Consider the following 72,089-nt stretch of genomic DNA (forward strand, 5'->3'; position numbering starts at 1 on the left):
CTAGTGTTCAAACCCACTCTAGATACCTAGGATAGAACGAAACCAAAACCCTATTTTAGGCATGAGCCTAGGATGACCCAATACCCGAGCGGGGTATTGGGCCCATTAGAAAACCTGCCCTGCGTCTTTGAACTCGAGTCAATTATAGACGAACCATATTTATGTGTTGAAGAAAATATGCCTGCCTAATTCAATCCATTATCCTTTGGGGGTCGCGAAAAATCTTGATTTGCTTACTTTCGTGAGAAGAATTGAAACAAATTAAGCAAGAAATTGATCGATTTAGGAGGTTGTATCTAAGGAACAGTTTGAACGTCAACGGATATCACCAATATAAGAAATGAACGAAGTTAAAAGGGCGAAGGCTGATAAAAGAAGAAACACTCAGGAATTAGTATTTTCTATCCCCTGTGTGGGAACGTGTTCTTTCATGTTATTTCCCTTTCCCTAAAGATTATATCCCTCTTTTGTTATCTTTTGTAGGCATTTATGCCTTTTTAGTGTCTGTAAAAGTTGGGGGATAATGGATTGACCTTAAGTAAGTATATATTTTTCTTCAAAAATCGTTAGGCCCAAACCCTTGGCTCAAAAGGGTCACCCCAGTTAAGATACACATTATTATAATTTTTTTATGAGATATAACTGTCTTATGTGTTTATGTGCATTTGTTTGGATCAAAAGCAAGTTTATCCGCTATGCTCCTATGGATGAATTTGGCTATGACACAAACAACTCTACGTGGATATTTCTTGTCAAGTATTTTGCGTTGCTTATCACATGTGGAGACTAACATATTTGCCTTTGAGTTGTTTTACTTTACAGATAATAGAAAACTACTCTGTGTTGAAAAGAGCTGGCAGAACATCTCTACTTCACCAGGTCAAAAGCGCATAAAATCCTATCCTCTGACCATCATTCAATAATAACTAAAAATGATAAAGAAAACACATTGGCCATCAGGGACAATGTAATAGCGGAAAAAAGTGAGATAATTGCGGAACTCGCAAGAAAGCTAGAAATGCTTCAGGAGGAAATAAATGGTACTCGAGATTTGGCTGACCTGGCCATCACTGTCAGTGCTCCCGCTCCAGGAGGACACGTGACTCTGCTCCAAATCCCTCCCCTCAGTATGCCTATTCTCGGGGATCATCCAAATAATATATCGTCCATCTCTTCTTCTTCACTTGTCCAAAATACCAATCGTGAAAATAACCCAGATGCTTACCATCCACAAAATCCATCCCTCGCCCCACAAAACCGTTCTCCGAATCCACAAAATTCAATCCCAAATCCCCAAAACCCATTGTTAAATCCACAAAATTTATCCCCAAATCTATCAGATCTACCTCTAAATCCACCAAATTCGTTTCTAAATCGGCAAAATCCTTCTCAAATTCCACTAAACTACTCTCAAATTCCACAGAGCTTTTCTAATTTTCAAAACGCCCTCCCCACCTACCAACCAACTTCCTTTCATCCACGAAATCAAGCCGCTCTTCTATATCCTCCTTAAGTCATCTTATCCCCTGACATCTATAATGCCCTTCCTAATCTTGAGATAGACCATTACGAGGAGAAAGAGAAGGAGTGGAGGATCGAGCATGAAAAGAAGTTGCTAGCCATGAATGAAGAGATCATGAGAATCAAGGAATCTCATGGGGCAGGTGATAATGATGCTTCGGGGTACGATGATTTGTATGTGCACCCCGGAGTAGATCTACCAGAAGGTTATAAGATCCCTAAATTTGAAGTGTTTGATGGTACCAGAAATCCAATGGCCCATCTAAGAAGGTATTGTGATCAGATGGTTGGGATAGGAAGAAATGAGGCATTATTGGTGCGTTTATTCAGTCGAAGCTTAAGCGGCGAAGCGTTAGATTGGTTCATGTCTCAAGAACTGAAAAGATGGTTTAATTGGAAGGCGTTGGCTAAAAGTTTTCTCGATAGATTTGCATTTAACATTGAGATAGTCCCTGATCGATACTCACTAGATCGTATTAAGAAGAAGAATGACGAGAGCTTTTGAGACTATGCCTTCCGTTGGAGGAAAGAGGCTGCTAAAGTGCAACCTTCTATGTCTGAGGAGGAGATGGTATCCGTATTCTCTCATGCTTAGGAGGGAGAATTTTATACTAGGATGGTATCCGCGGTCAGGGCGACATTTGCAGATTTAGTGAAAATTGGGGAATCTTAAGAAGAAGGCATTTGACTAAAAAAGATTGTCAAAACGCCAACATCATCTAGGACTTTCATGTTCCCAAAGAAGAAAAGGGAAGACGTAGGTCAGGTCTCTACTGATTCTTTTGATAAATTGAAGAGGAAATTCAAGCCTAGGAATATTCTTTCCTCACCACCATCACCAATTCTTCAGCCTGTATTCTATGCCCAACCCCAATACCAAGCTCCATTTCCCCAGTGTCAAGTTCTGCAGCGAAATTATCAATCTCGTGTTCAAGATACTCTTCTAAACAATCAAACAAACTTCCAAGCGCCTCCAAACTATCATCAAGTACCTCCTCCTGCTAATCAAAATCAGTATAACCCCCTATGTATAAACCTTGAAAAGAATCCCCCTAGAAAATTCACTTCATTGGTTGAAAGTCGTACCCATCTCTTCGGAAGATTGATGAAGGCTGGTTATTTACAGCCTATTCCACCAAAGCCTACCAATCTTAATTCTTGATTCTTTCATTCCGATCAAAATTGTGCCTATCATTCAGGAGCAGCGGGGTAGAGTACCGAGGATTGTATTAACTTGAAACATAAGATCCAAGATTTGATCAATCAGAAGGTCATCACGCTTCAGTCGCTGACACCAAATGTTAACAATAATCCATTGCCTAATCACGGGGGACCTACAGTTAACATGATTGAAATAGAGGGTGAATGGGCGTCTAGCAAGGCCATCACTAGGGTAAATTCAGAAGGACTCAAAAAAATAGAAGAAGTGGAGAAGATAGAGAAAGTTGTGGCCGCCTTAAGTAAGTATTTGGAAGGAATTATTGAGCCTATTATGGTTCCGGAAAGAGCATTTAAGCGTGGAGTAGGATACCAACCAAGAAAGGAAGATGAGATCGAAGATAATTCAAAGGAGAGTCTGTTTAGGCCCTTACCGCTCTTGTACCAGTCATTTCCTGTACATGAGATGTCAAACGATGATGGTTTTGGGGATGGGATAGGAGATCTGTTCAAAGGATGCCATGCTCTACCAGATGATTTCCCAAAGTCCTGTGAGGTGAAGAAGATTGCATCAGAGGAGGCCTTGTAAAACTGCACCTCCACTCCACTTATAACCCATCACCCATCATGGTAGATAAAAAGGGCAATTACTAATAGTTTTTAAAATCGGTGATGATCCGGAGGAGGCCCCGTGATCCACCCTTTTATGTCTTAAATTTTTGTTTCGTGTTCTACAATTTTCAAAAAGGCATGGGCCCACATTTGTGTGGGTCATAAGCCATAGTTTTATTTATTTTTCAAAAGGCCTCCCTTTATTTAAGAAGTTATTTTTTTAAAATATGATTATCTAGCATGGTTTATTTTGATAGCAATAATTTTAAAAACTGCCAATATCATATCATATTAACGGTTAGACGAACAAAGAGAAGAAAATACTGATGAACAGAAAAGGTGATGAGAAGCAGTTAGTAGTAGATACAGAAGAATGTGAAAATCAAAAGAAGCTCAACCTGGAGGAGCCCTAATCCTACCTGAGATAGATGGTCAAGAGTGGACCAAACCAATCAATTTTGATACGGTAAAGAGATATTGTGCTTGAAAGATGTTATAGTTTTTATTTCTTGGTTTATTTGTAATCGGCTTTATAATAGTATCAATTTCATGATGTGTAATTGCATAGAACCCCTTCCCTTTATGTACGAACTACGTTTGACCTAAATTCTCAAGAATGAGATACGTAGGTGGCCTATGTCGGCTTCGGTTAACCCCTTAGGATAATTTATCCTTTCCCTTTATGTATGAACTACGTTTGACCTGAATTCCCAAGAAAGAGATATGTAGGCGGCCTATGTCGGGTTTGGTCAACCCCTTAGGATAATTTATCCTTTCCCTTTATGTATGAACTACGTGATGACCTAAATTCCCAATAAAAGGGATATGTAGACGGCCTATGTCAGCTTCGGTCAACCCATTAATTTCTTTTATATATCCCTAGCGTAGTCCTGAACTACGTTTGACCTGATTCCTACTTCAACGGGATACGTAGACGCCCCAACGGCTCAGTCATATACCCCAGAAAATAAAAACTGGGGCAGAATTTTTGAGAAGGAATCTCGAAAATTCACAAGAGAAGATCGACATCCAACAAAGAGAACGAAGATCAGCAAAGACTTCAGATCCACTCAAATTGGTGTCATCTCAAACTACTTTAAACTGGGGAAGATATTTTGAGAGAGACCTCAAAATTTCCACCAAATGCTGGAATATATTTCAAATTCCCCAGCACCAGAGGTTAAGGCCAAGGTTTTAAAGTAACCAGCTGCGACAAAGTCTAGGAAGACTCAATTTCTGGCTATAATAGAACTTTTTGAAGAAACCCTTCCAACAATGATCATGAGTTTTGGAAATCATCCGTCGGATATAGTCAAAACCATGAGGAAGACGTTCGTTGAGCTAGTACATAACATGACTGGCAGAGATTTTTTAAAGTTTTACAAAAGCTTTCGAAACTATTTTCTAAAATTTAAAGTTACTTTCAAAAATCTTACAAATCATCGATTTAGTACTTGCCCACACATCAACTGGGATGGAGTGTCAGGGTGGAAGTCCCAACGTTGCGGAACACTCAAGAGATGACAAGGAGCAAATAAAGGATCGAAGAAGGTCAACACGGAGTAATTTCATTCAAACTAATCATTTTTGTGTGGATGCAGGGATCAATACATAAAGATGAGATTCTCTTTTAAAATTTTCGACCAAATTGGGAGCCACACCAGAGCATTAATGCTCAAGAACGGTACTTTTAGGTAGCCCTAAAATGGGTTTAACACCCATTTATTGAGGACCTTTTCAATTGCCCATCTCATTTCTTGAGATCCTGGAGGACAAACAAAATCGTCTTATCTTCTTTACAAATATTGTATTTAGAATCTTTTCAAAAAAAATAGTCTCTAGCAAAAGCGAATTTGTGTCTACTAATCGTTTACCTTGAGTACAGGTACATGTAGAGAGCAAGACATAGACAAATGAATTCAGGTGAAACTATTTTCAAATTGCCAATTTCATATCATTGCCGAGAGGGTCATTTCATGTCATTGTCAGGAGGGCCATTGTATGCCATTGCCAAGAGGGCCATTGCATATCATTGCCGAGAGGGCCATTGCATGCCATTTCCAAGAAGGTTATTTCATATCATTGCTGAGAGGGTCATTTCATGTCATTGCCAAGAGGGTCATTGCATATCATTGCCGAGAAGGCCATTGCATGCCATTGCCAAGAGGGTCATTTCATATCATTGTCAAGAGGGCCATTGCATATCATTGCCGAGAGGGCCATTTCATGCCATTGCCAAGAGGTTCATTGCATATCATTGCCGAGAGGGCCATTGTATATCATTGCAGAGAGGGTCATTTCATTCCATTATAAATCATTGCCGAGAGGGCCATTTCATAACATTGCAAAAAGGGCCATTGCATATCATTGCCGAGAGGGCCATTGCATATCATTGTCGAGAGGGCCATTTCATGCCATTGCCAAGAGGGCCATTGCAAATCATTATTGAGAGGGTCATTTCATGCCATTGCCAAGAGGGTCATTGCATATCATTGTTAAGAGAGCCATTCCATGCCATTGCCAAGAGAGCCATTGCAAATTATTACCGAGAGGGTCATTTCATACCATTGCCAAGAGGGTCATTGCATATCATTGCTGAGAGGGCCATTGCATATCATTGCCGAGAGGGTCATTTCATGCCATTGCCAAGAGGGTCATTGCAAATCATTGCCGAGAGGGCCATTTCATGCCATTGCCAAGAGGCCCATTTTATATCATTGCCGAGAGGGCTATTTCATGTCATTGCCAAGAGGGCCATTACAAATCATTGCTGAGAGGGCTATCTCATACCATCGCCAAGAAGGCTATTTAATATCAGTTGACACGCGAGACATAAACACTGGCGTCAAGAATATCATCAGCATTCAATATCTGTTGACACACTAGACATAAACGCTGGTGTCGAGGATATCAGCAATATTCAATATCTGTTGACACGTAAGACATAAATGATGGCGTCGAGGATATCTTATTATTTTGTGAATCAGCATCTGAATGTATCACGAGCACATAACTTGAAGGGACGCCTTTAATTCGGTATCTAAAGATGGATGACGTATAAGATTTTCTAGAAATTGATAATTTGAGGGTCATCTATAAGTCATATTATTTGAAATAGGATAGTGTGCAAGATTACTTATGAATTGATAGCCCATAAGTCATCCGTAAGACGGAACAACATCCTAACCGGATAGTATGCAAGGTCACCCACAAATTAATAGTTCAAAGATTATCTGTAAGTCCCAGCTAAATTCTTACCGGAGAATATGCAAGATCATCAAATTGATAATGTCCAAGGGTTCTCTATAAGCTGCGTCATATCCAAGATCGATTATGTATAGGATTACCCAAAGACTATCAATTTGAGACATATCTGTAAGTCATATTATATCCAAGGTCGGATGATGTGCAGGAATATCGGAGAGCTAACGATTGGAGGGATATCTGTAAGTCATCTCTTATCCAAGGTCGGATAATGTACATTATTACCTAAAGGTTACCGACTCAAAGGATATATGTAATTCGCCTCACATCCGACATCAAATAATGTACAAGATTATCCAAGGATTGATAATTCGAGGGAAATCTATAAGTCGTATCGATACATGCGCAGAAGGTTACTCGAAATCATATGCCAAGAATTATTGTCAATAATCGAAAAGGTTATCCTTCCACATACAACAAGCATTATAGGCGACCAAAAGGGTTGCCTCATCAATACAAGGTTACCTGGTTGCAGGGATCATTCCACATAAAGTGTCATCGGTGTCCAAAAGGGCCACCCCACTTTAAAAACATATTCTCTCGATAAATGAGTTAATTATGCAACAACCAAGGAGGTTGTTGTGTTTGTTATTGTGAGTTATTTCCTACCAAACAGGTACAAGAAAGGATGACTTTGTTTTTTTTTGGACGACAACTCACGCGGAGATATAGTAAAATACTATATACCTCTTCCGTGAATTGTGCTTATCACTAATAATTTTGTGTGAGAAATTGTTGAGATCATCCGAGAGGATGAAAATCTCAAATCAAAACCACGGGTGCGGACGACTCCAAAAAGGACGCAGCACAGCGTGTAGCTCTTTCTTTGCAACAAAATGGGACATAGTGTAGAGAGGGAAGTCAAACTTTCTGGACGCGAGCTAAAGGATGATCATCACCACCATCTAACCACACCCCTATTAAAAGGCATGTGGGCATTCTGGGATATTCTGGTTTCAGCTTCACCTCTGAGATATTTTCTTAACTCATACCGAGGGTAACCTTCTCTTTTCTTCAAAATTCGGGTGACAACATACTTAGAGTTTTAGAAATTATGTCCGGGTAAGTTCTTGTCTATGGGTGTGAAGGATCCCGTATTCATGATTAAGATGGTTACAAGCCTCTTTTCCACAACTCGATCAACTTGTCACTCATCTTGAGCCAAAGATCGTCTGAAATAAAAGGCTATCTTTTCTAACGATTAAGTTGAACTACAAGCAGTATGATTTCCTGAGTCTCAAGGATATGTAGGCTGGGCTCTGTGTAGAAAACTCGACTGCTTTCCAACCTCCCCCCAAATCCCTCTATTCCTCAGTTTTTCGGTTTTATCAAAAACTTCAAAAATTGAGATAGCTTATGAATTTTTTGAAAATCGTGTTTTAAATCAAGCTCTATAAACTATAAGTAGCCTGAATTCTCATGTAACCTGAGATATGTAGGAAACCTGATGCCGAGGTCCCGCCACAACTCCGTGAAACTCATGCGAAAGCCAACCTCTTTCAGATTTAAATTTGTGGTCGAAAAAAATTTAGGAACGTTAACCTCCCTTTGCCCAGGGTTACTTGCATCCACCCTGCCCAAAGGGAGGGGGCAGTTGTTGACACCTAATTTTTGCCCTCCACGACTAAGTTTAATCCCGAGTTTCTTCGATTTTCAATAAAATTGAAACATTTATTTCATCGGAATAAAAGAATTTTCAAAATATTTATTTAGATAAGTTTGTCATTTTAAGTAGCGATTATATATAATCGTGCTCAATTATACGAGATTATATAATTTGATTACTTAAATATTTATTCTATGGAATATCAGATTTTAATCAAAGCTTATTTTGAAAATAAACTTAAAGGATTAAAATCTAGATTCAAGTATAATTTGCCCTCAAAAATAATTTATTTGGATAAATATTTGTTTAATTTTACCGAATCAAGAAACTCAAGATTAAACAAAGTATTGATTAGTATCGAATCTCGATTAATTTTAGTTAATTTATTAAATTCAACCATAACTGGAATCGACTCGATCACGATTGCAATGTAATTGATCGAATTAATATCTAATTTGGTTAACATTTAAGTAAATTAGCTACAAATTAATTTAATTGGGCTATTTTTAAATTACCAAATTTCTAACCCCCTTCATTTTAAGTCGGACAACATTAAGCTGCAATCCACTCCATTTAACTACACCCAGCAGCCCACTTAATTAATTTTCAGCTTTCTTTTAAAGCCTAAACAAGCCCAACACTAAAACCACCAGCCAGCCCAATTTACCTCTTCAGCCTAATTTGAGACCCAACAAACAACAGGCCCAACTCCCCTCGACATCCCTAAGCCCAACATCATAACACAATTCAACCCAGGCCCACTCCTTTTCTCCTTCAAACAATAAATACTCCAACCTAGTCCAATAAAGCCTAAACCGGCCCAACTCTTTCTAAAGCCCCCTTTTCTTCTTCAACATCAGTAACCCTCAACCCAGCTCTGGCCCGCCGTTCAAATTGTTCCGATAATCCGATTCCAAACTGTGATAAATAGCTAACCCGACCTAGGACCGTTCCATTTGCAATTTCTTCACGCGATCCAGTACGAGAAAACCCTCGAAGCTTCTAGAAATGAGGATAGGTGTCATCCTCAACGTTCAAACTCGTCATCCTCAACGTTCAAACTCTGCGAATCTCAAGATGACTAGTATAATTTCATACGTTTTTGGCAATTTTTCATTGGTTGAGACAAAGTCCCTTCCTTATTAGTGGCCTATTCCGGATTTGGGAGGTGAAAGATCCAAAAAGTGGATACGATTGAGGATAAGAAACGAAGCTTTGGGTGGGACTTTCGAATTCGAAATCCCAGGGTATCCTTCTTTGAAATCCCAAAAGAGGACGCCAAATGATGGGGCTAACAAATGACCTTTGGGATCACTGTTGGGAGGATCTTTTTTTTTTCTCTCCTCTTTTCCATCAGAGTTCAAGATTTTAGAGGCAAAAGGGTTTTTTTTTTTTTTTTGGTTTTCTCCTTCTCTTTGAGGATTCAAAAAATTATAGGGTCCAAAATTAGGGTTTGAAAACTGGGTTGGGAATTCTGAAAGTAAAAGAGCTTTTTTTTTGAAAATTTTCTCGTCCATTCTTTCTAGGAAGCTGGTCAATCAATTGGAAGTTCCCGAGTTGACAACATCAACTGCCGGTGGTGACAGTTTTGCTGATAGCTCGTTGTCCTGTTTGCTGCCCTTAAAGAGGCAAGCAGACTCTGTTTTTCCCCTTAATTTGACCGTTCCTCATCTTTTCTTCTTCGTAGCTGATATAGCCATAATCGTAATCTTGTTCTACTGAGAGTAGCTGATGTAGTTGAAGTCGCAACTTTATTTTCTGGGATTAGCTGTTGACGGCCTTGAAGGCCATAGGTTTATTTGTTGAAGATGATATCTTTTAACGTGTGTTTGGTGGGATAGTTTTAGATTGCTAATTAAATCACACTGTGGTAAAATTACTGTTTTTCCTGATTTTCCATCTATGTTTGATAGTTTTCTATGTCATTGAGGTCTGAATGTTGTTCCAAGTGATTATATCCAAATGATTGTTTTGAACAATAATCTTTCGTTCATGATCATTGATGCCTCCACCCATTTGAATATTAATTGGATGCGGTATTTCGATTCGTTTCTCATAATATTCTCTAGCCTATTGTTTAAGAGTAAGTACGCCTGCCATTTCTCTGCTAGAGTTGTTTAGTTGTTGTCTTTGCTTGGTATTAAAGTCTTAAATTTGGACTTCCATTTTTTCTTTGAGTCCATTTTTGACTGGAGATCAGGTTGGAAGGGGTGAATGTACTGGTTTCTGTAGAAAGACTAGACGTTAAGTGTGTTTGTTTAGGATAAGTCTTCTTTAAAACATGGATTATTCAAAGAGGTATGATGTTCGCGAATATTAAAAGACAATGTTCAGAAGAGATGGGGAAGTCAATGGAGTGGAGAGTTAATTTCCTTGTGTTGGATTGATTCAGTTGAGTTTTCAAACATTTGCATGCCTTCAAGTGAATCATGATTTGGGATAATAATAATTGTATGTTAACGTATATATACATTCAAGAACATATCTTTTAATATTCTTGTTATATTATGTTTTTTTTATTTCATCCATAGAAACGTGCATTGCTCAATCTTTTAATACCATGTTGGTTTCCTTATTCACGTAAAATTTCGCTTGTTTTTTTCTTTACACTATTGATCATTGTTATTCATAGAAACTGCCACCAGTCCTTTAGTATTGTTATTATAATACTTCGTGTTTGTTAAGGTAAACATATCTATTTTCCTATGCATCTCCCATAGGATCCATTTAGTAGAAACAGAGGTGAAAATAAATGTGTTGTTATCATAATGTTTGTGTTATATCTGCTATTCTGTGTCACAGATATTTTGGTTGCTTTTGTAGGTTGTTTGTTAGTTATTGGTTATCACTATGCCATAGTTTTACGTCTGCATTTGCGTTTTTACTTCGTATTTGTTTAATGTTGCTTGTACAAATGGTTGCTATGAATTCTGGTACTTGTGTCATTTTTTTAGTGTTATAATCATGTGTTTTAATTTTATTCATCCTATTTTGTCTCTTATGCATATCGACTCATTTTTAAACTTAGTCAATTATGCGATTCGCTATGATTCTAATTCTTGTCTTTCTTTCTTTACATGTGAATCTGTTTTAGAGTCCACGATGGACTCCTTCCCATTGCATTGTCAAGTGGTCCAATGAGGCTCATGTCAAAGTGATCCCATGGCGTATAAACATGTGAAGTCGAACGAAGAAGAAAAGAATGGGTTAAAATCCCATCGTTGAAGCGTTCAAGAGACTTAAAAGTCTTGGTTTCCATTTTATTTATTCTCTTAGTGTTGTTTTCTTTATTTATTTAGTTATTTATTTTATTTATTCATTTAGGCCTCAAAGCCAAAGTTGTACTTAATATAGGTGGAGCGATACTCGAGCCGAAAGCTCGAAAACTAGATTAGGACAGGGTCAACGGTTTGGGCTTAAAAGCCTAAATCATTACTCCTCTTTTATCCCTTTTCCCTTTTGCTTATTTTTTTTACGTGTTTCTTGAGAATCTAGTTGATTCCCCTAACTAAGTCGCTAAAATTTTGATTTTGCAAAACCTTTTCGTAATTAACTACTTTTCAACAAATTAATCTATTTTGAAGTCAATCAAAAGACGTTTTTAAACAGTCCGGATAATCGGAAGTTAGCTGACATTTTAGGTGCCTAACACCTTCCTAAAACGTTAATAAGAACCACTTATTCAGAATCTTCAAAACTTGAGCGATTTATCTATTTTGGATCGTTTAAAGTGTTTAAGGTTTCTTAATTCATTTTCAAAATTAAGTGGCGACTCTCAAAAGCCAAAATTTTGGTCTAAACACTCGCTAAGAAGTAAAGTTTTATAAGATAGTTTTATTCCACATGATAAGAAAGTGTGATGTATCGTGTAGTCGAGTTATTTTAATTGTTTGATGATAAGATTGAGACCTGTTATAAAATATTTAAAAGATGTAGAACTAATATTCATAGGATTATTTCATACAAAAATTGAAACAAAAGATACTTCAATTAACAATAAAATCTTGGATCATCTTCTCAAAGATGATTATGGTTGATAGCTGCAACAAATATGTCATAAACACATATTTTTCTTATTTTAATTAAATACTATTAATTTTCTAATACTATTAATTTTCTAATACATAAATGACTTATAGTAATTAATTAGGGGTGATATAGTGAAATACGGTGCAGCTCTTGAAGCAGCCATGTCAAAATCAATATTTTAATTAAATATTATGAATTTTTTAATACATAAATAACTAATAAAAAAATATTATTAATTATAATATATAAATGACTTATAATAATTAATTAGGGGTAATATAGTAAATAATGGAGCAATTAGAGGTAATATGGCAAAATGGCTTATAATAATTAATTAGGGGTAATATAATAAAAAAATATTATTAATTCTAATATATAAATGACTTATAATAATTAATTAGGGGTAATATAGTAATTCACGGAGCAATTAGGGGTAATATAGTAATTGATGAAGCGCTGGTCGAAACCATAGACAAACATGTCATCTATTTTTTCAATTAAATATTATTAATTTTTAATACATAAATGTCTTATAATAATTAATTAAGGATGATATAATAAAATCACGGTTAAAGCAGCTGAAACAAATGTCATAAATATCTATTTTTTTTAATTATATTTTTTTAATTCTAATATATAAATGACTTATAATAATTAATTAGGGGTAATATAATAAAAAATAGTATTAATTCTAATATATCAATGACTTATAATAATTAATTAGGGGTAACATAGTAAATCACGAAGCAGTCAGAGATAATATAGTAAATGACGAAGCAGCTGGTTTTTTAATTAAATATTATTAATTTTTAATACATAAATGACTTATAATAATTATTTAGGAATGATATAGTAAAATCACGGTTAAAACAGCTGAAACAAACATCATAAATATCTATTTTTTAATTAAATATTATTAATTCTAATATATAAATGACTTATAATAATTAATTAGGGGTAATATAGTAAATCACGGAGCAATCAGAAATAATATAGTAAATGACGAAGAATCTGATTTTTTAATTAAATATTATTTTTTAATACATAAATGACTTATAATAATTAATTAAGAATGATATAGTAAAATCACGATTAAAGCAGCTGAAACAAACATCATAAATATCTATTTTTTAATTAAATATTAATAATTCTAATATATAAATGACTTATAATAATTAATTAGGAGTAATATAATAAATTATAAAGTAATTAAGAATAAAATGATAAATAATAAAGTGCTGATCGAAACCAGCTCCCCTATAATATATAGAAAAGAAAAGAGATGTGGCCGTCAGATCAAAAATTTCACCGACAACGTTCATTTAGCAATGACATTTGCCAACTCAAAAGCATCAAATTTGAATTTACGAATAAATTATCTAGCGAATGTAATTGTTTTGGCCGGCTGACCATATATGTATAATGCCCTTCTTATTTTGTCATGCCTATCTTAAGGTTTATTGATTTCTTGTATAATTTTTAACGTTTTCCATGGCTGAAATTATACAAGGGTGCAGTTTCTTTAATGTCTATGATTATTAATTACTTTTCATGTGTGTTAAATGGAAGTAACTTAAATTACTTGATATCTGTTAAAGTACGAGTTTGGATTTTTTTATTTTTTTTCTCTTGCATATACTGATTTAAGGGCTGAAAATTATTCATCAGAAAAAAAGAGTAGAGGATGCAACTAGACATCATTTCGAAAACAAAAGAATATGGAGTATATATATTAAGATGAACTGACGTGACAATGATTGGTTACCATATGATGATCTCCAACAGTAAAATTGGACAAAATATTCTGGAGTTTTTGGCCATAAAATCCAGGATCCAATGAATCAATGTCATCCCAATTAGTACTAGAATTAGAACTACAAGAAGAAGAATTGTGTCCTCCAGAATTGCACCACTTCCCATGCACCAGCCCCTGGGGCGAGCGATCTAGGATACCCCTGTCTATCTCATCTAAAGTAGGATCGCCTTCTTTAAATGGCCGAGCAAATACTGCCCATCTGTTCACAAGATCATCGTAGTGGTTTGAAACATTTATTGGCGCGGAACACCTGAGATCCTGGTTTACTATTGTTTTTATAAATTCTGGTGAATTGCATAGAACAGTGTGGAAGTAGGATTCAAGAGGAGACACTACATTGGCGTAGTACATAAGTAACTTCCTAGGGAAATTGTCCCAACCTTTGATGCAGTGCTCCATAAATCCTCTGCTCAACACCATCCAAGGCGAACCTAGAAATTGAAATTTAACAAGAAATGAGATCATTTTTGAAAATTACACAATACATTATACATATATAAAGCAAATGAATTAATTAGCCAACCTTCGAATATATCGAAAGTTGTTGGTACTTCTCTAGTCTCTACAGCATAGTAAAGTGGAGCAGCCTGTTTTGAATATAGGCTTGGATCAACAACAATCCGATTGAAGTTGTTCTGCCTGCAGTAACATTGCATTTTCAGAAAAACAATCACACCCTTAGTTGCAGCGTTGGTTACGTGCAAAGCTCTAAGGTATATATATAAAAGGCGTAGTACATAGACACTTGATCTTAACTGACAACTAAGCATCCCAACTTTGAAAATGCACATTTAGACTCCTTAACATGGTTTGAGTTAGTCCCGAAAAAGGACTATTGGCAATCAGTGACAGCTTACCCTTTCTGATCAAAAGTCCTATTGGTGAAGCCTACGAAATTGAGATCCCTTGGCAAGGAAGTGAGAGCAAACAAGACATCTGCAATCAAAAGAGCGGATGGTCAATTAGTTGCAGTGTTACAAAGTAATAGGACTAGCTAAGCTACTGGTGATCACGAAAAATTTACCATCTTGAGTAAGAAGAGGGTAGTCAGAAGAGCTTAAGGTGAAAAACCAGTCCCATGTCGGACTAATTCGAAGGAGCAAGGCAGCAGCATGAAGCATAGCAGCAAGAGCAGAGGCACCTGATTCCTCCACAGCATAACTTTTTCCAACAACGTTCACATTCCCAAATACTTTAAACACATGTTCGGATTCAACTGAAACAGCTAATTCAACTCTTTCTTCATCTCCATCTCCATCAAGAAGTTGCAAAAGATACTGATTTCTTGGGTGATACACTGCTCTTAATAGCCTCAACATTCTTTTACTTTCCCCTTTATAACCAAAAATCCAATAAGCCAAGATTGGAGGATCACCAGGCCGTCCTTTTGACGGATGGATCATCTTTGTAACTCTCTTTATCGATGCCACGTTTGCACGATCTGGAATACTATTCATCAACCTGTACTGATCATCAAATCTGCTGCAGAAGAATCCTAAGACTAAAAGTAGCAAAACTGCTGCAACAAAAACCGGAAACGGAACACCTTGACGACTTCTCCAATTCCAGGAAAGTAACATCATTGTTGATTATCTGTTGAATATTTGATCTTAATATTATACTGAAAGGCTTAATGACGTGAATTTTCAGGAAGATGTAATAGGCTTTGGCTAATTATGACAAGTGAATAAAACAGGTTTGTGGGACATGTTAGAGAGTGAAAAAATAAGATACGTTACCAACCAAAATGAAACAGGTCATGTGTGACATCTTAATTAATTGTTAGGAAATAAATGCTATGTTGATGAAAACTTACAGCACAACTACACCACCAAATTTCCATGTTTTTTTCTGGTGACAAGGCAACAGCCGCTTCAAGCTGGAACTACAGACAGTCCGTTCACCTTTATTTGTTTTTAATTTTTATTTATCCACTTTAGCTTATCAAGAAAAGATAATTTTTTTTTTATATTATAATCTTAATATTAACTACTCATTCTAGATCATTTCTCAAGTCCGTTAAGATTATAAATCATAATAAAATATGTACTTCATTTTTTCTCTTAATGGTGTGTAAAATCTATTATGAGCAAATAAAAATGAACGGAGAAATTTATTTTTTTAAGTGAAGTAATAGTAAAAGGTCAAAATAATACAGCTAGTTGGAACCATTCATCAGACGTGTATTGATTAGTCTTCTCAAGCACTCGGATCAGCTATTTTAAACTTGTATGAGTTCTATAAAAATCTTAAATTAATATATGATAATAAGTATAATATAATACTAATAACTGAATTTACAATCAAATTTTTTCGAGGAAGCATGAACCTGTAACGCTGACAGAGGTTATAGTTTTTTGTGGGCTAGTTTTTCTTCTTCTTTTTTTTTCTTTTCAGAAATTATGTCAACCTAATTCCCTTGTTTCATTCCAACTTAATATAATGCTCTTTTAATTTTCAAAATAGGTATTTCATAGTCATGTAAGAGATATTGAATCATCCACTTGGAAATCAGTTGAGTGTAAAATTGCACATTTAGCTTATACAATTATGTCTACATCTGTCCATGAACAACTCCTTGAGACTCTTCTTTTCTAAAAAAAGAGAAGAAGGAAAATTGGTTGGGGGTTGGGGGTAAGGAAACGGGGAATATGAAAGGGCTTGCAACGTGGGAAATATAACTCTCACCAACAAGATGGAGTTCAGATAGTCAACCAACTAAGCTACTAAGATCCCTTAACTCTTTGCGACTCATGTTTCTTTCCTCATACTTCTAAAATAAGTACAAACAAAACATATTTTCTACCTAGACGAATCAATAATACACATTTTAATTAATCAAAGGTTAGATGTATTTGGCCCCATAATAGGATCAAGCGTGTTTCCACCGGAAGCATAATCTAATATTTCTTTTAGAGTTTAGAAGAAGTTCACAACGACCAAAAGTCAAAATTTACTAATAATTGAGGGACCAAAGATGCTATTATCCCAAACTTAAAACAACCTCATCACTATTGTTCTGTTACTTATCCAAACTGTCTTAACTACCAACAATGTCCCTTTGGACATGTACACTCTCTGTTTCCCCTCTTAGTGTTTCTCTTCAACATCCTTCCTATTCACTTACCCAAAACCCACCAAGAAAACTACCTTCTTCACTCACAAGTACACTCATTTCCAAGAAATATCAACAAGAACTCACCTCAGAAACACCCTCTGTAGCTCCATGGATCGATACTCTTCGGTCCCAAGTACGCTTAAACTGCTTCAAAGAAGCAATCTTTACATATATACAGATGAATGTTGAAGGCATTAAGCCTGATAATTTTGTTTTCCCTGCTGTTCTGAAAGCTGTTACTGGTCTTCAGGACTTGAATCTTGGAAAACAGATACATGGGGCTGTTGTTAAATTTGGGTATGATACTACATCAGTCACCGTGGCGAATTCTGTTATCCATTTACTTGGGAGGTGCGGTGGGAGTGTTCATGATGTTTATAAAGTGTTTGATAGGATTAGTCAGAGAGATCAAGTTTCTTGGAATTCTTTGATTAATGCTCTTTGTAAATTTGAGGAGTGGGAGTTGGCATTGGAGGCTTTTAGGTTGATGGGGTTAGATGGATTCGAGGCTAGTTCATTTACGTTGGTGAGTATGGCACTTGCTTGTAGTAATTTACCTAGGACTGATGGGTTGAGGCTTGGAAAGCAAGTGCACGGGTATAGTTTGAGAGTAGATGATAGGAGGACTCATACAAACAATGCTTTGATGTCTATGTATGCAAAACTAGGAAGAGTGGATGATGCAAGAGCTGTTTTTGAGTTGTTTGCTGATCGGGATATTGTTTCGTGGAATACTATTATAAGTTCTTTTTCACAGAATAACCAGTTTCAAGAGGCGTTGGATAACTTTAGAGTCATGATACAAGAAGAGATAAAGCTTGATGGAGTCACGATTTCAAGTGTTGTTCCTGCTTGTTCTCATCTGGCTTTGCTGGATGTTGGGAAGCAAATTCATTGTTATGTTTTGAAGAATGAGGATTTGATTGGGAACTCATTTGTTGATAGTGCATTGGTTGATATGTATTGCAATTGTCAACAGGTTGAAAGTGGGCGTCGAGCTTTTGACAGTGCCTTGAAAAGGAGCATAGGGCTTTGGAATGCTATGCTTGCTGGCTACACACAAAATGGATTCTTTACGGAGGCATTGATGTTATTTACAGAGATGGTGGAATTCTCTGGGCTAAATCCAAACCCGATCACTATCGCAAGTGTTTTGCCTGCCTGTGTACATTGTGAAGAATTTACCGTTAAAGAAGTCATCCATGGGTATGTTATTAAATTGGGTTTCGCAGATGAAAAGTACGTGGAAAATGCACTGATGGACTTGTATTCTAGGATGGGAAAGATAAATATATCAAAGTATATATTTGACAACATGGAGAGTAAAGATATAGTTTCATGGAATACTATGATAACCGGTTTTGTAGTTTGTGGATACCATGAAGATGCACTTATTATGTTACGTGAGATGCAAACAACAAAAAGAAACAATGACACTGAGAATAATGTAGAATTTCGGTTAAAACCTAACTCAATAACCCTCATGACTGTCCTTCCTGGTTGTGCCTCGCTGGTTGCTCTAGCAAAGGGCAAAGAGATACATGCTTATGCTATTAGAAATGCATTGGCAATGGATGTTGCAGTGGGAAGTGCATTGGTTGATATGTATGCAAAGTGTGGCTGCTTAGATGTTGCTAAAAGAGTTTTTGATAGCATGACTACCAAAAATGTGATCACATGGAATGTTCTCATTATGGCTTATGGGATGCATGGAAATGGAGAGGAAGCGTTAGAACTTTTTAGGATGATGGTGCTCGAAGGGAAAGTGAAGCCAAATAATGTTACCTTTATTGCAATTTTTGCTGGATGCAGTCACTCAGGCATGGTTGATCAAGGTCGGCAATTATTCCGAAAAATGAAAAATGCTTATGGTATTGAACCAACTGCGGATCATTACGCCTGCATTGTTGATTTGCTTGGTCGAGCAGGCCATCTGGAAGAAGCATATCAGCTTGTCAATGAGATGCCCCCTGAATACAACAAAATGGGCGCCTGGAGTAGTTTACTCGGTGCCTGCAGGATACATCACAACGTAGAACTTGGTGAGATTTCAGCAAGGAATCTCTTCGAGTTAGATCCACATGTAGCTAGTCACTATGTTTTACTCTCCAACATTTATTCATCTGCTGGGATCTGGGAAAAAGCAAACATGGTACGACGTAACATGAAAAATACTGGAGTAAGAAAAGAACCTGGATGCAGTTGGATTGAGTTAGGAGATGAAGTTCACAAGTTCATAGCTGGAGATGCATCACATCCACAAAGTGAACAGCTATATGGCTTTCTCGAGACTTTGTCAGAGAAGATGAAAAAGGAGGGTTATGTACCAGACACTTCCTGTGTTCTTCACAATGTTAACGAGTACGAAAAGGAAACTCTACTTTGTGGACACAGCGAAAAATTAGCTATAGCTTTTGGTATACTCAATTCACCTCCTGGAACCCCCATACGTGTTGCAAAGAACCTTAGAGTATGCAATGACTGTCATGAGGCAACTAAATATATCTCCAAGATTGTGAGGAGAGAGATCATTGTTAGGGATGTAAGGAGGTTCCATCACTTCAGTAATGGAACCTGTTCATGCAGGGATTATTGGTGATATAGTATGTTCTGTAGATTTATACAAGTTTTGTTTATAGATTCTTTTGATATCCAAGCATAGGTAAATGCATCAACTGTAACATGATTTGTTGATTATATTGTTGAGAATAACATTTTGCAACCTAAATAGTACTCTTAATCTTGAACTTTTAGATGCTGAGTCTTGGTGACAGTTTAGCAAATATGGAAAGCTCGTGTTAGACCTAAAAGGTTGTCACTGTTCAGCAAATTGAGGCTTTTAAGTGCCAAAGTAAATGCCTTCACTTTCTTTACATCTTTGCAAGGCAGTAAAAAAAAAGAGAATTAAACAGACCATTTGCATGGCCAAGTTATTGCCTAATGCTATAACAAAAAATGTAAGACGAGATTACAGAAAAATGGAATTTCTACTGTAACAAAATTGTCTTTGCCACTCTAGATAGACAACTCTTCATATTTGGATAGTATCCAAGCCCGTGTGGGATAAATATGCTCTGGCATTCCACTATTACACCTATAAAAACAGCCTGAGAAGGGCCTTCATCAAAGAATGACTTCTATTGTACATTAATCTGCAAACAAGTGTGATATTATGCTGCCTCAACGGCTTCTTCCACCTGTGGCTGGCGCTTAGGTCTACCACAACGCTTTACATCTTTACTTACCAAAAGCTTCAAGGCTTTTTCCATCGTTATGTCATTGGGCTTTAATTTCTGTCACCAAAATCAGTATAGACAACATTAATATCCACATCTACAATTTCTATCAGCAAATACCGAAATTTATTAGCTAACCCAGCACCAAGAACTTCTCACGGGAAAAAAGAAAGAAACATTAAATCATAACCATTCACTAACAAACTCTATTACTTCCCACGATATTATGCACAAAGTTATAGAAGTCTAATAATATGAATTGGAAGAAAACGTTAAAGTACTACTCCACGATAGATGTTTTTTCATGCTTCACTGATGCTGTTGTTGTGTCATCACTTTCTATCATATCATTATGATTCCATGATAATTTTCTCTAACAAATACCTAATAAGTAAAATTATTATTCAGCAGAAGCTAGTATATCAAAACACAATGTTTGAATAAACAATTCTTGCACAGAGACAGATTGAACCAAACCTTGGGTACTGGAGCAATTGTTCGCCTATGTCTGATTGTAAATCCAAACTTTGCAAGCTTTAAAACGACCGGCTGACCATCATCGGGATGGTTTCCCTATAGACAAGACCCATTCATCTTTTGTATGCATACTAATAGCTAGTGATAGAGAAATTTAAAACTGAAGATAGAAATAATAAATACATAGAAAGGAAGTATGCATTGCAACAACTAACCAATGTTATAGGGTAGCGCAGCAAATCCAGGGCATCTTCCAAGGTAACAGAACTGACATCCTTCACCTAGATCATGAAAAATGCATTTACATCACTGATGATCTAGCAAAATAAACTTGTCACTTTTAACTAAATGAGGAAGGCAATAAGAGCAGTTATTAAAAAAAATATATTCCAGGTGTAATTATATCAAATGCAAACAAAAGCAAAAGGTAATTCAGTTCACTTCTAATCATCAGAAGGGGGAATAAAAGGCTCCACTCAGCGACTTGGACGAAGTGCAGTATTTATTTTCTATTATAGTAATATAAACGTCGAAAACTGGTATTTGTACACGTGAAAGAATCAAGTTCAATAAAGTGCTTGTCAAAATACCTGTGAAAGCGAAGCCCGCTTGGGAACGTGTCCTTTCTTGTCTTCTCCAAGTTGTACATAGTATCCATATGGACCATTCTTCAAAAGAACCTAAAGAAAAAAGGCATAAAGGTCTTTACAGCTCTGAGAACAAACAATTAACTAAAAGGTAGCAATCAACTCGTATAACCAATCAGCTGATATATAAAAGGGTTTTGAAGTGGAAACCTTCTCATTTGATGATGGATTGACACCCAGCAATTTCGGCGGCTCTACACTTCTTTTAGTGTCTTCAGAGGTGATGTCTTCATCCTCTTCACCATATAATGTCTTGGCAATATACCTAACAATGGATGTCAAAACTACATCAGCCAATGACTTCAAAGCAACGACATCAAAAGAGTAGGAAAAAAGTATATGACTATACTTCTTTTCATTGTTCTGCACTATCAAGATAATAACAGATATGTTACAACAGCAGGAGATAACAGCCACTCTTTTTTTACGTTGTGTATATACTACCCAGCTGTGGCAGCTTTTCCTGGTTTTGGCTAACCTTAAATGGGTTATGCCAGGAAAGACTTTTGAACTTTTGACAGCTAGGGATCAAACTGGGAGGAATGTAAAGCAGACGAAATGCTGGAATTCAATTCCTTTGGCATTTGGTGGACCATGTGGAGAAAAGGAAATAGCAGATGGTTTTGAGAACAAGAGTAATCCAATACAGAAAGTAAAGATGGACTGTATTTTGAGCTTGCATTTTTGGTGTAAAGAATTTTGCATAGAGGATGCTGATGCCATCCTAGATTTTTTATAAGCTTTGCGAAGTGTACACAGGCTTTCTTCTTTTCTTTGTACCAGTACAATCTTTTTATACTGATGAGTATAACGTTATCTTACTAAAAAAAAATGTTACACTGCTAAGAGGTTCATAAGTTCAAGTGCTAACAACTTACAAGGTATGGTAACTGAAGGAAAGATTTAATGCTGGAAAGAACAAACTTTAAGTTTAAGCTAAAGAACACTCCTGATGCTTTAGAAGTAGCAACTCAAAGTGCAAAGGATATGGAAGCTAGAACCAGAGAAAGGGGGGAGGGAACTCTTCTTTTTTCCGGATTGCATTGCATGAGATAACAATACAATCTTTAAGGAGTTCACTGAGACTAAAGGTTTAGAAGGAATCTTCAGTAATGTGAGGTAGTGGAACTTCAAAGTCTGGTTGAATTGCTCTATACACAAAGTTCTTCAATTGATAGCCAGGATTATTGGGACTCGAGGGCAGGGTGTAGTGAGTTTGTTTTCAGTGAAGTCCTATTGCAATAAGCTCTAGACCTAAGATGAATCAACATTTCCACATCTATCGACTTGAATTCCTAGGGCGCCAAGAGAGTGTGTTTCTTTGCTTCGCTGGTACCAGGGGACCGATTCTAACAGGTTAAAATTTGAGTTAAAGGAGAATCATATATGTCAGTGAGTGTATGTGCATGATTTTTAGAGGGGTTGTGTTTAACTATATAGGAGAAGATAAGAGGTAATGGCAGCCGGCAGGAGAGAGCTATTGGGGAGGAGAAGGTATATGGGAGACAGTGCGTTGTGCTGGTGATAAGGCCCCTGGACTGGGCGGTTTTACCTTGGCTTTTATTCAAACAGTTTGGAGCACAGTAAAAGGAGATGTGATGAAACCATAGCTGCAGAAGAGACATGAAGGCCTACAGTCCTTTTAGTCTAATAGGAAATATCTGTAAGATAACCTTAAGGTGCTTTTTAACAGACTATAAGGTAGTAGACGCGACAGTGTCCGCTTCTCAGAATGCATTCGTGATAGTGAGATAAATCTTAGATGTGACACTGGTGACAAATGAAGTGTTAGATTCAAGAAGGAAGAAAGGTGAACTTGGGAGTCAGTGTAAGCTGGATTCTGACAAGGCCAATGATCATGTGAACTGGGAGTTTCTGGGACTTTGTTATGATAAAACTGGGATCCGGGATAAGTGGACAAAGTGGATCATTTGGTGACAAATGAAGTGTTAGATTCAAGAAGGAAGAAAGGTGAACCTGGGAGTCGATGTAAGCTGAGAAGGCCTATGATCATGTATGTGAACTAGGAATTTCTTAGACTTTGTAATGATAAAGATGGGACCCAGGATAAGTGGACAAACCTGCTTTTACATTTTTTGAGTAATGTCTCGGTTGTAGTGAGATATCTTCAGATGGTTCGGGTTACAAAAGATGATACACACTGTGAAGGCTGAAGGGTGTACTGTGAAGCGGGACATACGGAAGAAATAGGAGAAATATAAAGGGAATGGGATGTTGTTCCATTAGCACTCATGTGTATTATAGGGAAAGAGAGGAACAAGAAAGCTTTTAAAGGGACAGAAAATGATTTCATATAATTGAGGAATAGTTTCTTCTCCCTTATTACTTTTTGAAGCACTATGAGATTCCAATTTCTATAGAAGATCGGGTGTCTTTCTAGAGAATCGTCTCGTAGAAGAATCTCTAACTTTTTGGTAGCGGGTTGCATAGGGGAGTTTTTCTTCTCATTATAAGAAGGTGCTGTGTGATAAGAAGGTGCCGCCCAAGCTTAAAGGCAAATTCTATAGGGTGGTAGTCCGTCCGGCCTTGCTGTATGGAGCGGAGTGTTGGCCAGTTAAGAACTCCCACATCCAAAAAATGAAGGTGGCAGAAATGCGGATGTTGCGCTGGATGTGTGGACTGACCCGAGGGGATAGAGTTCGGAATGAGACTATCCGGGAGAAGGTTGGTGTGACTTCAGTGGAGTGTAAGATGCGGGAAGCACGATTGAGATGGTTCGGACACGTGAAGAGGAGGGGCATGGATGCCCCGGTCCGTAGATGTGAGAGGCTAGCGTTGGATGGTTTTAGACGGGGTAGGGGTAGACCGAAGAAGTACTGGGGTGAGGTGATTAGGCGGGACATGGAACAGTTACAGCTCACCGAGGACATGACCCTAGATAGGAAGGTCTGGAAGATGCGAATTACGGCAGAGGATTAGGGCCAGTTCGGGTCGCTAGTGTAGGGAATTAATTGGTGGGGGTGTATTCCTGTTATGATTCCGTATTCAGTGTTTCGTGTTCCGTGTTCCATGTTTATTACGAATCTGTGTGCCTTCCTCTGCTTTATATTCCTGCATTCCTGCTTTACTCTGTTTTATATTCCTTATGGGTGCCGTATCTATGTTATGTCATCGGCTTCTGTGCTGTACTATGTGTTTGTGTGATATCTCGTGACTTGAGCCGGGGGTCTTTCGGAAACAGCCTTTCTACTTCATCAGAGGTAGAGGTATGGACTGCGTACATCTTACCCCCCCCCGACCCCACTAAGTGGGAATACACTGGGTTTGTTGTTGTTGTTGTTGTTGTATCAATTAAGAAATTGGAACATCAAAGAAAAGACAATACAATGTTTAGAGCATATCAATTACACTATGTCATAGTCTTTTTTGAGAAAGATAACAGGTACACTATGTCATAGTCCAAAGACACGTGCAAATAACTTCCAACTGATCATATCAGAGGACTAAGAACTTCATTAGTTCACATAGAAGCTTGACACCAATGTAGATTCTTTCCGCACCTAGCTCCATACAGTATCTTAGCGCTCACTTTTGTTACTTAATAAAACATCTATTTTTTTTGGAAAAGATTCTTTCCACAATTAGTGTACAGTAATTGCAGACCCACTCTGCAATTTTGCTACTTTATTTAACAAGAGGAAGGTATCTAAACTTTTTGAAACCCACAATCCTTTTAAAAGCATGTAAGGGTAAATAAAAACATCACAGTTGCAAGTGCAAGAACAGACACCACACCGACATCTATGGTATCACGAGAAGATAAATCCACAGTATTTAAAAGATCCAAAATCTATGCTAGCTCGTTACTCACTTGCATTTTGGGTGTTGGTCACAACCTATAAAGTAGCCTGCACCAAACCTGCTTACTTTGAAGATTAAAGTTCCCTGAAGACAGCTTGGGCATGTCCTACTTTCATCAGGAAGAGATGCAAACAGAAAATCACCAAACGTTTTCTCCAACATCTTCTCCACCTGATGAATGTGCACATTACCAGTATGTTCACAATACTTGCTAAATCTAGTCCAGTAATCTCTCAAAAGGCCTTTCCATTCAGTCAAACCAGCAGAGACATTATCAAGCTCCGTCTCCATATCGGCAGTGAAGCTATAATCTGTTACTTCAGCAAAGTAATGAGAGAGAAATGCTGATACCATACGCCCACGAAATTCAGGATACAGTGTTCTGCCTTTGGCAGTGACATAATTCCTATCCTTCAACACTTTTATTGTGGCTGCATAAGTAGAAGGTCTTCCGATGCCGAGCTCCTCCAGCTTTTTAACCAAAGACCCCTCAGAGTATCGTGGTGGAGGATGAGTGTGGTGTTGCTCAAGTTTCACTTTACCCAAATACATTGGATCCCCAGCAGTTAAATTCCTAAGGGCCTCAAATACTTCAGAACGATCATCCCTCCCATTCTCGTTATCTCTCGTTGAGTTAGTTTCCACATCCTCATAGACAGCTTGGTATCCGGGAAACTGTACTTTTGAGCTTGTAGAACGAAAGATTATGGATTGGTCAGGTTTCCCAATATCAACTTGTATCTGCTCCGTGGTAGTAGGTTCCATCTGGCATGCCATGGTACGGGACCATATAAGTTTGTATAGCTTAAGTGCATCATCATCCAGCACTCCAACAAGCTTTGAGGGTAGCCTTCGGATATCAGTGGGTCTAATAGCTTCATGGGCCTCTTGAGCATTCTTCACCTTCTTGAAGTATTTACGGGCATTCTTGGATGCAAAATTCTGTCCATACCTTTCGCTGATATAGGATTGAATATCCTTGGTAGCTTCATCTGAAATGTGCAATCCATCTGTTCTGATGTAAGTTATCAATCCTGTTGCCTTGCCATCAGATAACTGGATCCCCTCATAGAGTTTTTGAGCAAGTTTCATCGTATGTGTTGATGAAAAGTCCAATTTGTTTGCAGCATCTTGCTGAAGTGTTGATGTTATATAAGGAGGAGCGGGGTTTCTCTGCTTTTTGGTTATCTTAGAGCTTAGAACTTCAAAGTTTGATGCATTTATCTTCTGTTCAATTTCCGCTGCTTCGGTATGAGAACTAACAGAGAACTGACTTAATTTCTTGGAATCAAAATGGGTTAAGTGGGATGACAAAAGGTTATTGGCTAAATCTAGGTTTCCGCTCTTAAATTCAACCAAGACTGTCCAATATTCCTGTGGTTTGAATCCATCAATTTCCATTTCTCTGTCACATATAAGTGATAGGGCAGCAGACTGAACCCGACCCGCAGATTGGCAACCAGGTAATTTCCTCCATAGCAGTGGAGAAATGTTGAAACCAATCAAGTAATCAAGAGCACGCCTTGCAAGATAAGCATGCACTAAATTTGCGTCAATCCCCCTTGGAGACTGGAGGGAAGCTTTGATGGATGATTCAGTAATTTCATTGAAAACAACCCTTGCCACATTAATATCATCACGCAGGGCATCCTGTTGCTGTAACATCTCTATAATGTGCCAAGAAATAGCCTCTCCTTCACGATCAGGATCTGATGCAAGAACAAGATTCTGGGCTCTGAGAATTAAGGACGAACAGATAAGAAACTGAGCATGACATTGCTTTAAACAGTTCCAACCAAAAAATAGCCATTTTATGAAAAAATTTGGAATCCGGTGCATGTCTTCCATCTTCTCTATGTAATTGTCAATTTGTTAAACTGAACATTGATGAAACTCAGAACTGTTTTTCTTTTTTTCACTATAATTATGATCATTTAATTGTAGAACAATTAAAAAATAAATATGGATCACTTAATAATCACTAATCCTCCCCAACGTGTTAGCAACATGTTAATAGATTGCTAATCAGAAGTTGGACCAACAGATAACATACCCATTTAGCGCAACTTTGATGCTTTTAAGATGAGTCCAGGCAGCAGAAGGAACTTCCCATACCATGCTGAAGTCATCATCTGGTCGGACAGATCCAGATCTTGCAGCTAAGTCCCTAACATGACCATAACTAGGCAGGACTTCAAACATGTCACCAAGGTACCCTTGAATGACTTTCGCCTTTGTGACAGACTCTACCACCAGTACAGTCTTTGCTGTGGGAGGATATAGTTTTGGCCAATTTTTTTGTCCCGGGGGCTTACTTTTGCTGCTCACATCTGAACTCTTGTCTGGTACTAACTTACTATCAGATGGCAATACAGATGCCTCATTCAGTTCATCAAAAGAACTGCTCTTCTTAGTGGATTTTCTTTTCCTGGGAGAGCTTCTTTTCCCGTGGGCCAAGTCAACCTTCATAGATACATTACCAGCAGTCCCTACTGTGGAAGAATGAACAGGCGAAATAATCTGGAATACTGCAAGGTTAGTGCAGGTAATTATGCAGCAAAACACATCAAAAATGGCAATTCCAGAAATTGAAAAATTGCAAACCTCTGATACTGCTGGAGATTGCTCATCTTTAGCAGGGCTAGACTTCTTTGCATGGGGAGTCCTAGAAACTGTTGGCTGATCTACTGCATCAGAAGCAACATTTTTATTCTTTTTGCTTGATTGCTTCTTTGCTTTCTCCTTACCCATGGATGTTGGCTTTCCATTATTAGATGGACCTGAAATGTCCAGGTTGACATCCTTCTCATCAACCTTAATCGGGGTGTCGTTTGAAATGACCAGATCAATATTCTTACTAGCTGACACTTTAGAGTTTGGAGTGACCTTTTCAGGCCCCTTGTCCGACATAGCATTTCTTCTATGAACAGACAATTCCTTTGACCGCTCTGAGTGGTACTTAAAATTTTTAAAGAATGGTTTATTTCCATCACTAACAATTTTTGCTCCAACAGTGCCTTTATCTGCAATTGCTCTTGCATCACGCGAAAAATGCATTTTTCCATTTGTGTTGTATGGACGCGAACCTATTACTCCAAATGGCCTGAAACTGAAAATGGGCATTGGTGTATTGGCAAATCCCTCTGATAGAAGATGGATACCAAATGAAGAAGATCTAGGCTCATTAGTATAGCATCTGAGAGGATGAATTTTCTGTAGAGACAAGACTCTTAAATTCCTTGGTTGCCTCCGACAACACATCCTAGCTTTACGAGACAGTTTCTCAAAACTGCCAATAGTGGCAACCGTCGAACATTGGAAGCAATTTGCCTGATAATTATGTAGGGTCTTGTTCTGCAACTTAACAAAAAAATATTGGTAAAGTCAATACGGTGGATATTGCAACAAAGAATTCACAAAAGGGTTAAAGAAACAGGGGTATTCGTATAAATTTTATACGAATCACAAAACTGTACAGGATGAGGCAAAAAAGACATGCAAATCTGCCTAGTAAAACTTCAGAAAGTACAGGAAAAAAGATTGAAAATACAAGGTCCAAAAGAAACCTCTAGGTGTGCTACTCAGAAAGTACGAAAAAAAGATTGAAAATACAAGGTCCCAAGAAACCTCTAGGTGTGCAACAAAATCTTAAAAATAGGCACCCCTTTATTTCTTTTTTGGCATTAGTTCGGGCACAGAGATAATGGAAAAAGCTCTCTCAAGTTTGGTTCACAATAGTGAAGGATTCTAAGCAAAAGTTCAATAGCATAAACTTATTCCAAAGCATCATACAAAATAACTACTAAAGCTTTCCCTTTGACTCTAATAGGACATGATTAACAAAAATTATCCAAATGGATTCTATCTGCGTTTTCCCTAACCCATCTGCAAACTAATATAAATAAAAGCAACAGGCTCTTAAGTTAACTAAATTATGCATCTCAACATAGTCAAATTATCCCTATAGTTTTCACAAAAATTATCCAAATGGATTCTATCTGCGTTTTCCCTAACCCATCTGCAAACTAATATAAATAAAAGCAACAGGCTCTTAAGTTAACTAAATTATGCATCTCAACATAGTCAAATTATCCCTATAGTTTTCACCTATCCCATTCTGTTTCCGGGATTCAACTCAAGGAAGTTACGTACCCCACTTCTGTTTCAGGATTCTACTCAAGGAAGTCACATACCCCATTTCTATATCAGGGTTTTAATTTAAGGAAGTTACTTTCAAACGTGAAACAAAATAGGACGACTAAGATAACTACTCTATACAATCCCTTGAAAAGAAAAGTCTAAAGGAGAAGAAAAAACACTATAAATTTACTTTCTTCTCTTTTCATCCTCCCCACTGGTGGGGACACTGGGTTTGTTGTTGTTGTTCCTGGGTTTGTAAAATGCTCTAGTTTTTACAAGGAAAAAACTAAGCATAAATTGAATCCTGATACAAAAGAACTAAAATCTATAAGCACTTGACCTTTCTTATAGCTTATATCTCTCAATTAAACTACAAGAAAATGATTTAAATGAGAATTCTCCATAGTGGAACTCCATAAGAACTTATAGTACAGTTCCCCATCCCTCCTTTCTAAGTAGGCCCATACATGAAAGAGTGAAAATCTTTACAGAGAAACAGAATGAAATACTAAATATCAACACTAATAACAACAACAAAAATGAGAAAAGTGAGCACATTGTTGGATTTCTACTACTGATAGACTAAGCTTTTAACCTTTCTTTTTTCGCAATACCAGAATTTTTTTTTCAATTTTCCCATGTTTGGTTGGTCAAAATTTTTTGGAAAACATTTTCTCTAGGAAAATAAGTTGCTTAAAAATGAGGAAATGACTTCTCAAACGAAAGTAAAAACAAGTTCTACAAGTGACATCCCACATTGATTGTGTCCTCCACAGCCCCTACCCTCACTCCATAGCCCCTATAGACACCACCCACACCCCCTCTACCCCCACCCCTACCTCAACAACAACAATAACAACAACATACCCAATATCTTCCCACCAAAAGGGGTCTGGGGTGGGGAGGGTAAGTGTACGCACTCCATACCACTACCTTAGAGGTGACATAGAGAGGTTGTTTCCGACAGACCTCCGGCTCAAAATAAAACAGTCTAGACAAGACATATAAAGGGACAAAACACAATAGGAATTACCAAACCCGCGAATAACATAAACATGACTCATCAAGTAATACGACAAATGATAAAGCACTCCGAAATAATACTAGTACTATAGCTACTAGCACGGATAACAAAACAAAGTCCTACCTACAGCAATGACGCACTCCTTCTATTAAGTATCCCACATCGGAATAGGGATGGATAATTGGTCTCCTTATATGGACTTGGACAATCCTCCCCTCATGAGCGCTTATGAGGGGAGGATTGTCCAAGTCCATATAAGGAAACCAATTACCCATCCCTATTCGATGTGGGATACTTAACACTCTCCCACACGCCCAGACCTCGTTAACTGGAGCGTGGACAATATAATATGGGGCCCAACATCGGTGAACAAAGATTTGGGATGGGTCTGACTCTGATACCATGTGAGAATTAATGGAGAAAAATATTATTGAATTGTGTGTTTACATAATTACACCGAGACCCTATTTATAGACACTATAGTACAATCCTTTTCCAAGTAGGATTTTTATATACTATTCCTATTTCTACTCATATTCTAACACCTTCCTACTAACCTTCTACTCTTATCCACCTCCTCTACACCTCCTATCTAGGGTCATGTCCTCGATAAATTGGAGTTGTTCCATGTCGGTTCTAATCAGCTCCCATCAATATTTCTTCGGTCTACCTCTACTTCGCCTAAATCCATCCCTAGCCAACCTCTCATAACTCCGGACTGGGGCATCCGTGCCCCTCCTCATCACATGACCGAACCATCTCAACCTCGCTTCCCTCATATTGTCCAGAAGCCTCTCCGCTTTATCTCAAATAACCTCATTTTTAATCCTATCTTTCCTAGTACACCCACACATCCACCGTAGCATTCTCCGCTTTGCCACCTTTATCTTTCGGATGTGAGATTATTTATCTAGATTATATATAAAAATGCTTTTAGGATAATGTTTTTTTGCTCATGCGTCGAACACAAGAAAATAAGTAAGAAATGACTTATTTTCCAGGAAAACATCTTCCTTCATTCCGAACACACGTTAAATTTCAACTCAAACCAAACAACTAAATGAGAAAAAGATGGAAACTTTTACTTACCGTGATAGAGCGACAGCTAGTAGAGGCAGTAGTCAATAACTGCTGAACCAATGCCATTCAAAACCCAACGAGCTATTAATCTAATGAATATAATGAAAAGAGCAAAACCATGAAGGTGGTACTCAAATAACAATATAAAAACATCAGCTTTACTGATTCTTGAACTTTATAACTAATTACACAACACTCAAGAAAATGTCTAAACACAATATAAATGAGACACCCTTTTGTGTACTGCAACCTTATGTTGGTGGTAGGGGGGGGAGGGGGGGGGGGGGGAGAGAGAAGGAGGCAGATTGTGTTGTGTGAAGTGGTGAAGGGGTTTTGGGCAAGAAAAGAGGATGAGAGGGTTTAACCAGGTTGTAGTACTAAGGACAGCGTTATTTCTAATTTTCTTTTTTTTTCTTATTTTCTTGTTGGGTTGTAATGTTTTTATTTTTCTATTTGTAAGCTTATTACTATACTATTAAAATTCACTTATTTTAATAAAATTGTTACTATTACTTTTATTTCTTTATAGATCCTACTAAAAACAAAAAGTTTATTCGATTAAAGAAAATGAATCATGAAATAAGTTTCTTCAGAAAAAAAAAAAACGTGTAGGTTGAGTATTTTAATGAAAAGAAAATAGAATAATAATACTTTATTTACAAATAACTTAAATAATGTAATATACAAATACTAGTACAATACTCAATAGTTAAAAGAAATATATATTTAATAACATCTTAAATTATTTATTTTTTATATTATTAGGTTTCGTGACATATTAGTTATGCTTAACCTTTAAAAAAAAATTAAATGCCATCATTTCTTTGTTCGGTGAAAATTCCTACATAAGCTTAATATATATTTCATAAGCCACACGGCTTAATTCAATCAAGAAAATAAACATAATTTTCTTGTGTCTATCACGACATATTAGAGATCACTGTCTGCAATTTTAGTTTACTAGAAAATCTACATATTTGTTTGCATCCCTCGAAGAGAGAGTATTGCAAGTTTGATGACACAGAATTACTCTATTGTCTGGCCCTCATTTAGTTAAAAAGAGAAGGAAAAATCTTGCTAACTGCCTTTTTATCCTTAAACAACTTAAAGTACATTATTTTAATAATATTATGTAAATGTATTTGCTGAAATTCAAATGAAGAAATATGGTCAATGAGAATTAATATATTCAATCCCAATTTATAAAAGCTTGAAGCATAGTTATTATTGATCGTCTTTTGGCCTGCTTTGTTTCCATTTTTGTCATAATAACTCATAGTTCTTTATTCCTCAGTAAATAAAAGTGCAAAACTATCATTCATTTTCATCAATGATTTCTACAGAGAAACTTCCATTTTTCTTCACTTCCTATCTTTCCAAAACTAATGTACAAGGCATTTTCCACCTGTACACCATTACTAACTACTTCCTAGCCCCTCCCCAAACCAACCAAAGCCCTCAAATGTTCTTAACAATGAGCTGCAAAAGCATTTGTGATTGATAAAGCTTTCTGGATAGCTGCAATGGAACCATATTCTTGGCGCCGTCTGCTACGGCTACATGATTTCTGGCAATGATTACTTCATATCCTGTTGTTATTCATGTTCTAGAACAGAATCCTGTCTTGGTAAATGTCCAATGCCTGTATAACCTTTTCTATCAGTAATTTCCGGTGTAATCTATACCTGCCACAAACGGAAGCATCATGTAAATAAGATCTGCATTTGCTTTGAAACAAAGACTAAATGATCCTGCATGCAATGGCGAATAATTCACGTATTACATACTTTATTGCTGCTTCAAATGTTCTCCTGCATTCGGGCATCGAATCTGTTCACAGTAAACCAAGAAAATGAATACACTGTTGGACAAACTTTATGACGTGAATAATGACAATATAACTATTGCAAAGTCAACCAATGAAATTAAAACACAGTAAACAGTGTCAGCTAGGCTGGAGCAGGATGCCTACAAGCTTATAATTTGTAATTCGAAGTCAAAGCTTATGATGTCAGTCGGTATTCAGATTGATGATTCTGAACTCAATTTATCAAAGTAAATCCACATCCAAATTATCATCATTATCAATATTGTTCTTGACCAGGATATGCAGGTACCCATCATAACACATACAAAAATGGACTAATATTTCTTCTCCAGCATGCATCATTACATAGAAGTATATAATCCAGGCTTACCTAGGATTTTCTGGTCTTCATCAGAAGTTGTGGGGAACTCTGCAAGCATCTGGTGGCATTCTTCTTGCAGTTCCTTCACTGCTTTCCTCTCTAAACTTGGAATTGGAGGGAGATCTCCATCTGACCAAGTAGGCAACGTTCTTGCTGCTGCTATGATTGCTCCATCGACGAACCCATCTCCATCATTTGATAGCCTACCTGCTACAAGTTTTAAACAAGGATTCTGGACATTAATTACAAAGCTAGATCAGTGAAGGAGCTAATATATCAAAAAGATTATTTATGACCCATACTGTTGTGGTAGTATTCTCCAGGGAGGCCAGATATGTTAAAGACTGATAAGAAGGTGTCTAGATGAATTTTGGCATCGCCGGTGAAATTAATAACATCCCAAGGATTCTGCAATATCAAATATATATATTATGGTCAGCGTCAATAGAAAAAGAACAAAAAAAAAGAGAGACAAGACACAAGAACACACACACCACCCACCCCCCCAACCACCATAAAAAAAAGTATAATTGAATTTGCTATGACACACCTAAATTTTACAAGGGTCCTATTACCCCCCTAAACTCATTTTTTTTTTTGTATTTTTGTGCTCCTTTTTGCTGACGTGGCTGTCAAGAAACCTCAGTGTCAAACCAAAAAATCAATAATCACATCAAATTCATTTCCATGTTCTGGAGATAGATTGCCCTGACAACTACTTAAAATCATAACCTTGGTCGGGATAATTCTTAAAAGATGAACTGCATGTATATCTTTTCTCTTTCTTCCACTGATCCAGTACAAATATCAAGATTTCTTGTAATATATGGAGCATCATCGAGCAATACTAGTTTAATCAAAACTCAAAGCCTGCTCAAAATTCCATGTTTAGATGCCCAAATGAATCTGCTCTTAATTTACAACATGCACATAAAAAGCTGAAGAGAAGGGCAACAACTGGTTTCCCTTACACTCTTGCGTTTATCGCATCTTCACTTGTCAGGGCTTAATGACCCCCTCCAGAATCTTCAATATTTATGGATAGTAGACATTGACTGTCCGTTTAAGGCAACTTCTTGTCAGTCATTTACTGTCGCATTCTTGCTTATAGAAAAAATTATGGCAATAAATAGCACTACGCAAAATCAGTGGTACTAGGGCCTTTGAGTGGAATTTCATACTTATCACCAAAAAGTACGACACAACTTCTGTTTCTTGGGAAGAGTAAAGAAAAAGACTACATTACCACAGGTGATGAGAAACCATATCTCTGCATAAAAAAGTCATTCTTCTGTCCAGCCATGTAATCAACAGTCATCTGCAAGAATTCATAAAGGCCATGTTAGGGTCAATGGGTCATCCTATCAAGATATGCAAAAGTAATAGAGAAAGCCAGGGCTACATATAATTTTATAGGTGACGACTGACGGCATGACATCGATCACAGCTAACCTCCAAACCACTCCCCACCCCCCAAAACCTGCCATACGAAGTCAACTATTTAGAAAATGATAGTCCTTCACAAAAAGTTACACATCACCAAGAAGCTAAAAAAGGTCAAATTAGGACAAACAAGAATCTTATTAACAAGTTTCCTGTCAATTCACTATCCAAAGTAAGAAATATTTTTGGAACTTTTCTTTCTCATTCGTTCCCAAAACATGAGAACCCTTGAAGTACAACACCAAGAAATAAAGTTCGACGCAGACAAAAGAGAATGTTAAGTTAAAAGATCATTCATAAAAGAAATTGCAGCAAATGCTTGCCGAAAAGAGAGGACAAAATATTTATAAAGCTTCTATTCTCATCAAAAACAAAGCAGCAAAACTAATTTAACACTATAATCTGATAAGCTATCACATAGAAGGAAACGGAATGCGTAACAAAGATCATAATATCATTTTAGCATCATTGCTACTTGTATCCCATGCCTGACACCTATGCAAACCTACCAATTCAGTGATCAATTACACAAGTTTCCCATATTTCCTGAGCCCATGCATACTATTTCTTCTTCCATTTATAACCTATACTTTTCCTTTGCCTTGTTCTATAGAGTGGTGGTTAGACCAACTACGTTGTATGGGGCAGAGTTTTGGCTAATCAAAAACTCTCATTTTCAAAAGGTGCAAATTGTGAAAATGAGGATGTTGACATAGATGTTTGGACTTACTAGGAGAGATAAGATTAGAAATGAAAATATCTGGGACAAGGTGGGAGTGGCATCAGTAGAGGACAAGATGCAGAAGCAAGATTGAGAAGGTCCGGGAATATGAAGAGGAGATGCTCGGATGCCCCAGCGTAGATGTGCGAGAGGTTGGCTATGGATGGTTTCAAAACAGGTAGTGGTAGACCAGAGGAGTAATGGGAAAAGGTGATTAGACAGGACATGATACAGCTTCAGTTTATCGAGGACATGACCCTATGTGTTATCAAAAGCAAAATGCACAAAAAAGTTTTAAGATCATCTAGGGCTTTAAACACAAAGTGTTGGCTTTAATTTTAAAACAAAAAAAAGCGCAAAGGGAGAAAAAATACAATATATATGTTTAGTCCAAGACTAAGCATGAATAACAAATATATGAACAAAGAAATTGAAAAAAATTACGATAAAGTGAAATATCAATTGTTTAGTGTTGCCTCTTCAAAAAGCGTTCATTGGCAAGGAAAAGTATGTCTAAGAACCTTGATGACGACACTAAAGTGCACATTACGTGAGGCGTTCAACACATTTTGAGGCTTGCTTTAGGGCTTAAGTGCACCTTTGACAACTCTGATGACCATAAAGTAGGAGGCTATGAAGGACACGGATTAGGGTAGAAGGCCAATAGGTAGTGAGCTTTGTCTCACTTACCCTTCAATTAATAGTCGTAGTGGCACTCTTGTAGTTTCTTGTTCTTTGATTTTTGTTACTATATGTTGTTTTTCGTACTTCGTTTGCAGTACCTTTTTTGAATTAATTCGATTAGAATATTACTTTGTTGTAGCTATTGCTCCTGATTTTCTACTCCCTCCAATCCTTTTTAGTTGTCATATATGCTAAAAATAGTTGTTCCTAAATACTTATCAATTTTATAATAAAAAACAATAAGGGATTATTTTTTTCCAACTTTGCCCTTAGCATATTCTAGAATTAAGAGGCAAGTAAATAGACAAAGATTAAAAAATTAATAAGGGATATATAAGTCAAATACGCTCATAATTTTTTTTTTCTAAAGGATTGTGCAAAATCTTATCCTGATTCCTGACAACTAAAAAGGAATGGAGGGAGTAGATCGTTTGTCATGCTATCTTTAGTTTTTTGCCATGGCTTCTTCACATCTGTTATTTCCTTTCCAGAACTACATTGATATGATTTTCCTTGAGCCGAGAGTCTATCGGAAACAACCTCTCTACCTTCCAAGGTAGGGGTGAGGTCTGCGTACACAATACCCTCCCTAGACCCCACTTGCTGGATTACACTAGGTATTGTTGTTATTGTTGTTGTAGTACTTTTTCTTTTGCTTCTTTTCCTTGGTGAAAGGCAAGGCCTTGCATGCGGTGAAGTGGAAAGAAAGTCAGTGGCATCAGACGATACCATCCTTAAATATGCAAGATTTTGATGTCGGAAATGTCTTTTGGAGCTTAGATAAGCAAGACTCTGATGTAAGAAATGCATCCTTAAAATTAAGATAACTCTAGATATTAAATGTCATGACCTATGTTCAGAAAGAAAATGGAATACAAATATCTGCACCATAGAATGTAAGAAATGCCCTTTTGAGCAGAAAAGGGTAGAAATAAGCATGTGACTCAGGCCATCTTCTCCAAATGAATTATCCAAAATAAGCAGACTCATTGGGAAATCTAGTTGTATTCCCTATTTGATTAGTTGCCCAACTAATACAAACACATCAAAATTCAAATGGAGCCCTCACTAGATCTAGATGGCTAAAAGGATTTACCTCATCGCCTTTTTTAATTCTTTGTCCTGCATTTATCATCACCTCCAGCATGCGGTCCTTGAAGCGCCAATGGAAAAAGCAATTTGGCTGAAAAGAATGATTCATCATGTCTGGAGGAAGAGATGAGTAAAGATTAGAAGGATTTCTCATGAATAAAGCTTGGTTGAGAATGTTAAGATTTCTCTCCATCCACCAAACTTTAAAACACTAACTTTTAATTGTGTGTTGTCTAAATAAACCAATTTAAGCCACATTTTCACTCTCGAAATATTGGAAGACAGAAGTACAACAGAAGATGCTCACCAGCATAAGGTACCAACATATTTGCATCTTGAACCAGTGCACCAATTCTAGTCTGCAAGTTGATGCATCGAGATTGTGCTATACTCATTGCCCAAATAAATCTCTCAGGATCCCGAGCAAGACGCTTAATCTTGAGAGGTACTGCAGAATGCTAAACAAATGAAGAAAGTCAAAGGCCATTGTTAATGAGCAGGAATTTGGAGGAAATAAATTGAACAAGATTGTATGGGAGGAATTTGGAAGAAATAGATTGAACAAGATTGTATGTACCCAGTTTTTCTCCCAAAACTCAAGTGCCCGATGTTGCTGTTCTCTCAGGGTTGAAGCAAGCTTCTCATCTTGCAACTCCAAAAGATCCTCCTACAGCACAGAAAGCATTAAGAAGAAAGAGCGTGCCAGGAACGCAAAACAAGTGTTCATTATAACTCTAGAACTGACATTCTAGAAATCAGTCCACCAAGTACATGCCAAATGCAGCCATTCCTTGTTTTTGTTTGCAACAGATCTTTCTGATCAAAACCAGCCCAGCTGACTAATGGAAAATGCAAACCACAGAAGTGATCAAGCTTCAAGCATTTATTGTTTTTCAGTTAGAAAACCCAAATGGTACTTCAAATTTAGACTTTTGGTGCAGAAGAAAGTCTCAATAGACACACACATTAAAACAACACTCAGTAGACGAAATTTTTCTATCAAACAACAGTTTGAATATCACAAAAGCTTTTTTTTTTTCACATTTCAAGTTACTCAAACTTGAACCTCAGCAGAACATCATAACAAAATGAGGATTGATTTTGTGAATGCACAGAATTTTCTATAGAATCTTCCTCAAAATATTACATTAATTGAAAGCACCTAAATTTGGATAACACTCATATCCAGACCTCAGTAGCTAGAAGAAAGCTAGTACATTCATCAGCACTAGGCAAGAAGTCTCCATAAAGCTGCCAAAAGTTGTCCTTGCAATCAAAAGCATATAAAAGAAGACATGCCAACCTCAAGTCCGAATCTGTCTGCCAACAAAAGCTGATCAATATTAAAAAATCACAAGAGATCTTAGAATGCCAGACTGAATTGAAAAAATCAAAGAACAAACAAAGAAAAATGCAGATAAATATATTCCCATGTGTACGGTGTTGCATTAGAGAAAAAAGGTAACACTTCTATTTTTATTTCTTAACCAGCCAAAGAAAATGTGGATAAGTTTTTTCTCATGTTTACAATTAGAGAAGATTTCAAAGGAGAAAATGCATCCTTTTACCTCAGGATTGGTTGAATTGATAATGTCGAATATTGGATGTCCTAAAGGTATGATATCTGGAAAAAACATCCAAGGAAGCTTTTTGCTTATTGTTAACATCAGTTCTAGAGGAATTTCCATTATTACCTGCATTACAAACAAAACCTCATCATTCATTGACCGGTAAAGATTTTAATGATAACGAAAAGGTGAGAAGATAATCAAAGTGAAAAGAGGAATCAAACAGTCGAGTTAATGCAAAATGAATTAGACACAATCGAAACTACGTAAGACATTATAGAATACACCACAGCAGGAGAAAAGTTAGAAGTGCCTAGGCACTGACACATATATCTTAAAAGGGCAGCCCAATGCACTAAAGCTCTTGGGCAGGGTCAGGGGAAGGGCCCGACCACAAGGATCTATTGTACACAGCCTTACCTTGCATTTCTGCAGGAGGCTGTTTCCAAGGCTTGAACCCGTGACCTCCTGGTCACATGGCAGCAACGTTAGCAACTTTACCAGTTACTCCAAAGCTCCCCTTCACTGACACATATACCTTATGGTGTTAAAAAGCAAATGAGGGAAATAAACTTAGGAAACTCATCCCAGAAAGAAGGAAGGGAGAGTAGATTAAAGGGCACTACAATTCTCCCATGTCCTTTTTTTCCACTTCCTCCAATTTTCAGGGGCGGAATGGATTGGATGAAGTTCAGCTTTAGGTATAGCAAAACATTGATGGAGCACTGAATTTGACACTGTGTCCGATGGTAAAGTTACACATTCCATCAGGAGGAGGAAAACGTTCTACACAAAAACATAGTGTAAGGTAGTGCTCACCCTAGCTCGACGAAGAGGCTCCACGTCTTTGGAAGCAAACACTCCATACCCATCTGGCCCCTCCCTGAATTCAATTCCGTAGGCTCGAAAACTTCTAACATATCCTATTTTGTAGAAATCAGGATCTGCCAGTTCCAACTGTTCATATGAAAATATTACATAACCTTCATCAACAGGAGAAAATAAGGATAATTTGAAATAATCAAAAAGAATAACAAACAGGAAACTATATGGTCATCAGCTTCTCAAAAGAAAATCAAAGGATGTAAGACCGAGAAAAGAGAGGGACTCTAACCATCAGTTTGACTATGTAACAACAGAGATGGGAAATCTATACATGCCAATGTGAAAATGAAACTGAGCATTTAACTGAAAATCTTAAGGCAATTGGGGAGTAGCTTAAAATCTTTATAAACCCTTTGGATGCCCCTAAATACCAGATGTGAGGCATCCTATATATCCGAAACCCTTCGCCCAAACTTGAAAAGCACACGTGAATTTGAATGCAAACTCACGTGTGTGAGAACAGACTTAATAATTGGTGAAAAATTCCGACTTATTAAACGAAAATTTATTCAGTGGGGGAGTAATACAATGTCTTTAAAAAGAACAGTTATCATGCCCCTAACCTGATGTAGAACATTTTATATTACTAACATAGTAATCACCAAAAAAATTATATGGGACCTGAAAGTATTCTATACCTAGACACAAAGAATTTGTGAAGAAAAACTCAAATGAGGAACAAAACCAATTCAAAAGTACGACAATCTGCCGATCTTCAAAGTGTAACTCCTATCTTTTCCAAATATCAACTGCCTGGCTAGCACTTCCTTCAATTTATTGAGAAACAAGTACTTCATGTTATGCGCAGGGTGCACTAAATCTCCTACTATGCGTAGGGTTCGGGGAAGGGCCCCACCACAAGGTGTATTGTACGCAGTCTTACCTTGCAGTTCTGCCAAAGGTTGTTTCCAAGGCTTGAACCTATGAACTAACTAGTAAAGAAAGAGAAACCATGTCTAAAAAGGAAAATGTATGCAGTGCTAAAACTTAAGGTGTCCATTCTAGCTGGTTTAGAGGTGAATTATGCAGGTATTAAATCCTACATAAGTATATCATGTTTGGTAGTTGGTTAAGAGGTAAGTTATTCATAAGTATATCATGTTTGGTAGCTGGTTAAGAGGTAAGTTATTCATGTATAAAATTAATAAGGTGTTTGGTTTGCAATTTAGAAACCCGCATAACTAACACATGTATAAGCTACGCTGGAATCATGATAGAAGGTGGAACAATTAATACATAAATAACTAAACACGAAATAAAATAATAATTCCTCATAACTAATCCTTGAATTACTAATACCTACATAACGCTAACTAGCTATCAAACGACCCTTACTGCAGAAAAGCACATAAAAATACTGCAGAAATTAGCACTTAAACAATGAACTTACCGAATGAAAACAACACAGAAAGTAAGACGAAGTGGTAACTTCAAGAAGATGAAAAAAGAGGAAACTTTGGCAAGTAGAAAATACCTGGGAAGCAGGAGTATCTTGGGGTTGAGAAGGAGGTGTAAAAAGAGGAAATGAAGAAGGAGAGGGAGAAGAATCATAGGCCTCCAAAGTGGAAGAAGTAGCAGCACCATTAGCACTTGCACAAACTCTCAAATGTCTGCTTCTCTTGTTACTATTACATACTAAAATGGGGTGCTTCTGCAATCCATGCTGCACACCTCCTCTCCATAACTGGTTCAATCAACAAAATATCAACACACAAAAAATTAAAAAAAGAAAAAGATTCATTCTTGGATTTTGTGTGTGTGTGTGTGTGTGTGGGGGGGGGGGGGGGGAGGCTAACCTGATTGTGCAACTCTGGGTGGTGGAAGAAGTTGGTTGGTTGCTGAATTAGAATGGTGGAAGAAACCATTCCTAAAAATTTAGTGGAATTTGAGTATAGAAACTATTGTTTTATATGGAAATTTGGGTTCTTGAAAACGTTATCCACTTTACTGTCAGCAAAACAACTGAGATAGAATGCTAGGGGTTTTTCCGGGGTTTATTAGTACTACTTTTTTTCCTATTTTATTCCATACTGCTAATTAATTTCTAGGGAATTTTATATACGTAATTTTTTATTTACAGTTGATACCTGAAGTGAGGGGATAAAAGAATAGTTGACCGAATGAGGTTTTAAAATGTGTTGTCACGGTGGTCCTCAAAAGAATCGATGATGTCGAAACAACACTTCCACTGTGAAATTGGTGGACGTACATATCCATCATTATATAAAGGATAAAATATTGCACGTACAAATTTACATTCACATTGATGAATCATATCTTTCAAATCGTAGTTGTTTTCTATCACATCATTTTGAGCACAGTTTTATCACAACGTTGCTCTAAGAACCGTGTTCAATTAACTGACATGATCAAAACCAAAAATTCACTTCTCAATAATTAACCCTTCACAGTTTAACAGTAATAATTTCATGATTTAGTCCCCAAATTTTTGACGGCATAAACTCATTTGGATATGAAATCTCTTTCGTATTTTTCCTTTACATTACTATCAAGAAATCATATGAGGGATAATAAAGGAGCTATCATCCTCCTGGATTTGCAAAGAAAATGGTACTTATTTATACTAATGTATTGTGCAAAGCATAGTCGTTCAAATCATCTGAAAAGATCAAAGGATTTATACATCTCATTCCAACTAATTTAGGACCAAGACTCAGCTGATCAACAAATATATCAATGTTGGACAACATTCATTCATCAGACCAATATCTGTTATGGGGCAACTGCAGTGATTTTCAGGCCACGCACCGAACAATCAAGAACTCATCCAATTTTTGCAGAGACCTGACTGAAGAATTTCGACCATTTCCACCACCAACTCCACTATAGTATCACATACAAGATTATTACCATATGACATGACATATTTCTGAGTCTCCAAAATGAATGACCAAATCATCAACATCGAAGACGACGAAGGAAACAATCTGGCTCAACAAGATCACTATACACTATTCACTAGGTAGCTGTATCCTTTCAGCAGTGTAGGGACCGGATAACTCTACCACAAGGGTTTAGGCAGAAGGAAGAAACCACCCAACTATTTTGCCTCTTTTTCAGATTTGAACCTCAGTCTCCCATGGACTTTACTCCAACTTCATCTACTAGGCCATATCCTCCAAAGACAAATATCTCTACGAAGGAAGAGAAGAAAAACAAAGAGAACTAGAGGTCCTATAACAAGAAAGCGCCAGTGCTCCAGAATTAAACTTACTCATAAATCACATAGCTTCAGACAAACAAGTAGTCCTCCTGGTCAAATTTATTGTAAAATTTACCACGTGCAAAAGGAAATTAAAGTAAGCAACAAATACGAGTTCATTAACAACATCTAGAAGTTCTTAAAACTACAACAGAAACCAAAGGTTAACACAAGTGATGTCCATCTAAGTCACAGCTACACCAAGAAGAATAAACTAATAAAAACTTCTACCTTATCTATGCAAAATAGGAAAAATAGAGAAATCAGCTCTAAACACATTAAAGAGGTACTGATGTCAACTTCAACAGAGAGAAGTCCCATGTAGCTAGATGACAAAAATAACCACTGGTGTCTCCATTTAGTGTGAAATGAATGAGCTAAGGACATAGGGAACTCAAGCCTGCATCAGAAATGTGCTTCTGTCCAAAGGTTAAATTACGTCAAGTGAAGCTGGTTCTCCTAGAAACTTTTTTGCACAACTAATGAAACTAAAACCCAAAGAATGTCCAGTTCATCTTTTGCTTAATGTGCAAATGTTTAAGAACACAGAGATGCCTGGAAACTAAGAGAGGGCTATATAAAAGAGACAAGTCTCATCAAGTTTCAAGCTTTGTGTACAACGAGCAAGGAGTCATAATAAGCATACTCTTCTACTGGTTCCTGTAAGTATTTTCAAACCAGCTATGCATATTTCTGTATTTGCCTCCTCCTTTAAGTGTTGCCCATTATTCCCTTTATCCACAAGATTCAAAATTCCGCTCCATTGTCTTGGTCTTATGATTAGATAAGTTACTACAATTCAAACTTTTAGAGACAATGAAGATTTTTGCAGCATATTTATGCTATTTTGTGCTTCTGAGTTCTGCTCAAAATATCCAGCATCACCATACACTTCCAGCCACCAACCAGCCAATGGTGGTGAGAGAGACAGGTTCTTATGCAACAAACCTGTTTACAACCTCACAGGCACTTAGAAGTGCATCTAATTAACAACTGAACTAAAAACTACAATTGTGGTGAGGGGACAGGATACTGAAGGTATGTAACACATTCCAAGCTTGATGGTTAGTCAAACAGACATGTACATTTCAATGGTGAAAGATAATAAAACACTTGTAAAGCATTTTCAAAGATTAAACCTCTGATGATAAAGAAAGTGAAATTGAACAAAATAGAGGAGCAAAAACAGTATGACATAACTATCCATAATAGGCATAGAAAAATAAACAAAGGTATGCAGAGCATTATGCAAGAACAAAAATAGACAATATGACTATCAGTAAAAAGCTAGTACTGAAAATGGGCATTGAAGCTATAAACATTAGTTTATTAGACTAAAATCTGATATTCTCTACAATATGACGGAGGAAATCTGCGCAAATTTAACTGATAATTCAAGAATGCAATGCCTAGCAACACAATTCGACACTGCCAACTTGAGTGAGCTCGTAATTCAGAAGTGCAATTACAATGATTCATGCAAATACTGTAAAATTGCTCATTTTTCAGTTCATTTTAATCTTCTCCTACAAGATAGACAGTAGCACCAGTACAACACAAATAGCATTAGCCACGAATAGTCTCACTCATCATTATCCAAATTAGTTACCTTCTACTCTCTATTCAATCCAATTTGAGATTATACCATCCAACAAAACAACCACTTCCTCATTTCCCTTATCCCCATTCTCAACGTCCTTCAAAGCTTCATTCACCTCTTGAGCCTCCCTAATCCTAGCCTCCCTCAAAAGACCTCTATACACCCACATCCTCACCTCATCCCCAGCCTTCAACTTCCCAACTACCATCATCCTCAAAACCTTCAACCCCTCCACAACCATATCACTCTTGCAAAACCCATTCACCAAAATAGCACACAACCCATAATCCACAACACAAGGGAAATCATCTCTTGACACCCAATGAAAAATCTTTAAAGCTTTCTTACCCTCCCTTTCCCTAAAATACAAAGAAACCAACATTTTACAAATGGGTAATAAAAAAGATTGGGTCTTTGGGTTATACTTAAGGCGGTTAAGGAAGTACATGGGTTGTGTAAGGTCGGGTTCAAGAGAAAGTCTATGAATGAAAATGGAAAGAGAGAGTGATTCCAAAGATGGGTTAGTTAGAAAAGCTGTAGTGATGAGATTAGCAGCTTCTTTGAGGTGATTAGAAGAGCATAAACGTGGGATTAGTAGATTGATTTGTGTTAACTCTTCTTGAGTTAGAGAAGTTGATGCAGTTGTGGGTGCTATTTGGGTATCAGGAGTAGAAGAAGAAGATGATGTGAAATGCAAAGAACGTGAGAGAAGGGATGGTGAAGAAAGGAAACGTAGTCTTTGAATTGACCTCATGGTTCTTGATGGAACTGAACTGATTACAGATTATGATGGAGCAACCATTAATGGTGTTATTGGTGATAGAAATACTAGAAACAATTTCTAGTGGAGATAATTTTGATTATTTTGAGAAGCCAATTTTTTATTTTATATCTTTTTTTTATTTACAGAAAAGGATTAAAAATACCTTTTCAATATTAAAATTAAATAAAAAATACCCCTATTAAATTATTGAGCCAAAAATATCCTTCAAATATTAAAAATAATTTAAAAATACCCCTCCATCCACCTTTATAGCTCAAAAACGATTTTTAAAAATTATAATTAAAAATTCAAAACATGGTCAAAAATACCCTTTAAGTATTGAAATTAGTTCAAAAATATCATTCATCCACCTTTATGACTTAAAAATACCTTTACAATTAACGATTTTCTTAAATCATAAATAATTTTTTTAATATACGTGGCAACTTTCACTTGGTTGAAATTAAATTAATTAAAATGTTATATTCAATCCGGCCTCAACTCAAGCTTTAAGATAGGATGGATGATTTTGAGTGGTATAAGCTTTGTAATTTATTTTCTCAATTTTGATCAGAAAAGTTATTTTTCTTAGTTTGAAATTTAGAATAAATATATTTTTTAGGAAAAATATTTTTCAAAATTTTTAGTCAAATGAACATTTTTTGTTCGCACTGAGCCCACCCTTAAAAGCTTGTAATGATTAGGTGATACTTTTTTCTGGTAGTTCTAGCGTCAACATAAGAGATCATGATTAATCAAAGTTTTACATCAAAATCTCTTACTTATTTTTTTTCCACAAATGACCTTAAATAATTAATTATCATTTAACTCGTGTGGAATTGATATATATTATATTCTTCGTTATACAATTTCCTATTATTTTAATTCTCACCTGAAATATTATGCCAGTAGATTGTGATGAATCTTTATAAAGGGAAGAAAATGTACTCATTAGTTATATTTTCTGTCCCAGAAAAAGTAACATGCATCTTTAAGGTTAGATTTTTACCATATTATAGAACAGTAATGTCAAATAATGATACTGTATATCCTTTGTTTTAATTTATTTATTTTAATTATTATTTACATAAAATACTTTAAATTAATAATTATATTATATATTTTAATAGTGCAATTACTCTATGAACATAATTTTTAATATATAAATTTTATTATAAAAAATTAAAAGTTTTATATTTAAATTCACATTAAATATTAATTAGCTGTATCATTATACTTCGATAAAAAAAGAAACAAAGGAATGGATAATAGTTACAAGATTTGACATTTGCATGAAAGAGTAAAATTACTGAAAGTACTGGTATTTTATTTACTATAGATATTCTCCATAAGCAAGAATTAAAAAATGCTTTCACAAAGTTTATATTGTCTCGTTTTGACGCTATATTAAAGCCTAACATTATTGACGTTGGGGCAACCTTTATACGTTTTGGATCGGGTAGCTTGAGTTGGGGTTGGATTGGATATCACATTTTAATTAATTTAGTTTCAACCAAGTGAAAAGTGCCACGTATTTTTTTTTATAAAAATTATTTATGATTTAAGAAAATCGTTAGTTGCAAGGGTATTTTTGAGCCATAAAGGTAGATAGATGATATTTTTTAACCAATTTCAATACTTAAAGGGTATTTCTGACTCTTTTTTGAATTTTTAATTATGATTTTTAAAAACCGTTAATTGCAAGGGTATTTTTGAGCCTTAAAGGTGGATGGAGGGGTAGTTTTGAACCATTTTCAATACTTGAAGCACATTTTTGGCCCAATAAGTTAACGAAGGGTATTTTTTATCCAATTTCAATACTTGAAGGGTATTTCTAACCCTTTTCCATTTTACTTATCAAGACAAGACAATTTTTTTCCATTATACCCATAGTGTAATTAATTATTCCTTATTATTAGCATTCTTAAAAAATATTGCAAAGATAAGTACCATTAAGAATACACCATTAAAAATATAAATAGTGCTTTGGTATTAGTCATCTATCAATGTTGGAACTAACAACAAGACAAAATTAAGAGAGACAAAATGATAAAATTACATTACCAATCATTATTTTCTTAATAGTTGTGTCGTCCCAATGTGGGATGGGTAAAGTGGGACGGAGGAAGTATTAGATAAAATAATGGTGATCTCTAAATATTAATTGGAAAAATAAGATAATTTTATTTAAAAAATGACATTTATTCCTTCCCTATTTGCTTTGCAATTTCAGTTGGAAAATACTAAAATTTATGCTATTTTATCATCCTAAAAACAATTAAAGCAAAGGATACAATTGAATGTGTAATTAATTTGATGTACAAACGCTAATGTTTGAATTGTCGTGTTATAATTTTTCTTCAGTTGTCGATTGAAGCAACCATCTAACTTATGTATAGATGGTTCCTAATACTATTAATCAGAGGCTGAATCAAAATTTAAATTATGTGGTTCTAAAATTAAAGAAGAGAGGCCTTATAGTGGTTCATCTATCATTGGGTCAAGCTACATTATTTGTCAATGAGTTCGCACTATATAAATATGTACATATATTCAGAATTTAATAGTATAAATATAGAATCTACGTAAAAGTTATTGAATTCACCCGAACCCCCTCAAAATACTGTAGTTCCGACCCTACTCCTGATATACCTTCTAGGCTATAAATATAATGTAATTTCTTTTTTTCTCTAAAAAATGGAAGAATCTATTATTAGATTTTACGGTCATTAATTTTGCAATGAGAAGTACGAGACACCGTGGAGCTAGTGTTACTCTCTAAAACATTTTCTAGCTCACCAATATGTTGTCTTTCAACTTAGCAAAATAGCTTAGGATACAGATTTTGTAAATATATTTTGAATTTTAATTGCTATTGATAAACTATGTATACAATTTTCTTTAATTATTCTAAACATTTTTTTCGGCCATTGTCTTACTATTCAATGTCATTAATATATTACTAGTTTAGTGTACGTGCGTTGCACGTGTATCAAATGTTTAATAATAATATTATATAAAAACATTGCTAAAAAATCACTAAAGATAAAAATTAGATTTAAATAGTTTACCTGGTTATTTATTCTAGAGACGTAGTTGAAGGTAGATGATCGGGATCCGGACTGAAAGTTGAGTCAACCCTGACTCGAAATGCTAAACCTAGGATCCAACCTTAAGTCGAGACCCGACTCTAAACCCTGATTCGAGCCCTGAATCCTAGCATTTGACCTTGACTTGGTACTGTGGTCTTGACCCAACCCAACCTCGATTCAAGAACAACTTTCGATATTAACTTGGGATCCAACCACAAAAAAAAAAAAGCAAGATCCGATCTTGACCAGACTCCGGACCCTGGGTCTGACACTAATCTTGACCTCGATCTACGACCTAACTCTCAATTATCAACCCATACTCACGGTCCAACCTCAATCAAGAGTCAGGGTTAGGCATTGAGTCGGGTGTCGAGGTTGGTCCTATATTAAGAGTCGAATCTTAAATTAGGAATCGGGGTTGAGTTCCAACTTAGGAGTCAAAGTCGTATAATATGTTGAGAGTAGGTTTATTTTGGAATTAGGAGTCAGATTCGGGTCACAAATCGAGGGTCGGAGTTCGGTCCCTCATCGGGATTGAGGTTGGGGTCTTACGACCTAGCTTGGGAGTTGGATCCCAAGTCGGGTGCAAAGTCGAGTCAAGTCTAGTGTCAGGAGTCGGCTCTCAAGAGACGAAGTTGGGAGTCTAGAGTCGAGGTTGAGTTCTGTATCAAGAGTCAGATTAGAAATCTAGAGTCGGGGTCGTGTCCCAAGTTGAGAATTGGGTCAGAGTTGGTTCTCGAGTTTGGAGTCAGGGTTAGGTCAGAGTTGAGAGTTGTGGTCAAATCTTGGGATTATACGTGTTAGGTCCAACGTTAGGGTCAGGTCTAAGTTTGGGAGTCAAAGTCGAGTCCAGATTGAGAGTTAAGGAAATAGAGCCCGGGTCGATAGTCAAATCATGAGTTGGTACCGAGATCAGGTTTGAAAGTCGAGTCCTGGGTTGAGGTCAGATCTTGAATCTCAGGTCTAGGGTCGGGAGTCAGATCTTTGATTGGGTCGAGAGTCAAGTCCTGAGTTTAGGACTTGTATCTCGGGTTGCGATGGAGAGTCGATTCTCGTGTTGGTTCAGGTAGTCGAGGGCTCAGGTTGGGTCCCGTATCATTAGTATTTTTTCATGTTATACCTAAATGTTCTTGGGACAATAAATTTTTCTTACTAACCAAAAAACAAAAAATAAGTAAGAAAATCATTTATTTTTCAAGAAAATATTTTTTAGAAAAATATTTTCCTTTGTACCAAACACACCCTAGGAATAGATCTAGGTTCTCTTAAAAAATATTCACTTTGTGTCTCCGGCAAATAGCTTTCATTATATTTAAATTTATATAAATATTTTTTAAAATTATATCCGTGTTGATATGGGATAAAATAAAGGCTTTTTTTACAAATATTATATTAAAATATTGAATTAAAGCTATTAAATAAAAAAATATATTCCACACATGAGTGTTGATTCTATATACTTAATTCAATAAAATAACCAATTGCGTCCTAAAAATTCTCAATATATTAAACTAAAATTTATTTTAATTTTATAATTCTATCATTTTAAACACACAAGTCATCATATGCTTTTCTCAATTAATCAATTTCAAGATTTAGCTATTAAATATTCCCTTGCAATGCTTGTGTTGAGAGCATAATGCTATATCCTTTCATATGATTCAGAGTATTATCATGATGCACTCTCAATCCAACATAGGAAACTAATGTTCCATCATCCTTAAGAATTGTGCATTCTACCTGATCAAACATCATCAACTAATATGAGAATTTTTACTTTTTAAGTGAAAATTAAAAGTTTTAGCTCTTCATTAATATAAATAAATTTAAAAAAAAATTAATTTAAAAGACTCTTTTCAATTTTGATATTCAAACCAAGAATACAATCCTCTTGACAGAAGTTACAGTTGGTGGCAGCAAGAGCATTTATGGTGGAAATTATATTTACTTTGTGAAACTTTACTCTATATCTTTTTCTTATAGTCCGACTCATTTATCTTGACTACCTTGTTTAATGATTTGCAAAATGTTGTAATACATTCCTGTAACAACGTATAATGGTTATAAAATCTTAATCAGTTAGATGATTGCATCTTCTGTTGCTTTATGTCAATTCGAACAAGTACTTATGAAGTTGGATTTTGTTATAAAGTTGAGTGTTTCCTTGGGCTTTGTTTCAAATTTCTCAATCAATGTGATAATAACAATGAGAGTTGTATGAAAAGCTGTATTGAAAACTATTGCACTATAGGGAAAACTTAAGAAGAAGCATTAATTTGCTCTAAGAAATCATGGCGACAAAGAAAGTGTTGTTCATGATAGATGATATTAGTTTTAACATAAATACTTATTTAATGAATCTAACAAAATTATACATATAAATAATTAAAATTTAGTTCACTAAATATAACTTAAGAATATTAAAACAAGATAATTATGAAGCAAAATTATGCATAGCTCTCTCGACACAGTTCCTTGAAAATTGTCATAAAAAACATGATTCACATCAGAGTATGTGTCATCCACTTTTGATTCCCTCACTACCAACTCATATCTTTGTTGTCTGGGATCCCCCACTTGAGTCACAGAATTAGCATAAGCAATGAAACCAAATGTACTAGTAGAGTCCAACAATATTAGTGCTTCGTGTTCACTGTATAATCGATCAGAGCCTTGAACTTGGAACTTATTACATAATCATTGTTCGTGTTCACTGTATAATCGTAGAATATGAAAACTTTTGTAAGGATTCAAAATGTTTGAAGCATATAAAAGTTTATGGGAAACTTATTTATAATCTTTATATTACATAAGTTTATAACATGAAAATCATTGAAACTCTTGGAGAGTTTTCAAGAGCAATAGATTATTTGCTGAAATGAGAAATATAACAATTTGAATTGGTTATGAAGTACCATATCTTAGTGCAATTGGTGCACTCATGTATCTTGCAATTACTACAAGGCTTGATATAGCCTTTTCAGTTAATTTGTTAGCAAGATTGTAATCCCGATCTTATTGGCCATGCTAATATTGGGTACTTGTCTGAACCGTATAAATCTCGATCTCAAATATGCAATGTGTTCACATGTGGGGATATGTAACACCCCGTATTCAAATACATATATTGGCGTATTCAAGTACGTGTATTGGTTTTATTTATATGGAATTAATTTTATTTAATTTTATTTATACCGGAATTTGCCCGTCGATGGTTCCATACGAAGGTTATTGAATAAGTTTTCCAACGATATAAAGATTTCCAAAAATGGATAGGTTTCGAATATAATCGAGCACGTTCGAAACTATAAAACGATGACCGGGATATTGGAAATAGTAAATGTGCAGAAAAATTTCCTGCACACAAACTAGCCATTTTCTTGGGTCAACTTTGAACGATCATAACTCCCTTAATATAATGAACTGGGAGAGCTTCCACCTATGAAAAGAAATATCTTTGAGTCTTCTTTCCAATGCAATTGGTTTCATCCAAATCCGACATCTGAGTAATGAGTTATACTCGTTTTACTTCAGCCTCTCAAAACAGATTTTTAGGGTCAATTTCAAACGATCATAACTCCTTGTACAGGACGAACTAGGTGGCCTACTTTATATTAAATGAAAGCCCTTTGAATTATCTTTCCAACGATACCAATTTCACCCAAATCCGATATCAGAGCAAAGAGTTATGGTCGATTTACTTTAACCTATCAAAACAGTCCACCATGGACAGATTCGGATTTACTTAAATTTTAAGGGCAATATGGTCATTTTCCATCACCTCATGGACGAAAATTGGTCATTATATACATATACTTAGCCTCATATCCATCATTTATCATTCAAATTATTGAAGAATAAGAAACCCTAGCCTAAGTTCAACTCCAATTATCTTGTGATTCAATCGTAGAAAATTCAAATTGATTCCGTAGTTGTGTTCACCATCTCGAGGGCTTCGAGAAGCACCCCTTATTTGTGCCAACAGGACTTCGAAATCAAAAGGGCCATTTTATGGTAAGGATGCAAATTATGTTGGTGTTATTTATATGGATATGTATATATATATGCATGTGAGCATAAGAAGTATATTATTTGATTGTTGTTGAAAGATGATTGGAAATGATGTTGGATTATTCTTGTGCATAGTTGGATTATGTTGAATTGGGAAGGGATTTGGTGTGATAATGTGGTATTGAAATGATGATTATATATATATATATACACATAAACCGATTGTTCAAGTTGGTTTTTGGAATGCTTTGCAAATATTGGTTGTATGGAATTATGGAAGAGAATTGTGGTGTTGGGTTGCTAATACTAGATGCCAAACATTTCATTGTAGATAAGTGATTTGTAAAGGCTGGAAGTTGTGTTGAATTGATATCCGAATCTACAACGAGGTATGTAAAGCATACTCTAACGATGTTCTTTGGCATGAAAACACCAATGTTCCATCAAGTAAGATTCCGAGGTTGTCCAAAAACATGTATTGTTCTACATTACCAACGAAGTTGTTTCCATTCTATAAAGTGTCAAAATGTTTCATTGATATACCGAAAGGCTCCTATTTCATTGTTGTGATATTGATGATTTCGAAACACATTGTTGATGTACCAATGAGTCTGTATTACATCGTTATTGTATAAAAAGTCTATTACTTGGTTCCTATTGATGTATCATTATTCCAAAGGTACTATATTGGCATGAACACTAATGTAATAATCTCAAAAGCTTTTGAACTAAGTTATTGGAAAGATCTCTTATGTGTTACTTGATATACGTGTGGGTGGTAGCTCAGGGGCTTAAGCCTAGCATGGGCCGATCCCAATATTTGATATGATTACAGTTGATATGTACTGGGGGCAGCCTAATGGTCACAGTACGGTACAGTATTGATTATTGTTAGGTGGTTGGAGGTTCGGGAGGAGGAAGTAATGGCGAATGCTAATTGTAAAGAATGAAATGAACGAATGTATACCGTTCCACAAATGTGTTTGAATTCAAGAACCCAATTCAGATTAATGATAAGATAATGTACATGATCCTAAAAGTGTTTATGAAGTGTGGTTCACTTCTATTATGATTTATTCACTTGCGTCTGATTTTCTTGATCCCCCATACCACATATGATTATGTACAGCTTTACATACTCAGTATATATTTCGTACTGACGTCCCTCACGGGGGACCTGCATTTCATGCTGCAGGCACAGATGCTTCAGCTCATTCATAGCATAGATAGGAGCCAGGTCATACAGCTATTGTTGGTGAGCTCCAGTTTGCTTCGGAGCTTTACGAGTTGGTCCCTTATGTTTTGTTATTGTACAGGAGTCATGTGTGGGCGGGGGTTTGTCCCGACCCTAGTTATGTCATGTATATCCTAGAGGCTTTGTAGACATAAGGAAGGGTAAAGTCATGAAAGTTTATATAGTGATGTTATATTTGTATATGTGGTGGCCCCGACGGCCAAGTATTATATATATATATATATATATATATATATGTGTGTGTGTGTGTGTGTTGTGCTGATACAGGTAATTAGACCCTTCTATATGCAACGAAGTGCTGTCCAAATTTTTGGTGACATGTAAGTGAAAGTACAGGTATTTGAACGGGTTCTCCCTGGCCTTCTCGGCTTCGGGTGCCAGTCCGGCCCGATGGGATTTTGGGGCGTGACAGGATACTGTCATATCTTGGAGATATACAAAGCAGTCTATCTATCCACTTCAACGAACCATTCTGAGATAATAGAATGTGTATGACTGAGATCCATGATACATCTCATTCGAGAATAATATCGCTTGAAATATGACAAAGTATCCACGATTTTATACGAAAATAATCCAGCATGCATAGCACAACTTAAAGGAGGATTCATAAAAGAAGATAGAACGAAGCACACTTCATCAAAGTCTTTCTATACACATGAGTTACAAAAGAATGGTGATATTAACGTGCAACAGATTCATTCGAGTGACAATATCACTGATTTATTCACCAAGTCTCTTTCAACTGCAACTTTCAAGAAGATGGTGCACAAGATCGGAATGCAAAGATTCAAGGATGTTCTCATTAGGGAGAGTTAATACGCGTTGTAATCTTTTTTCCTTACGAGGTTTTGTCCCACAGAGTTTTCCTTGTAAGGTTTTTAATGAGGCAACCTATATGTGTATGATTAGAGATGTGTACTCTTTTTCCTTCACTAAATTTTTTTTCCTACTAAATTTTTTCTAATATGATTTTAACGAGGCACATTATCTTTTTTTTTTCTACTGGGTTTTTTCTAGTAAGGTTTTAACAAGGCACATTATCTATCAATTAGACATTCAAGAGGAGTGTTATAAATGTATTTACATTATAATGAATGTCTATCAAGATCTAAATGATATCTATTAGGATTTGAAGCATTTGTCTTTTACTCACACCAGGAGTAACTTTTCCTTATAAATAGAAGGGCTCCTTCATTGTAAATTAATCCCGCAAGAATCCCTCAACAGAAATAACAATTACTCTCTATATTCTCTTTATTCTTAGTTATTTCATAACACTTTGTGATTTCAACTTCACTTAAAATAATAATGAATTGTGAAATGCATTTTTAAAAATTATCTAAAAATAATTTAAAAAAAAAAAAAAGAAAAGAAAAAGGTTCTCATTTTTAGAAGAAATATTTTAGAACTTTAAACTAAACAACTCAAACTTTATATTAATAAATAAAGTTTTAACAACAATATCCAAAGTTATGCATTGCAAATAAATGACTAATATCTTATTAACTAAAACTAATATTTACTTTTATTAATAAACATATTAATATGTGAAGTTAAATGTTATGTATTTTTTAAAAATACTATACCAAATAGTATTTTTGTATGTATGTCTATATATACAAGATTCGTATTAAAATTTTACTTTATGTCACTAATTTTATTGAGATGAGAAGCCTAGCCTTTGCCTAAGTAATTATTACAATTTGCATAAACCTATGTGAATGTGTTATTTATTAACCCATATCTCATACATAGCCACTTATTGTGGTATGGAGGTGCATTATCATAACTGGTTTCGGCTCATACATAACAATTATCACTTGATTCCTCTTTATTAAAGAAGAAAGGAAGAGGACTTATACACTCCATAGGGGCCTCAAGTGAAGGGCATTGAAGACATTTTGCACTCTAAAGCTACACTCAAGAAGTGCTTTTTGGGAATTTCAGACAAGAAAGTAGGAGAACTTATACACTCCATAAACCTGAAGTGAAGGGCATTGAAAACATTTTGCATAACTACACTCAAGAGGCGCTTGGGAGTTTCATTAAGGACAATTAAGTCTTATGTAATAGTATAAATACATATTTTAACTCTTATTTTCTTTAGTTTTGAGATAATGAATTGAGTGACTTTTTAGATTGTAATCTTAGTGATAGATTGCAGTCTTCCTCTTCTCCTTAAGAGAGAGAGGGAAATCGAAATTGAATATTGAATAAGGAGAAGGAAAATCGAAATTGAATATTGAATGCAATTGAAAGAGGATTTAACTTGTATTGAATATTTGGTAAGAAAGGTGTGCTTGAGGAAGTGTGAGTCCTTTGGGTCACCTAAGAGAGTAGTTTGATCTTACATTGGTGATGTGTGTTTGAAGGTTTGATACACCTAGATTCATTAGTAGAAGTGAGGGTCTCTACTATCTTTACTTTATGCATCTCTTCTTCATCTCTTTTCTTCTATGTGTGTTGTTTTTCCTTTCGTGTGTTTGCTGATTTTTGCCTTCTCTTTGTCTGCTCACTGTTCAGCATATTCTCTTTGTTGTATTCATTCAAACTTCTCTTTGTCAATAGTATTTTACACATTGATAGGAAAGCTTCCTCAAACATGAGATCTCTTACTCTTGTCTCATCTTTCAGAAACAATTGGCGTCTGCTGTTGTTCCGAGTGTCAAAAGAAAAAAGTAGTTTTAAGTTCTTGATACTGGTCCCTGCTGATGGATATACTTAACCTGTTGTCTAACTTATTAGTACAACTTTTTATGCATGATTTTTGCATTCACATCATAAACATTTGTGGATGGCTTCTGGCTACATGGATTCTACTCTTATGAGATCAATTCAATTAAATTTTGATTTTATATACATTTATCATTTGATAGGATGCCTTTGCCTTCATGTTTATACCCCACACTCTTAGCGAAGACCTACATTTGTCTTGACAGGGATGATGCTAGCTAACGTGAGAGGGATCTACGTTATACAAAATACTTCGGTCTGATATATGTGGACTTCAAGAATGGGCTAAACCGACATCTGAAATCTTCTACTTACTGGTTCATGAGATTCTTGAAAGGTGGACAAGTTAAACATGTTTAACTAACTTCTGGTGTTATGGAGTCGGCAGCTTATATATGTATTTGCCTTTCTTTTTCTCCAAATGACCATCTTTGTATACTACTTTTGAGGCTTTTATATAAACAACTTCATTGTTTTATGATGGTGTGCATCATGACTTCTCTTGTTTTGCTTCAGTTGAGTTGTCCAATTTCAATGTAAAACGACTATTTCCTGTTCTTCTTCACATGAATAACACCTACACCACAGATTAATGAAGATAATAATAATAATTAACTAATAGTAGTAGAAGTAGTACATAATATGTGTAGCAGTAGAAATAACAATACCAATAAATACCGAAATCTTAATCTTCTCTTAAGCCACCACAAGGGGATTTAAAAAAACATAAGCTTAATGTATTCTAAGGGCCTCCAGATGAGTACCTCCGCCAGAAAATGAAAGCATTTATTGAAGCATCAAGAGAAAAGAGCAAACAAATATCGAAGATCTACCTAAGGAATAAATCCAGTTCTCCAGCTACGTAGAAAAGAAATAAGGTTACTTATGCTCCTGTATTTCATGATGAAATTTTGAAGATGAATTTCACTTGACAGATTGATCATAGTTTCTTCTTTCATATCTGGAATAAATTATTTTTCACACATAATGAACATGAACAATATAAAGGAAATTTCAACTTCTCAATCATAAATTAAATAAAATGTCATGCTAACGATAGAAAGTAATTTTTCATAGATAGTAAATTACGATTCAAATGAGTTAGTGATGAATTTTCCTATTGAAAAAAGCAAAAGAGTAATGATAAAGTGTAGAGTCCATATAAAATATTTTTTCATCTAATTATAAAAAGAAATTCGAATTACAAGATATTAAGTACTAAACAGAAATATAATTCACATATATGCTAAGTTACATCCTATGTTCACAGATTATAGTCATGTTTCCAAATGAGAGCTTGCTTTGCGACCGTTGGGAAGAACTTTTCCAGAGAGAATAGCATTAGATTTGCCCCTAATTTAGTTTATCATGCTGCTTAGGACTTTTGCTAAATAACATAACAAACTCCCAATGAATCCCTTTCTTGAACCATAAAAGGGATAATAGTCCGAAAAATACTTATATTTTGCTTAAATTTGCAGTTGCGCATACTGAACTTATTTTAAAAATGAAATTATTTGCTCCCAGATACTGAGGTGGCAACGTGAATGCACACTCTCTTTGAGAGACTGAAAACGAAAATTATATATTAAAACTTTATTTTTAATATTTTTATACATAAATATATATAATTTCAATTTATTTTTTTTTATTCAGTTTCTTTCTTCTTCTTTTCTCTCACAAAACTAAAAAGCTTCAAAATTCATCAATGTTGTCTAAAATTAATCTCACATCTTCTTCATCGCCAACGAATCTCATCAATTTCAGTTTCTTTTTTCTTTCAACATAACACATTTGCCATGCTAGCTTTTGATTATTTTTTATTTGAATTTTCTTTTTTCTATTCATCAATGTTCAAATTAACATTTTATGCTTTCATGGCTTTACCTCAAATCCAGCCTATAACTTGCAAGCCCCATTTAAATTCTAGTAATTTCTTAGTAATCCCTCAATCTAATCAACCTAATGTGTTTTCCTTCTAAAAAATTTTGACCAAAAAATGACAAAGAAAATAACAACTACTACTCACTCCAAATACCAAAAAGCCCAATTTCTACTCGGCATTGTATCAAACATTTGTTGAGCATAATCTAACATTCATTTCTTCCAGATATTTTTCGGACTATTATCCCAAAGATAAACGAATACAATTTCTACTGTATAAGAAACTTACGAGGTAAGTACACAGTACATGATCTATCAAAAAGCAACCTCGAACTGGAAAAAAAATGTAAAGAATCTGAGGAACATCCTTCTCAGAATATTTTTGCTTCTCACTTCAATCAATTGGTAATGATTTTTCACACACGTCTAAAGAGTGTTCAAAACAAAACAAATCAACCTAAATACATCTTACAAATAGATCAAAAATGATCTTTTCTTTTACTTGCGGTGTATTTGCTATCTGAAGGAACCACATACCCTTTTCTCCTCCTTTTGCTTTTTTCTAGGTCTGCTCCTGTCAGATATGCAAACCTGCACAGTACGGTGAAATGAAAGTGGGTTGATCATAAGATAGTAACAGAAGAAAGAGAAGAAAATCCCATGATCATAGGATAAAAACAAAAAGAATATAAGCTTATTTTAAGCACGATTAGTTTGGAGCCCTGGGATTACACCTTCACCCTTCCCTTCGCGAGTAGTGGTCAATTTAGTCCAGGCCCGCCTCCCTTCACCTAGCCCGGACCCGGGACCACGCTCAGGTCCGAGACCGCCCCAGACCCGAGACCAGGTCCAGGTCCAGGCCCCCCCGCCCCCCGCAGGACCACGCCCAAGTCCGGACCCCCCACCCCCTGCCCGAACCCGAGACCACGCCCAGGTCCAAAACCCCTCGCCCGAACCCGGGACCACGCCCAGGTCCGAGCCTCCCCCTCGCTCGAACCCGGGTCCACGCCTAGGTCCAGGCCCGCCCTCTCCCTCCCCCACCCGGGACCACACCTAGGTCAGTCCAGGCAACCCCCGCCCAGATTCGGGACCACGCCTAGGTCTAAGACCCTCCCCCCCCCCCCCAAGACCCCGGACCACACCCAGGTCCAGGCTCTCCCCTCCCCATGCCCGAACCCGGTACCACACCTAGGGCACCCCTCCCCCCGCATGGACCGGGGACCACGCCCAGCTCCAGGACCCCCCACCCCACCCTTGTCCTCCTCCCCGGTTTGGACCCGGGACCACGCCGAGCTCAAGGCCTCTCACCCCACCCCCACCCACCCACTCACCCTGCTAAGTATTAGAGAACTAATATAAAAATATAAGAGTCTCACCTGCATTAATTTAACTGCAAAACTGGATTTAGCTCCATCAATGCTTTCAAATAAAGATCCTAAAGAACATAATAGATGAGAAGAAAAATCAGAAACGCATTGAAGCATGTGAGGTATTGAAAACTACAAGGAAGTCTAAGAAAAGAAGTCAGGAGATTTGATTTTGCAACGGATCTGTAGATTAATACTTACCAAATATGAAGTAAATATCATCAACAATCACTTCTTATGCTAAGTTCTTCAAGTACATCTGAGAAGGATTCCCAGCAGAATAATTCCGCATAGAAACTCATGAGTTAATCATTCAGTCCTTTGTTTGCACTAATAGTTCAACATAGAAGGAAATACCTTTCGTGCTTGTACACGGACTGTGATGTCTAAGAGTTCAAACACAAACTTGCTACTTAGCTTTTCTCATTAATAGAACTTTTGATGTATTGATTAAGAAGTGAACATGATAACTTATAGACTGGAAAGATGCAATCTTAATGAACTTCTGCAGCAAATATTTACTGAACAAAAACATTTCTTATCAATAAACCAGTGACTACTCATAATGAAAGGCTAAGAAGCAACAATCTATTAGAAAAAGTAGGTTGTATGAAGCAAGAATGTATCTCAAAGCTCATGAACGTATCTCAAAACATGGTGTCACTGACAAATGATAATGGCAGCAGACGATAAAGCATAATGCTAGAAACGAGCAACTGGGAAACTATATCTCACTGATACCTCTTGGTTTGACAACATAAACAGAAGTAATTGCATCAGTATGGCCCTCTAGTAGATGCGTACAAGATCCAGCAGCCTTCTATATTCTGATTAGCACTATCAAAAGTTAGGTTGACACAATAACCTTAAAAGAAAAGGCGAGTTCTAAACCAAAAAATGCAATTAGCATAAGAATAAACAATCAGTAGGTTATCATCCAAAACCATCATAACATCCAGTCAAAACAAACCTCAGATCACAAATAAGCACATCTTGTCAGTTAAGGCAATAGTGGATTGTATGCAAAGAAGACCTTTTTTACATTCTTAATTGTCACCATGTAATATTTTAGGGGCAAAAGCACATGGAGGATGAATTTTACCTCAAAATACTTGGAAAAAAAAACAGCATAACGTAATAATATCAAAAACATTGTCCTTATTAATCTAGTGTGTAAGAGATATGTATGAGTGAAGTGAATGCGCAACAGACCTGGAGTACAAGGTACAGAGATCAAATATCCAGAGAAATGAAACCATTTCATTTAGTCATATTATGCTAGCTCTCTATTTATCTATTTATTTGGGGGTGGGGGGTGCGGCGGATAAAACCAATACATTAAACAGAGAATGATATACAAGGCATTAAAAATTACAAAGATGACACTGATATTCTAGATAAACAAACTTCACACTCATGCTTACTTAGAATTAGAACCATCAACAGCACTAACCCAGCATACTTATCGAAGAAGAAGAGAAGTTCACTTACATCGTTAAACATTTTGATAATCTATGAAGAATATTCGAGTGGAAATTAAAGTGAATTTAGAAGATATTTTTGGATGAAAATTGAGGGATCAACTGGAGAATGAGAAAGAGAAAGTACAAAGGGAAAAGGATCAGAGTAGAGCTTTTTCAAATTTAACCTAGAGAAGTTCTCTGTCTTCCAAGTAAACCTTACAGTCTGGGGACCTCCGATTGCAGATTTTCCCCATCATGTCATGTTTCTACTGCTGCTAGCAAGTCAACATGGAGAAACCATCAGATCAAAACCTCTAAATCCAGCTGTAAAGAACATAGACGTACATATTGGATAAGCCAATGTACAATCATCTAAGATTTAGTTTAATTTGAAAATTGTAGCAACTTGAAATGAAGATGCATGGCGTAAGCCCTGTGGTGAAGCTGCACTACACAACCTTTCTCATTACCATATCTCCAACAACATCATCGATAACACAGTCGTCCAAATGTTACATATGACTTTTGTCCACCATCCTTTAGATATCCAATGACGCAGAGATGCACCACATTATTAAAGCTCATCAAAACATACCAAAGTGGCTCTGCACAACCATTGTACTAATATTCCAAAAGGTTAAGTAAGCAAATCTCTTGTGATTGCAAACTATTAAACTAAAGAATAAGTTATTCAAGACAATTATTCACTTCCCAACATTTCATTGGACAACAAGCGAATCTAAAATGTGAACATACTTACATTATCAGTCAACTTTCCATAACATGGATCCTATACCGCAAACTTATATTTTAATAAATTAACATATCAATGCCTAGTTTAGCATAGTTCAGACTCCAGACACAACATTTAGTAAACAAAAGGAGTCAAAATTATCAGTTGTTTTATTTCTCATCCTTCAGTTATTTCTGCCTGACTAGGCATTCACGAGTGCCAATGTAGCATGAATGAGTATTTTTCCCTTTGAATAACCTATCAAGTATCAACTGTATAAACATGGGAAATGTTCCACTAATCCTATATACACCATTCTTGAAATAGTAAAACACAAATAAATTGCTTCTTTTTCTTCCTCACATTTCTTCTTTTTTCTTTTGAGAAAGGTAAAATACTTCCTCGTGTTTCTTATTACCTTTTAGTATCCCCTTTGAATAACATATCAACCGTATAAACATGGGAAATTTTCTACTAATCCTATAGTCCCAATTCTTGAAAGAGTAAAACACATTGCTTCTTTTTTTCCCTCGCATTTCTTATTACCTTTGAATAACCCATCAACAGTATAGACATGAGAAATGTTCTGCTAATCCTGTATGCCACATTCCCGAAATAGTAAAACACAAACACACTGCTACTTTTTTTCTCAAATTTCTTGTTACCTTTGAATAACCTATCAACTGTCTAAACATAGGAAATGTTCTACTAATCCTATAGTGCCCATTCTCGAAATAGTAAAACACAAACACATTGCTTCTTTTTTTCCCCCTCAAATTTCTTAAATCCTATAGTCCCCATTCTTTAAATTGTAAAACACAAACACAATGCTTATTTTTCTTCCTCACATTTCTTATTACCTTTGAATAACCTCTCAACTGTATAAACATGGGAATTGTTAACTTATCCTTTAGTCCACATTCTTGAAATAGTAAAACACAAACACAGTGCTTCTTTTTCTTCCTTGCATTTCATATTACCTTTGAATAATATATCAACTGTATAAACATAGAAAATGTTCTACTGCTCATATAGTCCACATTCTCGAAATAGTAAAAAACAAATACATTGCTTCTTCTTCCTCGCATTTCTTAATTGATACAAACACTTCCTGACGTTTCTTATTACCTCTGAGTATGCCCTTTGAATAACTCTATCAACTGTATAAACATGTGAAATGTTCTACTAATCATATAGTCCACATTCTTGAAATAGTAAAACAAAAACACGCTGCTTTCATTTCTTTCTCAGTTTTTTTGAGAAAGGTAAAATACTTCCTCCGTTCTCGAAATAGTAAAACAGAAACAGATTCCTTCTTTTTCTTCATCACATTTCTTTTTTTTTTGTTTTGTTTTTAGAAATGTAGAATACTTCCGCACACTTCTTATTTCATTTGAATAACCGATCAACTGTATAAACATGTGAAATGTCCACATTCCTCAAACAGTAAAACACAAACACGTTGCTGCTGCTTCTTCCTCACATTTCTTAATTGATACAAATAATTCCTCGTGTTTCTTATTATCTCTGAGTGTCCCCTTTGAATAACCCTATCAACTGTATAAACATGCGCAATGTTCTACTAATCATATAATCCATATTCTCAAAATAGTAAAATACAAACAGATTGCTACTTCTTTTTCCTCGCATTTGTTAAATAATACAAAAAAAAAAAAACGCTTAATTAATTACCTTCCTTAGGCTGAGGACCTTCTCATCAGACAAATCAGAACGTGGAAGACATCTCCTCATCTTCTCGCTACTCCGACATAAACACACGAGAAAAAAAAAACAGTTACAAAAATTCACAAAGTACAAAACCCTAAAATTAACAAAGAATTAGTAACAATTGTAAGGCAATTCAATTGTAAGAATTATTATACTTAAACCGTTAAACGTTTTGATAATTGATGAAGAATATTCAAGCGGAAATTGAAGTGAATTTAGAAGATGCTTTTGGAAGAAAATGGCCCGTGAAAATTGAGAGATCAACTGGAGAACGAGAAAGAGAAAGTATATATAGAGGGAAAATGGAAATGATAGATCCTCCAAGTTTCTAATTAAGAAAAGGTAATAAGTGGTCCGGCAAATAAATTAAGTCTTTTGAATGATTGAGGCAGTTATTCCATAATTATATTAGTTATTTGAACAACTTCTTTCATTTGTCAAATAACTATGCTTAATTGTTCAACAACTAGATGTAGTTGTCAAACAGTTGCGTCCAATTGTTGAACAATTTATGCAGTTATTGAATAATTTTATAAAATTATCGAACAACTATCAAACTTGTTCTACAACTGAAATAAGTTGTTGAAAACAAAAAATCTTAAAAAAAAAAAAAACTCAAAAAGGATTTGTCCATCCCACCTAATTTTAAAAATTTGAATGATTCCCACTTAATTGGATAACTTGTTCGTCCTTTTTAATCCAAAGTCCCCTACTATACTAGTAAGATGGAACAATGGGAGGGTAGTTTAGTCATTTAAGAATAATCTTTTACGTATTTTTTTAACGGTCAAATTTTTCCTATTTTTAGCCTTTGATGTGGACCGTTGGATGCAATTGATTGAGCTGTTACTGAGCGTTGGATGTTGTATGTAATAATCTGTTGGCTTGCCCCCTAGTGTATCATTTAGAATTTACTCCTAATTCTTCAAAATTATGTAAATATAAGGACCTGTGAATGTGGTATAATAATTTTTATAAGATTTTCCAATTTTGTTAAAAAGAATTTTTAGATTATGATTAAAAAATTCATAATTGTAATAGGAATAAAATTTGTCATTTACTAAATGATTATATGGTTTATATCAAAAAGAGCTAATCAGCAAAAAAATTTTAGTAATAATCGGTCTATTACTATTATTAGTGTAACTGCATATGCCCCGCACATATAATATTTGATTATTTAAAGTTAAATAATTTTATTTTTTGTGAAGTTTTTTAATAAAGTGTAAAAAATTTAAATCTGTTATAAAATAAGAAAGAATAAAGAAGAAGAGTAGAGAGAATAGAGAGAGTAGTTCTTATTTCTTCTCTTGAGGGATGAGAGATCATCAGGTTGTATATACAATGAACAAAAACTCTCTATTTATAGAGAAAATTTACTCCTAGTCTGAGTAAAAGACGGATGTTTCAAATCCTAATAGATATCAAAGTAGATTTTGATAGATCTTGATAGACATTCACTATAATGTAAACACATTTATAACTCTTCCCCTTGAATGTCTAATTGGTAGATAATGTGCCTCGTTAAAACCTTACTAGAAAAAATCCAGTAGGAAAAAAATCTAGTGAAGGAGAAAGAGTACATATCTCTAATAATACGCATTTCGGCTGCCTTATTAAAAACCTTACAAGGAAACCCAGTGAGACAAAACCTCGTAAGGAAAAAAAAGTACAGCGCGTATTAACTCCCCCTAATGAGAACATCATTGAACCTCTGCATTCCGATCTTGTGCGTCATCTTCTTAAAAGTTGTAATTGGAGAAGACTTGATAAATAAATCAGTCACATTGTCAGTTGAACGAATTTGTTGCACGTTAATATCATCATTCTTTTGTAGCTCATGTATGTAGAAAAGTTTTGGCAAAATGTGCTTCGTTCTATCTCCATTTACGAATCTCTCTTAAGATGTGCTATGTATGCTGAATTATCTCTGTATAAAATTGTTGGTAGATTGTCATATTTCACACCACATTTTTCTCGAATGAGATGTATCATGGACCTCAATCATACACATTCTCGGCTTGCTTCATGAATAGCTATTATCTCAGCATGATTCGATGAAGTAGCTACGATAGACTGCTTTGTATATCTCCAAGATATGACAGTATCCCCACGTGTGAACACATTGTATGTTTGAGACCGAGATTTATGCTGGTTAGATGAGTACCCAACATCAGCATGACCAGTAAGATCGGGGCTGCAATATTTAGAATAAAATAAACTCATGTATCTTATTCCATTTCGATATCTCCTAGAAGAAGTAGAAATATATCTTGCTAACAAATTGAGCGAAAAGCTATATTGGGTCTTGTAGTTTTTTACAAGATACATGAGTGCACCAATTGTACTAAGATATGGTATCATAACCAATCCAAATCGGTATATTTCTCATTTCAGCAAATAATCTTATTACTTTTGAAAACTCTCCAAGAGTTTTAATAATTTTCAAGCTATAAGCTTATACAATATAAGGATTATCAATAAGTTTCCTAGAAAGTTTTATAATTTGAATCCTTAAATAAGTTTTCATACAAATTTTGTCGGAGTGATAATATTCAACATTTTATGTGTGACATGCATCTTCAAGTGTCTGGACTGCAAATCAAATAAGTTTTCACTTACCAAGATGCATCCTTTCATGTCACTTAATAAATGTTTCTATGTCAGCATGCTTAAATTAATGTAGAATTAAGATCCTCGTAATCTTTCACAATATTGCGTCAATATTGTGTCAAAGATATTGATGATGTATCATTTAGTATCGGTTCACAATGCGACATAACATTTTGAGATCTCATCACTTCATTATTTTCAGGTACATGAACATCTCATAAGGTTTCATGAAGTGTTATGTCATAGGCTCTTCAAGAGTTCATTGCCTTCTTATTATAATTATTTGCTCCTTATTTTTTAAGAATTATTTCATTTGAAACCGATTAGTCTATCACATTTCACGCATACATAGACTTTGTCCTTTAAGAACACAAAATAAGAGCACTTGCGCTTAATATGAGATGCTTTCGACATTTGACTTGAATTATCTTTTGAATGAGGATTTGATGATAATTCCTAACATACTTCATAGCTGCTTATAATCTCCCCCTTATGCTAGGAAAGCTAACATACATCCTCCATTTTCTTTGATGGATCTATCTTTGTGCATCATGGTACATTCATTAATCGTATACCGCACATCAAAACTATTAGATAAAATAGTTGGTTCATGACCTTGAACCAATTAAGGGGAAGAAATAATCATAATTTATTGGTCTAATGCATACAAGTGTTATTGTATGCAACATGTCATATTTCAGATCAACACATGAAGCTTTGTTCTCATTAGCGATGGTTTAGCTATTTATCGAAGGCATTCAATGCCAAATCATCATCATCAAGATAACTTTCTTGATTGCACAATCTGAAAATTATGTTCTTAACTCAATTTTGTTGAGCAAACAACTTTATGAATGTCAAACTGCAGGTTGACAATGAATGTACATGTGATCATCTTATTGATGCATCATTTTAATATATCACATGATAGATGAACGGGCCCTTATTCGCCTTTTAAAATTTCCAAATTTGAAGGGATCCAATCCCAATATTAGTTGGTCCAATCAACTTATCATGAGAACAAACGACATAAACAATTCTTGAAGAATCTTCTAGTTCTTCAATAGATGCACATCTTTGAGATGTCACAATCGTTCATATCAATTCATGAACTTTTATTTTAGTAAACTCCAAGTTTACCATGACATGTACTTTTTCTTTAGTAAATTTCAGATTTACTATTACATGAATAAATTTTAAATTTAGTACATCAGAAGTAGATTTCAAAATTATTCAACCTCTTTCGGAGGTGAGTTGTGATACAATCACAATCAAGTTCACATTTGCATTAATAAGTTTCTCATTCCCTATAAATGGAATATAATCGTGCCTTAAGCCTATCAAATTATGATAGCTTATAACTTCTTTCAAGATTTTGCTACTTCAAAAACAAATCGAGGCATACATATGATGTAGAGAATTTTTCTCTAGCATATCTTATAATCATATAAGCGTGTGAAAATATTTGATGATCATTATTATATTCGTGCATTCAATCACTTATCTTCTTTCAGACATATTATGCACTGCTACCACATACACCTCAAGAATGAAGTAAGTTGTCATATTTCAAACTCATCATATATTGCTACCACATTCACTTCATGGAATGGAGCATATTCAATGGGTCGAATTTCATGACTTTTCACCCAATACCCATTATTTTGTCTTAGCCATCACAATATCATCAAGGGAAAAGACATCGTTTCTACCCCAAACTATACCCGAAAAGTCGAAGCCACGCCTAAACTATACTAGTGACCTATTACACACCTAAACTATAAAAAAGTGAAACCATTCACACCCTGTCAGGCTACCACCACTTGCATGTGGTGTAGTGTTTTACACGCGCTGCCACGTCAGCACTACGTCAGTAAAAAGTATCACTTTTTTATAGTTAAGGTGTGTAATAGGTCACTTATATAGTTTAGGTGTGGATTCGACTTTTCAACTATAGTTTGGGGTGGAAACAATGACTTTTCCCATAATGTTTTTAGCCGTTTACTTTTGTTATTTAATAGGCTGGACGCGCCTAAAATAAGTGTAATACACACGCCTTATAATGGGGGTTGCGGAGAGGTAATAATATTTTTTTTTTATAGTTAAGGTGTTTAATAGGTCACTAGTATAGTTTAGGTGTGACTTAGACTTTTCGGGTATAGTTTAGGGTGAAAATGATGCCTTTTCCCTATCATCAATATGGTGTATTGAGATTCAAACTCAATATTTTATCCATATAAAGGCGTCTTAGGCATAAATCAATGGGACTTGAACCCAAATATTACTATCCCTTTTGATAATATTCTTCTTGAGGAATGAATTTAAAACATAAATGGTTCCAAACTAATTATTTTTCCTCAAATCCAACAATAATTATATCATTAATAGAAAAATACGAATAACATAAGGAATTACTAACCTTGACCTTTAGATTTATAATCTCACCTTATTTGACAGAGTCTCGTGCTGATAACGTATTATGAAATAAGAAAGAATAAAGAAGAAGAGTAGAGAGAATAAAGAGAGTGGTTCTTATTTCTTCTTTTGAGGGATGAGAGATCATCAGGTTGTAAATACAATGAACAAACCCCCTCTATTTATAGGGGAAATTTACTCATAGTCTAAGTAAAAGACGGATGCTTCAAATCCTAATAGATATCAAAGTAGATCTTGATAGATCTTGATAGACATTCACTATAATGTAAATACATTTATAACAAAATCACTTTTCAAAGATCCATTGCATTTTAATACGATAATGTAAACATAAATAAATATTTTAGTATTAACATATGTATATTTTACCACCACAAGTTCCAAATGATTGATGGATATCACTTTTACGTTTGTAAATTGATCATAAATTCAGCCTTATTCGTTTTGCATTTGTTCTAGAACCTAGACTAAAGCCTCATTTGTAATTATTAATATTCAGACATCAAAATTCTAAATACATATCTGAATATTATGTTTCATTAACTGTTGAATGAACCCTCGATCACCTGTGGTACCCAATATTGAACAAATGTCGCTCATCTTGATTGTGCTCTTCAAAATCATTAATTTTATCATCGATGCCATGACGTCCCTTGATGTCTCGTTCAATGTGTACGTCAAACATCTGCTCCCCTTCCTATGCATTGTTCAAACATGCATTTAAAGTGTATTAAATACGTGTAATGCAAAACTAAACATTCATATAATGCAATCGCAAAAACTAAAGGAAAATGTCAGAAACATAAAACTAAAAAGTTACCTTCAAATTCAGATTTTCAGGCTGCCTCCAGACAACTTAATTTCATTTAATATTTTCTCAAAATATATGGTTATAACATTCTTCATAGCTAAAAATAAATCATCAACCTAACTAACAACAACAATATCAACATACTCAGTTTGGTCCCATGGGGCAAAGAAGTTGTTTTTAATAAACCATTGGCTCAAGTAGAACATATTGAAATCAAGTATCCAAGAAGCAAAAGTTTGTATTTTTACTGCAGAAAGTTGTGGAGCGAAGAAAAGGGAGGTCTCTATTTAGCAAAGATGAACATGAATGTGTACATTATTATAGTTGGTTCTGCAACACCTAGGATCAACAAAGGTTGAACCAATGATGGAGTGTATAATTCCAAAAATTGCAGTGAATGCTAATTTTTACGGCAGGTAGAATTTAATCTGTAGGTGTTATAAGAATTTCATACACATTAAACAATTTATGAATTTCTAGGTCCAAAGATAATTGAAACAAATTCACCTTGCATCTTTCAATGATCATAAACTTATGTAGCAATAAACAACTAAGACATAAACTATCAGAAAATTCATGTTATCTTACAACTCCACATAATAATACATAGAATTCCATCCAAACTCTTTCTAAAATATACTAATGAATAATGAATGAAAAGAAAGTAGCTCAAAGTTTACATAATCTTCTAATGCCTTTGTCCAATTGAAATACCCCCAATGTATTTTTGTTTGAAGACGCTACTTCTATTGATTTTTTATAAAATCTATACTGCAAACTAAAAACACTGACAATTCTCACTTTTGCGCTATTAATATAGTAGATTTTGCTTTCTTCTCACATATAGTAGAGAAATACATGTCCAAAACAAATAGACATAACATATCCGAGCGGCATAAATGGCTAACCAATACATGGTACATGCACAACTATGCAAGCAAAGCAAAAAATAGAATGAGGATCTTTGTTCGTCATTCCCGTCTACACACAAAAACATACAATCAATTAAACATGATACACAACTATTCAAGCAAAACACAATATAGATTTATAAAATTGAATCAGAATTTATTCAATCATTAAGAGATACTCCTCATTTATAATCAAATAATGAGTCCTACTACGTTTGTGAAATTTTATTTGGTCCATCCTTAATTTATAAAAGTCGAAAATCTCTATAGAAAGAATTTACCTAAATATGATAGATTTTTCTTCTTTTTTTGAAAGAAAAAAAGCAAAAAATATTTCTGGTAATTTTCTTTATTTACTTAAATTTTAAAATATTAACATAGTACTTCAAGATTTCTACTATGACATTAGTAGTTGGGTCTACTGGATTTGAAAAAAAAAAAAAAAAAAACATGAACCTAAAAACAAATCCTTCACTTCTAAACCTAACATTAATATCGTTCTAAAAATGCCACCGACCCCTAAATTTTACTTAAAATAAAACTGTAACATTTATGACATTATTTGAATTTCAATTATTATACTTGATAATTAAAAGATAATTATTTAAGAAAATTAGTATAAAGATGATTTTATCTATTACAGAATTTTTTAACGAAGGACAAAAAGTTCAAATCACCTTTTTAAAAGTTCACATTTTTTATATATTATGAATATAGATTATAGATATAGATTATTAATTACTTTCATAATATAAATTTCCAAAATATATGGAACTCTTTCCGTTATTTTGTCATGTATAACATTAATATTAATCATTATTTGTTACGAATGTATTTACATTATTGTGAATGTCTATTAGGAATATAGATAAGATCTATCAAGATCTAATTGATATCTATCAAGATTTGAAGTATCTGTTTTTTAGTGAGATACTAATATCTATCCTTTAATGAGATAGTAGGAGTAAATATAGAAGGATTTTATTCATTGTAAATTATTCTCAAAAATCTCATCTCAAAAAGTCTCCCCTCTTCTCTCTATTTATCTATTTATCTACTCTTCTTCTTTATTCTTTGTTATTTCATAACACGTTATCAGTATTCTTTGTTATTTCATAACACATTGTTATTTCATAACACAACACGTTATCAGTATTCTTTGTTATTTCATAACACATTGTTATTTCATAACACATTATCAGCACGATACTCTACTATATTGAGTATATGCTTTAAAATATTGAAGCAGTTTGAAACTTCAATCATCAGCCGAATCAAGGTGAAATTATAATTGTCAAAATAATCTCAAGGTGAGTATGGAATTTGATATA

At 35.4% G+C, this 72,089-nt stretch overlaps 4 protein-coding genes and 1 long non-coding RNA gene across 10 annotated transcripts; 1 reads left to right on the plus strand and 4 right to left on the minus strand.

Annotated features, from left to right (window-relative positions):
• Nucleotides 1-13,890: 13,890 nt before the first annotated feature.
• Nucleotides 13,891-15,899, minus strand: LOC107859708 (beta-glucuronosyltransferase GlcAT14A). Its single transcript, XM_016704796.2, has 4 exons — nucleotides 15,031-15,899; nucleotides 14,864-14,942; nucleotides 14,530-14,645; nucleotides 13,891-14,437 (listed from the first exon to the last, which is right to left on the minus strand). Exons 1-4 carry the CDS (start codon nucleotides 15,587-15,589, stop codon nucleotides 13,923-13,925), a joined length of 1,269 nt encoding a protein of 422 aa, XP_016560282.1. The 5' UTR covers nucleotides 15,590-15,899; the 3' UTR covers nucleotides 13,891-13,922.
• Nucleotides 15,900-16,312: 413 nt separating this feature from the next.
• On the plus strand, nucleotides 16,313-19,852 carry LOC107859710 (pentatricopeptide repeat-containing protein At3g57430, chloroplastic). The gene has a single exon (XM_016704798.2). It carries the CDS (start codon nucleotides 17,060-17,062, stop codon nucleotides 19,721-19,723), a length of 2,664 nt encoding a protein of 887 aa, XP_016560284.2. The 5' UTR covers nucleotides 16,313-17,059; the 3' UTR covers nucleotides 19,724-19,852.
• A 93-nt stretch (nucleotides 19,853-19,945) lies between these two features.
• On the minus strand, nucleotides 19,946-31,961 carry LOC107859709 (DNA topoisomerase 1). 2 transcript variants are annotated; one of them, XM_047407123.1, is made up of 9 exons: nucleotides 31,560-31,961; nucleotides 27,911-28,660; nucleotides 27,360-27,826; nucleotides 25,317-27,041; nucleotides 21,635-21,749; nucleotides 21,428-21,517; nucleotides 21,053-21,118; nucleotides 20,838-20,933; nucleotides 19,946-20,417 (listed from the first exon to the last, which is right to left on the minus strand). In XM_047407123.1, the coding sequence occupies exons 1-9, from the start codon at nucleotides 31,614-31,616 to the stop codon at nucleotides 20,295-20,297; spliced, it is 3,489 nt and encodes a 1,162-aa protein (XP_047263079.1). In that variant the 5' UTR covers nucleotides 31,617-31,961; the 3' UTR covers nucleotides 19,946-20,294. The 2 variants fall into 2 exon arrangements, with proteins under 2 accessions (XP_047263079.1, XP_016560283.2); XM_016704797.2 differs by having other exon boundaries at nucleotides 27,911-28,666; nucleotides 31,560-31,884.
• Nucleotides 31,962-32,749: 788 nt separating this feature from the next.
• LOC107858258 (protein PLASTID TRANSCRIPTIONALLY ACTIVE 14) lies at nucleotides 32,750-42,300 on the minus strand. 2 transcript variants are annotated; one of them, XM_047407125.1, is made up of 13 exons: nucleotides 41,929-42,300; nucleotides 41,607-41,816; nucleotides 40,067-40,204; nucleotides 39,248-39,373; nucleotides 38,871-38,999; nucleotides 38,257-38,346; nucleotides 37,987-38,137; nucleotides 37,684-37,793; nucleotides 34,986-35,057; nucleotides 34,042-34,147; nucleotides 33,749-33,946; nucleotides 33,338-33,380; nucleotides 32,750-33,235 (listed from the first exon to the last, which is right to left on the minus strand). In XM_047407125.1, exons 1-13 carry the CDS (start codon nucleotides 41,995-41,997, stop codon nucleotides 33,157-33,159), a joined length of 1,521 nt encoding a protein of 506 aa, XP_047263081.1. In that variant the 5' UTR covers nucleotides 41,998-42,300; the 3' UTR covers nucleotides 32,750-33,156. The 2 variants fall into 2 exon arrangements, with proteins under 2 accessions (XP_047263081.1, XP_047263080.1); XM_047407124.1 differs by having other exon boundaries at nucleotides 33,749-33,949.
• A 16,649-nt stretch (nucleotides 42,301-58,949) lies between these two features.
• LOC107859711 lies at nucleotides 58,950-64,359 on the minus strand. 4 transcript variants are annotated; one of them, XR_001671431.2, is made up of 4 exons: nucleotides 64,143-64,359; nucleotides 61,712-64,018; nucleotides 60,073-60,890; nucleotides 58,950-59,287 (listed from the first exon to the last, which is right to left on the minus strand). It is a non-coding gene; the product is annotated as an uncharacterized LOC107859711 (long non-coding RNA). The 4 variants fall into 4 exon arrangements; XR_001671432.2 differs by having other exon boundaries at nucleotides 60,073-61,850; nucleotides 63,952-64,018; nucleotides 64,143-64,350; XR_001671430.2 differs by having other exon boundaries at nucleotides 60,073-61,798; nucleotides 63,952-64,018; nucleotides 64,143-64,349.
• Between the last annotated feature and the right edge of the window lie 7,730 nt (nucleotides 64,360-72,089).

The sequence above is a fragment of the Capsicum annuum genome, chromosome 2 (assembly GCF_002878395.1).
Source record: "Capsicum annuum cultivar UCD-10X-F1 chromosome 2, UCD10Xv1.1, whole genome shotgun sequence".
Classification (NCBI taxonomy): domain Eukaryota; kingdom Viridiplantae; phylum Streptophyta; class Magnoliopsida; order Solanales; family Solanaceae; genus Capsicum; species Capsicum annuum.

Bases quoted from the DNA above. Each gene is read 5' to 3' on its own strand.
- LOC107859708 (XM_016704796.2), bottom strand. From the start codon at position 15,589: ATGATGTTACTTTCCTGGAATTGGAGAAGTCGTCAAGGTGTTCCGTTT. The intron at 14,943-15,030 runs GTAAATTTTTCG...TTTTGATTGCAG, and splicing joins CCCTCTTCTTACTCAAGATG to ATGTCTTGTTTGCTCTCACT. The intron at 14,438-14,529 runs GTTGGCTAATTA...TTCAATTTCTAG, and splicing joins AACTTTCGATATATTCGAAG to GTTCGCCTTGGATGGTGTTG.
- LOC107859710 (XM_016704798.2), top strand. From the start codon at position 17,060: ATGTCCCTTTGGACATGTACACTCTCTGTTTCCCCTCTTAGTGTTTCT.
- LOC107858258 (XM_047407124.1), bottom strand. From the start codon at position 41,997: ATGGTTTCTTCCACCATTCTAATTCAGCAACCAACCAACTTCTTCCAC. The intron at 40,205-41,606 runs GTATTTTCTACT...TCATATGAACAG, and splicing joins AAGATACTCCTGCTTCCCAG to TTGGAACTGGCAGATCCTGA. The intron at 38,138-38,256 runs GTACATACAATC...TCATTTGTTTAG, and splicing joins AGTTTTGGGAGAAAAACTGG to CATTCTGCAGTACCTCTCAA.
- LOC107859709 (XM_016704797.2), bottom strand. From the start codon at position 31,616: ATGGCATTGGTTCAGCAGTTATTGACTACTGCCTCTACTAGCTGTCGC. The intron at 21,750-25,316 runs GTGAGTAACGAG...ATCCATTGTTAG, and splicing joins GACCAACACCCAAAATGCAA to GTATATTGCCAAGACATTAT. The intron at 21,518-21,634 runs GTTTCCACTTCA...TTTTTTCTTTAG, and splicing joins ATCCATCATCAAATGAGAAG to GTTCTTTTGAAGAATGGTCC.